This window comes from Mchenga conophoros, linkage group LG3, assembly GCF_057382185.1.
Source record: "Mchenga conophoros isolate Kocher_MC1m ecotype Shallow Benthic linkage group LG3, M_conophoros_male_GT1.1, whole genome shotgun sequence".
In the NCBI taxonomy this organism is placed as follows: domain Eukaryota; kingdom Metazoa; phylum Chordata; class Actinopteri; order Cichliformes; family Cichlidae; genus Mchenga; species Mchenga conophoros.
The window spans coordinates 59,302,181-59,374,269 of record NC_140528.1 but is presented as its reverse complement, the minus strand read 5'-3'; the positions used below and the strand labels follow the sequence as shown (position 1 = coordinate 59,374,269).

Sequence of the window (72,089 nt, the reverse complement as noted above, 5' to 3'; positions counted from 1 at the left end):
ACTTTTTTTTTGTTATCATAAGGCAACATAATTATTGCAGTCAATTAAAATAACATGTTAACACTGATGGTTCCCAAGAAATCATAAAGCCTGCATATATAATGTACATATGAAGTGGTAATGTTTTCAGCTCCAAACTGCTGCTTGTTGCTACAAAGACCAAACAGAAAGAATATCCAATGTAAACAGTAAATCTTGTCTGCCCAAAAAGCTCATGAGACCCAGAGGGGGAAAATGATTTCAGTTTTTGCTACTATTAGTGGAACCAGACTGCACTGTTTCATATGTAATATCGTCATAATAATATGGCTAATTAACACATTTAGACATGGATATAGTCTGACTGAAAATTTGTGAAGGAAAATGTACATGACGTTAGCGTAGTTGTGAAAATAGGATGTCGGCGAATTAACTCTGAAAGGAACAGCTCTGCATTTTATGCTTGAAGTGTCTGTTCTCATACTGAACCACAAACCGGGCTTTAGAATTGTAAATTGAACAAGCTAATGAGCCCATGATTCAACTAGACCTTGAAAATATTATATTAATATTTAGCTCACCTTCATTTGAGGGGTAAAAAATATCAAAATTCAAAGAGTCAAGATTCATTCACTGTGCCATACCAGCACCTATGTTCAGGCATGGCAGGTGATACTTTTGTTTATGAACTGCAGCCTTTTAACAGGAAGAAACATGCTGTGGAAGATAGTCAGAGATTAATAACAAGTATGATTCAATGCAGAGATGTCTATAGTAAGTGACCGATGGTGATGTGTCCTGTGTGTCGAAGCTTTGAAGCGTGAGTCGAGTAATCTCGGGGGAGTTTTTGTGAGGCTTGCTTTGATTACATATACAGTGATGTTCGAGGCCTCGTGGGCAGTCCGTACCATGTGACTGATTTAGGAACTGGCTCGCTGGTTTGCGCCAGATTAGACATAAAATGGGCAGCAAAAAACAGCTGATTCCCCATCACTTTGTGTTGTGGAATTGGATTACGTACGTGCTACATAGATACTTGAGCAATTCTACTTGATGGAACGAGCAAGGAAGAGAAGATTTTCTCCTGTCTGGCAACATTTTCATCTCATCTCTCCTAATAAAGTATGCGCACAGTAATAAATATCACGAATGATAAGTACCATAATATAAATGAACAACACCACAGATTCCTATAATCTGATTTCTGTCTTTTAGTTTATTAAAGAGTGAAGCGTCACACACTAGTTTGTGTCATGATTACACAGTTACACAATCATACCAAAACTCTGTCCTGATAGTTTCCACTTTCTCTTTCGTATCAGACATACTGAGACAATATTCATGATAAATAACCATGAAAACAATTTATTTGTTCAGTTTAGAGGTTTACACATCACATCATTATAATCACAGAGCCTGTTTCACTTGAATCGTCCACTTGATGGCGCAGTAGAGCAAATGAATCATCACAGTGCTTCAAACCATGAGTCGACCAGTTGGATGGAAAGCTTCAGTTCACCACAAGGCTTCATCTCACCATCACTAGGTACAGCCTATGCTCAGTGATGTATGCAGCGCTTTAAAGGGCAGCGATGCCAAGCTTTTAAATCACCTTGTGTTGAACTCGGAGCTGAAGCTGGAGTGATAGCGTGTTCATTTGTTTATTTTCTTTCTTCAAACTGCAGATCTGACTGAGTCATTTGAACCATTTATGAAGAATCTTGATAGGCAAAAAGCGATCAAAGCAGAGGTATGAGGTCATAGATTGTGGTGCAGAGCTGCGTTCAGCCATGCAAACACATGCAAAGTTTTATGCCTGATGCAAACAGTTTGCTGACATCTGGGTACTCTTTCCTTTTGTATAAATGCATATTAAAATAAATAAATAAATTAGACAATATTCAAAAAACTTGATGGAGAACAGGCACAGTATTTCACTCCCTGCATGGACGCTTTGCTAAACCTTTAAAAAGCTATAATTGAGCAATGTTTTCATAGCTATGGTTTTGCTTAAAATGTTCGTATTGAAATGGACTCATTAGTTGTTGTTCAGCAATAATGAGCAATGGATTTGTTTTGTGTACCAAAGCAGTTTTGCTATTGTAACTGCAAACTGGACTGCTGAGCCAGTAGATTAAAAATTTGTCAGTTTCGGATTTGAATCCCAAATTTGAAGCCAACACCTGAAAAAAGTCTTCCACACATTTATTATCGCAGCAAGCTGACACTGTGTGTGTTTAAAGCTACAAAGCAGAGATGTCGACCCCACAAGATGCAGTCAGCAGCCTTAGCTCTGTTAGACCAGTAGGTGTGCAGGAGCCCTGTTTTATATGATAGATTTACATGTGTTGTGTTTGAACCTCTGGTTATTTACTTGTTTTGTTTGTTGTTGCATTCTCAATCATAATAATTCTCTGTAATAATAAATATTTTCTGTGACCTTTTGAATGAAAGGAGGAAAGCACAATAAATGTGACCTTTGAGAGGAAATCTATCTGTATTTGACATTTATAAGTGTGCTTTCTTACTTAAAGTGTAACGAGCTTTATATTCAATATTTTATTCTTATTTTTGTATCTTTAAGGTCTTGAGCATCAAGTGGTGTTACTTCTCTCCCACTTAATTTTCACATGTCATATGAAGTGATAAACCTTCCACTGAAATGCTTTGCCTAACAAAAGAGAGAGCGAGATAAAAAGGAGCCGTGACTCCCTCAAGGCTTTGCAAATTATGATATTAAAATTTTTTTATCAACTTCAAACATATTCCATAACAGGACAGACACCAGGAGGACCAAACATCTAGTCCAACTCTTATACATTTATGGTAATGCGGATGACTTCTGGAAAAAGAGCATTTTTAATGGTTTTAATATGGGTGTAGTATGACTGCTGTAGGCTACACAACTCATGATATGTAGTCAGGAAATGTTTTCTGTCAGCAGTTGTTGATGTGAGCACGCCTGCAGGCACGTAAATGACAGCAGCACAAGGTTCTGCGTGTGCTTTGCATGCAGGTAAATAGTCACATTGAGACAGAAGGCATCAATTATGTCTTTTTTCTTGTTGAATGTGAAACCGTATATACATGGGTGTAATTTGAGTCTAGTGTGGACACAACTTTTTTCTGATTTCGGATGCACAGTTAATGCTGATCCCCACCAAACTTTTCAAATCTACTCAGTTCAATTGCATTAAGTTTTGTTTATATCGCTCCAAATCACAACAACAGTCACCTCAAGGTGCTTATTATTATATTGTACATTGTACTGTAAGGTAAAGGCCCTACAATAGTACAGAGAAAAACCAGACAATCAGACAACCCCGCCTTTGAGCACTTGGCAACAGTGGGAAGGAAAAACTTGTAACAGGAAGAAACTTCCTGCAGAACCAGACTGCATTCCCTGTTTCTCTCAAATGTGCTGCAATCTCAGCCTAGATTTATTTATAATTAGCAATTATAAACCTATTCCTGTGTGGAAAATCTCATTAAATACAGTGGAATATTTGAAATTTTTTTTACAAACAACTAAATAAGCAATTTTCAACTTATTGACTTTATAAGTGCCAGTTAGGGTTCAGATTGAATCATAGCGCAGAAACAGGTCAGTGACCTAAAGATCAACGGTGACAGAAAGTCTCATTCTTAGGTGATCTCATTGCTGCTTTTGACACCGTGCATCGTGACATTTTAATTCAAAAGCTTCATGACTCAGTTGGTTTAACAGGTCAGGTTCTTGACTAGCTCTCATCGTATCTAAAGAGCAAAGGTTTTTATGTTGCAATTAGCAGTTTTAGATCTGCAAAAATAAAAAATCAATCAGGAGTTCCTCAAGGGTCAGTCCTTGGTCCATTACTCTTTAACTTTTACATGGTCCCACTTGGCACTGTCATAACGAATCAAAACATATCGTAGCGTTCTAATGCAGATGACACACAGCTGTACTTATCACTTTTCCTTCAGCTTATTGGAAATTCAGCAGCCAGACACCTTAGAGTTATGCAGAAATTTGACCGTATTAGCCAAGGATTAAAATCACTTCACAGTACATTATACCTTTAAAATTCTTCTACTAGTTAACAATGCTGTCAATACTTTGCAGCTGTACCCTGTACTTTTAAAATATTTCATATGGGATATGTACTCATCACTTCTTATCATCTGCATGAAACAATTTAAAATAGTAAAGCGCAATATGTAGGATACATATAGAGTTAAAATTGAAATGGAGAAGAAGAAGAAACTTTATGAAACTGTACCACTCAGTAAATTTGTTCTAAAGTCGGAGCTCAACACCTCCATTGTTTTGAAAAGACTCCATCACACGCCAGTCACATGATCACTAATCTGAAAATGAGCTCAAACCAACCAGTTTGGCTCCAGTTTTTATCTAAGAGCCCCAGTGGGTGTGAAACAGCTACTGTAACTCCATTCAGAGATGATATCAGCCAGCCTTGCCTGTACCCATCTGTTCTTCCTCGTGGCTTTTATTCAAGTTTGATTATGAAAGCTGAACATGTCCTTTTAACCAGTGCAAAGCTCTGCAGCATTCCTCAGAGTATTCTGCTGTCTAAGGCCTTCGTGAGGAGAAAACATTGAACCATTGGACTTAAACACCACACCCATGAGGTAAACACACTCCTTGCTAGTATGAAACCTATTATTACACACTCCTGTGCACACAAAGTATGTGCTAAATGTGCACATTCATGTGGTATGTAACTAATGCTGGGCTGTGCTGAGAATGCTGCCGTTTTAAGATTAGGAAGTAAAGAGAAACCGGAGCAGGGCTCAGGAGTGGGAGGGATGAATAACAGTTGTGACGTTACATTTTCCTGTTTAACAGCTAGTCCTGTTATCTATTCATGCCAATTTATGCAGCAGGAGTCACCTGATCTGCTGTCAGTAAGAACACAGGAGTGGTTGGATAACTTCCATTACAGAAGAAAAGCTGTAAGTATGAGCAGAAAGTTTTTTATTTAATTCTTAAACTGTGAAACAGATCAGGTCAAGCAGCATCAATTAATTCAAAAGAGGAACAGCACATGTGCACCCCTTATTGGACAGTTGTTTAGATAGCCGGCCTGCTGCACAAAGCTAAATCCTGAGTATTCAAAGAGTACAGTCATAACACATGTAAAATGTTGCTAGTTGTTTGCATTTGAAATGTAACAAGCTTCACTTGTGTGCTTAAGACTATCCTCTAAAAAAGAAACAGCCACCTGTTTGTGCACTTGTTAACTGAATGCATTTAATTGGTGCCTTTACATGAGCTGCTTCCTCTTTAGTTTTGTAGCTTTCAGCGTAGTTAAAATCCACTCACTGCCCGATCAGCTTGTTCCAAGTATGGAATAAATCTTTATGATGACTGAAGTTTGTAATGATTGACTCAGTTAGATCTGTATATGGCCTAAAAGCCTTCACTGTGTGTGCGCTGCAATGTGTTCTTAAGGGAGTTTGGAGTAAAATGCCTGTTCTTGGCTGGGGAGATTCATATAAATCCCTTTGTGTAGTGACTGCATTGCAGTTGTCAAACTTAGCTCACTATAAAGATTTTAAAAAGGTGTAAAAAGTTGGCTGTGTCTCGCTGTGGCTTCACGTTACTTGGATAAGAAACCACCACTGCTGTTTTTACACCTTGGTTTATGGAGTAGATTAAACAAATAATATGAAAAGTTTACATTAGTGAGCTGGCTGGCTGATTCTGGTACTTCTGGAGAGAAGCAGTAATTATGCAAAGCTAAGGGCAATAAACTTTCATTTGTTAACCACAAATTTGGCTAAACTGATTCTGTAACAAAGGGCGTAAAGTTCAGTTTTTACTAATCGTAGTTATTTGGTAATAACTGCCGGGTTGGGTTTTCTTCAGGAGCTGCTTTCCTCATATTCTTCTGTGGTAGGAGTTCTTCCAACACCACTATGTTTGTGAGCATTTAACCCTTTAACATCTAAGTCAGCGGTCCCCAACCCCCGGGCCTCGGACCGGTACCGGTCCGTGAGTCGTTTGGTACCGGCCCCGAGAGATTTGAGGCTCAGGTGTGAAATGTATGGTTTTCAGCGTTATTTTGTTATTGTTTTTATCGTTAACTCGGTTTTCCTGGGTCTTTTCACGTGTGTTACGAAAAAATCTTCTTTTTTTCGGTACCGGTACTAGTTTTATTTTGTTGTATTTATCCGCGACACCTTAAAGGCCGGTCCGTGAAAATATTGTCGGGCATAAACCGGTCCGTGGCGCAAAAAAGGTTGGAGACCGCTGATCTAAGTCATTATGATACTCCCAACCCTTAAACCCGTCTACTAGCCTACGTCAGGACCCCAACCCTAATTGTTTAACACACTAGAAGAACTTGAGTGCAACAATACCTATAACTCAAGGCCCAGTAGTGACATATGATGGCCTGTGCATTGCTTTTATTCCCCTCTTTGCCAAATCAATATCAGATCAGATTGGGGAAGCCCAAAAAAACACACAGCCCTTGCCCCTCACCACCTGCTATTAACGTCTAACCCCAACTCTGAACTGGGACAATCAGAAAATGGACTTTTTATTAAATTGTTCTCTTCAGTTTTGTCCATTAGGCAACAAATGTGAACCAAGAGAGGGAACAAAGGGTGAAATTAGGGTCAACAAGGGTTAGAAATAATTCAATTCAATTCCATTTTATTTATATAGCGCCAAATCACAACAAAAGTCGCCTCAAATAGGGACTCACACCTCAGAAGGTTAAGACAGAAACATAAACTGTATATAAATGATGGACATGATCTTTCTGATCTAAAAATCAAAGCCAATTTCTACTAGAAAAGTCACCCTTGGTTTCTCAGACTGTCATCACACTTCTCACATTCACTATGGAAACACCAAGATGATGATAGAGGCAAAAAAGCACTAAGAGTAAAGCTTCAAGGCGGGACCAACCAATGAGATGGTGACAAGTTGGCAACGTTCATGAAGAAACTGAAACAACGTGGACTAAAAACCCAAAACAAACAAACCAAAAAAACCCTGAACACTTGTCAGAGCTGACTTGTCGGAGTTACTGCTCATAAATGACAGCAGTTAACTTGTGTAACTTAATACCATATTTCAGTTGATACATTTTATCTTAAATAAATAATTAATTAAAAACGTATTAATTTTAACCATTAATATCAAATGTACCTATTTCATTGCAGAATTTCCAAATATCTGGATTCACCTTAAATGACTTTGCATAATATTTTTACAGTCTTGCCTTTAAAATAAATGGTAAATGGCCTGTATTTGTATAGCGCTTTACTAGTCCCTAAGGACCCCAAAGTGCACACATTCACACACTGATGATGGCAAGCTACATTGTAGCCACAGCCACCCAGGGGCGCACTGACAGAGGTGAGGCTGCCGGACACTGGCGCCACCGGGCCCTCTAACCACCACCAGTAGGCAACGGGTGAAGTGTCTTGCCCAAGGACACAATGACCGAGACTGTCCAAGCCAGGGCTTGAACCAGCAACCTTCCGATTACAAGACGAACTCCCAACTCTTGAGCCACAATTGCCCCAAATAAAATCAAAACAAATTGCAAAAGTCTTTAATATTTCTTGGGTTAAATTGCTGCTTTCATGCTTTGTGAAACTAGTCTCACACTTATGAGTTCAGAAGTGCTTTTTGTAGCAAGTCACTATAATTATACCTCTGGTCTCTAAGTAAGATATTTTGATTGGTGGAAGAGTAGACTATTATTATATCACAGTAATAACATGTGGAAAGAATGGGTGTGTTAGTTTGGGAAACAATGACTCATTCATTAAGCACACTGAAGAGTGCAGGGTGTATGCAGCCTGAATTTCAAGAAGTGCATGCTTGAACATATTTACACAATTACACAATTACACACGCACACACGCACACAAGCAGAAGTCACAAGAGTGCTAAACGTTTGTTAATAAAGTCCTTTTGTTGCCTCAAGGTTGCTAAAATAATTTTTTTCTGGTAGTGTTTTCGGATATGAACAATACGTTTTATCGAGCTCTCCTCTCATCACGACATTCAGACATTTGCATTTACTCCCTCTGCCTGCAGCTTATCATTTGACTTCCTCATTTACAGTTCTGCAGGTCATGGCCTCCAACATGCTACCAGAAAAACAGTTCTACTGTCCCGTCTGTGAGCAGGTGTTCACAGACCCGGTGACGACTCCCTGCGGACACAACTTCTGCCAAGCCTGCATTCAGAGCAAGTGGGAAGGCACTGACGTCTGCCAGTGCCCCGCGTGTGACAGGTCGTTCCCTTCAAGGCCTGAAATAAGCATAAATATAGCTTTCAAAGAGCTCGCAGACACATTCAAACAGATGATAGTCTGCTCATCGGCCGCGCCGCTGTCTTCAGCCCAGCCTGGTGAGGTGGTGTGTGATGTCTGTGCCGCCACGTCCCTGCAGGTGAAAGCACTGAAATCCTGCCTGGTGTGCCTGACATCGTACTGTGAATCCCACCTGGAGCCTCACAAGAGGGTGGTCACCCTGAAGCTGCACAAGCTCATGGAGCCGGTGAAGAACCTGCAGGACAGGATGTGTAAGAAGCACGAGCGGCTGCTGGAGATGTTCTGCAGGGATGAGCAGAAGTGTGTGTGCCAGTTCTGCACTGAGACTGAGCACAGAGATCATAAGGTTGTTTCTGTAGAGGACGAGAGCACGGAGAGGAAGGTGTGTGGTGAACTTTCTAAACTGTCAGAACAATTTTTTTATGTATACTTATAAATCTATGGTTCCTCTTACACACACTTAAACACGAATCGAGGAAAAGAATAATGATTCAACTTCCTGTAGTCATGCCAATCAGCAATGCCTTTTCATTTATTTTGTGCCTGATTAGGTCCTTATTAAGAAGAGTGAGGCTGACTTTCAGGAGATGATCCAGGAGCGACTGAAGAAAGGGGAGGAGATCAAAAACTGTTTGAAGCTCAGCACGGTGAGCCACGACGCAAATATTTCTGTCATGTGGTTTGTTGGATTCTCTCTTACTGATTTCTTGTTTTGGTTAAAGTAAAAAAATGTGTTTAGAAAGTCTGACATGAGTTTGGTAAAAGCTTAGAGAGACTTTTACACAAACACCAGTTCTTTAGGAGGCTAGGCGTATAAATAGTTCAGTTAGTTTCATGAAATTAGACCAAGAAGATGTATAATCCATAGACCGTATATAGGACAGATTCACATTCTTAAATGTGGAGCGAGTGAGGAACCTGCTTCATTTTGAACAGCCACCAGGGGCAGCCCTTGCCGTTGCAAGGTGGTGGATTTAAAGTGTGCAAAAATGAAGATGCAAAACCACAGAGAACAACACGGAGAAGAACACAGACAAGCAAATGCATCATGTTGCACAAATGCAAAACTCAAATGAGAGAATAACATATATAGAGGAAACGGGGCACGTGGGAGAAGGGAGAGAGGACAAAAGGTACTCTGTGGAAGAAAACCAGAGAATAATTACACATGACTAAATGCAGAGTGGCGTATAAACACATAGGGAGTGAAAACGGTGAGTGAAGAAGAAACACTTCTTGCATCATGGAAAGTGTGCAGCAGCCTGCACATATTGCAGCATAACTAAGAGAGGATTTAGGTCAGCGGTTTCCAAATCCAAGCCTCAAGGGCCGGTGTCCTGCAGGTTTTAGATGTGTCCTTTATCCAACACAGCTGATTTAAATGGCTAAATTCCTCCTAAACATGTCTTGAAGCTCTCCAGAGGCCTGGTAATGAACTAGTCATTTGATTCAGGTGTGTTGACCCAGGGTGAGATCTAAAACCTGCAGGACACCGGCCCTCGAGGCCTGGAGTTCAGCACCCCTGGTTTAGGGTATGATTTAAGAAAAGCATGAACTAGTTTTTCAGCATCGCTCTGAGACAAGATGTTTGTCATTTTAGAGATATTGTGGAAATGCTACAAAGCAGTCTTACATATGTGTTTAATATGTGCATTGAAGGACATATGCTCAAAAACAACTCCAAGGTTGTGCCATCCAGATTAAGAATCTGGTTAGACAACATGAAAACACAAGATTTTTAGGTCCGAGTTCAATAACCTCAGTTTTATCTCAATTTGGAAGCAACAAATTGGAGGTCAGCCAGGTCTTAATGTCCGTAAAATATTCCTTCAGCTTAACTAATTGTTGGATAGATAAAGCTCAGTAACATCTACACATCTATAGCAGTGAAAATGTATGCAATGCCTTGGAATAATACTGCTTAATCAGAATCAGAACAATTTATTGATCCCCAGGGGAAATTGTTGATTAAATACAGAGTGGTGTATAAACACTTAGGGAGTGAAAAAGGTGAGTGAAGTAGAAACACTCAGTGCATCATGGAAAGTCTGCAGCAGCCTACACATATTGCAGCGTAACTAAGCGTTAGGGTTTAGAGAAGCATGTATAATGTAGACAATAGTCACAGTATGAAACCCTCTGGAACTGTTCTGCCCGTTTCTGTGTTGGTCCTTTATTTGAAGACGTAACGCCAGGATACATAATTAATCATAATAGAGACAACCTTGGCTAAATGGCCCATGACATCAGATTGCATTTAGGTCTATGCAAATATAGCCTTCAGCTTACCCCCCTTTCTCTGTGACCTCAGTAGGCACGTTCTGGATGAGACTATGGGCTTAGTCTCTAGGTTCAGGTCCTATTGAAGAACACATGAACAAAATTATGGTTATTCAGAAGGGTAAGGACAACAAATTATCTAGGATATCTGAAGACTTATGATTGACTAGTTTTTTCCCCACATCTTTTATACTATCTATGGCACAGACACGTAATGGGATTGATTTACTGACTTAAGTCCATGTGGTTTCTTGAGACATTCCTGTGTAGTCTTTGGAGTGTGATGGGCTACATAGTGCAGCAGGACAGACCAGAGCTGTCCCAGAGAGCAGTTTTTAGAGGGGCTGCTTGTATTAAAGGAACATGCATATGAAAATTCAAGGACCCAAAGGTCGTTGTAATACAACAAGACAGTCAGTGGTTTCAATGTCATGGTGGAGCTGTCCAGGAAAAGCAGGGAAGGATTTCAGAAACAGACCATCGAAAAGACCAAGATGATCACACAGCAGCAAACGTAACACATAACTTAATCTTTTCTTTTTCATTCAGGTAAGTGGAGAGATGGAGGTGAAGGAGAGCGATCGTCTCTTTACGTCTCTGATTCATACCATCAAGGAGAGACAGACCGAAGTGAATGCAGAGATAAAGGAGAAGCAGAAGGCAGTGGAGAGGAGGGCGGAGGAGCTCATCAGTGAGCTGCAGCAGGAAATCACTGAGCTGCAGAGGAGAAACACGGAGATGGAGGAGCTGAAGAACACTGAGGATCACCTGCACCTCCTGCAGGTTAACATTAAACTAGGACTTTGAGTTAGACTGATGACGGTTGAAACTTTTTTGGCTTTGGCATCACTTAATTACATTAAAAAAAAAATCTCATCTTTATATGTAGGAAATATTGAATGTGTGTTAAGGGCATTCATTTAGTTTTTGTCATTTTGTTATCTAAAAATACCACATTTTAAATGCCAGCATTAAACTTTCTATGCTCTATTTCTCTCTTATAAAGCATTTGCCCTCTATTACATCACCTCCACCCACAAAAGAGTGGATGGAGATCAACATACCACCTGAGCTCTGTGTGGGGACTGTGCGGAGAGCGTTGTCTAAAGTTGAACGGACCCTCATGAATGAAATGGAAAACTTGAAGAAAAAAGGTGACACAAGCTTAGCAGGAAAAACAGCCTTTTATTTTTGAGATGGAGCTCTTCTTAAAAATGTCAGAACTCATCATCTTACTTTTCTTATGACAGAGATGAAGAGGATGCAGAAATATGCAGGTATGCACACATTTCAATGCATAAATGAATAACACTGCATTGCTTTCTGTCTTATTCTGTCATATTTACGCAAATGCATGTTTTGCGTGCTTATGTATAGGAATGCTTGTAAAGATACTTTTAGTCATATGCTTAGAGACGCTTTCTTAACTTTCTTAACTTTTGTATCTATTCTTCTATTCTATTCAAATTATGGGTGCAGGATGACTGGTGCATTTCTCAGCTGATTTTGGCGAACAAACCTTAATTATATGCAAGCCAATCATGTCTGATTTGCATACCAACCATTAGAAGTTGTATAAGCTAAAGTTATTTTCATTTTACCTTGTAGTTGACGTGGTTTTAGATCCGGACACTGCCCATCCAAACATCGTCTTAACAGCTGACGGGAAGCAAGCGGGTCGTGGTGAGCTTCTTCACGTTGTTCCAGACAACCCCCAACGCTTCGACCCTGTCATCTGTGTTTTGGCCAAGCAAGGCTACATCTCGGGGAGGTTCTACTTCCAGGTGAACTACTTAATTATAAAATCCTAGTAATCCTAGAAATGCAAAACACGTTTTTGATCTCTCTCATTCTCATATTTGGTTTTTAATCAGGTTTCAGTCGGTCAAAAGACCTTCTGGGATCTGGGCGTGGTCAAAGGGTCTGTCAACAGGAAGGGCATGATCACCTCCAAGCCAGAGAACGGCTACTGGACAGTGCGCTTGAGGAACGGCGATGAGTATCGAGCTTTAGACTCCCCTTCGGTCCGTCTTCCTCTCAAGGAGAAACCGGAGATTGTGGGGGTCTTTACGGATTACGACGAGGGAACCGTGTCGTTCTTCGACGTGGAGGCCAGATCTCACATCTACACCTTTAATGGGTGCCTTTTCTCTGAGAAAGTTTACCCCTTCTTCAGCCCGGGCGTTTGCGACGAAGGAAAAAACAAAGGGCCATTGATTATCACAGCTGTCAATCATGAGTCATAGACTGGAAGAGCCTATACCTGCTTTTTAAAGATGCAAGGGATGTTTTATCTTTACTAAACTCGAATATTAATATTAAAGCTTTTTTGGTATTTGGGTTCTATGTAACATGTTTCATGGCTTGAAGTATTGATGTGAATGGTGACAGTGGTGCTTAAATGAAGAGCCTTTCTCTAATATATTTGCTGTTGTTCTAAAAGGTTGTTTTTTTGGACAAAAAAGTTGCACTACCAGCAAGAAATGCTTCTTTTTTGTATATATTGTCTTTTTAACCAATCATCGTCCATGACGTGAAAGAAACCACAATAAAACACAATCTCCTGTTTCAGATGCAATTTTTAATTTCTTCTAGCTATTTGGGATTAATTGGCCTCGACTAAGCTTCATCTTTGCATCTTTGAACAGAAAGTGTTTGGGTTCTTTTTAGTTTGATGAGTGTAGTTTAGAACACAATGTTTTAAGAAACATACAACATTTTAATGCGCAGATTGGAGTATAAGGTGCAGGAATGCCAGATGAGATGACGATGCAGGGACTCGGGAGGTTAAGTAAGAACTATAAGTCATCCTAAATATAAAATGAATGACTATAGAAATCAATTTAAACTTCATCTGACTTACACTCAGAAACATGCAACACTAACCCTGTAAAGTCAAATGTATTAGATTTGGCCCATTTTAAGACATCAGTATGATTTTTGAACCCTAACCCTCTTTATTTAAGTTTTCAAGATAAACAAACTGTAGACAAAAATGCCAAATGTAGTACAAATCAAAACTCCTATATATAATTTGATATTTAATTTATTCATTTTTAAATTTGATGAACACTTCAGCTGCAAAACATTAGAATTTGCTGGCAATTATTTCATGTTTCAGGCTTTACAGGGTTAAAATAAAATAAAGAATTGAGGCAAAAAATGTGAAAAAGCACAAAAACATCTTTAATGTTAAATGAGCGACAAACTTAATGCACTTAAATGCTTGACAAAAATGTCTTATTGTATATCCTGCCCTTTTCATAATGCAGCAGAGATCCAGAGCACTGCTGCCACACCTGAATTTGTATACAAATTGTATTTTAGTTACACAATGTACTTAACGTTATAATGTTTAATGGTGCTCACTAATTCAGTACAGTGATGGAGAGACATACGCCTTTGAGTCTGACCCTACTTCACTTGTTTACTGGTGCTTATTTATTATGGTTGTTGTTAGTTAATTTAAAAAAAAGAGAGAGAAATTGCCAGAATAAGGCTGTGACTATGTTTTGATCAGTTTTTTGTGGTGATTTGTTTTTTAAATAAATATTTGAATCAGTCCCAGCAGGACTACGTGTGTTTCCATGTGCTTTGCATTCACAGAGGCCTTCTGACTAAGGATAAATGCTGCAGGAGGGATTATTCGTCCTCTATGAGAGAGCAAGGACTTCTGAGTTGTGTCCTCCTGCTTCTGATATGAAAAAATGCTTATAGGAAAATCTATGATAAGTTATTGTCTCTGCAGCTTAATCAGCTTTTATGCTTGGCACATGTTGAACAAATGCAAAGCACAATATTCAAACTTTCTTATCTTGTACAGGTGTTACGGCAAAGTTACTGCTTACGAAAGCATTCAGTATTTCGAGTCATCTTTCTTCCTCGACATGAATCCAGTCTTAAGGAAAATATAAAAGATTATCAAGAACACTTAATGAGATAGAGTCTTGTCAGTTTAAGCAGCAAATCTCTCAGTGGAGATGATGAAAACTGTGGAATTAGTTCGTTTATGAATTCTTACTGTTAAATATAATCCTCAGTTGAGTTTATGTTTGAGACGTGTCCGAGTTTGCTGGAGGTCACAGACATGCAAAACTCTTTTTCTTGAACATAAGTAGATTTTTGCATCCACCTGCAAGGACACAAGATCCGGAAATCCAGGCAGACACCTGCTTTGAATTTGCAGATTCAAGAGAAGGCTGCATCCAGCTTTTCTCATCAGAGCTGTCTCCTTCACAGGTAGGAGTTATTGGGGGCTTAGATTATTGTGTATCCTTGGCCTGACATTTGAATGTAATCCATCTTTTTGTGTTTTTATGAGTATACATTAATCTCTCTGAAAGCAGAGACCATGGAGAAGAAGATGTTTTGCATCTTTCTATTCTCTGGTGAGTACATTTTCTCTCTTGCCTTTAAAGTTAATTGATCTACATCAATACTGAAGTGTTGAAGGACGGATGTAGAAGGCATAAAAGCTGTGATACAAATGTTTTTTTTTAATCTTTGGCATTACACACAGGTCTGTGCCATTTCACCTTCTCTTACCAACGTCCTCTGTACCACTTTATCAACAACCCTAAAGACTGGCTCACTGCCCAGCAGTACTGTAGAGACATGTACACTGATTTGGCAACCATAACTGATGAGCAGGACTTGGAGGATTTAGCAGGTCTGGTGGGGTCTGGTGGTCCCTTTGTGTACTTAGGTTTGTACAGAGATTGGGGCTGGTCAGTGTCTGAAAATGATGACTACAAAGAAGGAGAACCTGCATACTGGAACTGGGCAAGTGGTGAGCCCAGTGTTCAGTCCTGTGCAAGCATGTCAGCAACAGGGGGATGGTATGCTACACCGTGCAACTCCATGTTAAGCTTCTTCTGCTACACTGGTAAGATTTTTAACACTTTTCTTTGCTGTTTACCTTTTGTGTGAGCCACAGTCCATACCACAGTTCCCCCCCTGCTTTGAAACTAGAGTCACTCTTTTAAAACTTAAAGTGAGAAAATTATAAAGAACCAAATCAGAAATGATGACACCAAGCAAGCACATTAGAAGCAATTACAAGCAAAATGCTTATGAATTATGGTACAGCAACTTTTTGCACTTTGTTTTATAATATTCTGGAAACCTTTGATCTAACATTGTGCACCCCGGGATCATAATCATTATGTAATTCGAGATATTAAAATTATTCTGCTGACTAACTGAGCATTTTTCCCCAAACATCTGTTTTTTTCTGTAGCACTTGCCACTGCCGTTTCTGAAAGGTTTGTCCTGATCACCAACACCATGGACTGGCTCTCTGCTCAGAGCTACTGCAGGGCTACGTACACAGATCTGGCCCGAGTGCAGAACCAGCAGGAAAATGACCTGCTGCAAGCCTTGGTGACAAACCAGCAGGTGTGGATCGGCTTGACAAGGATGTCCTGGAGGTGGTCTGATGGAAGCGAACCCTCGTTCATACCCTGGGGACTCTCTGTGATAACGTCAGCTCAACTCAGCGATTGTGGTGTGCTTCAGGTCAGCAGCAATCCTCTTGGGATGGTCCAAAGGAGCTATGCTGAAAAACAGCCCTTTATTTGCTACACCGGTAATCATTTCTTTCTTCTGTCATAAACCACAAACCATGATTTGTATGATAGCCTTTTAAAAATTCCCTGAGGTCAAAATCATTATTAGTGATGACTAACCCTGTACTATCAAAATAAGTAATTTTGATCACTTTTTAAATTTGTTTTCCTAAATCGAAGAAAATGTTATCCATTAACGTATATATTGGGTTTATTTATAATCATTATTTATAATCATTTTCAAAGAGTGTGTGTAAACATTGTGGGATCAGCAGTGCAATGTAGTGGCAGAAATTTGGAAGGACCAGTTCCTGTTATTAAAAAATAAAAGGTGTTTGGGAGCTTAATTTTAAATTGACCCCCCAAAAAATTCACTCTTATTGTACACGTAAAAAGATTTCTGGTGATTAGAGCAAGAAAACTAAAGGCAGATATAACTGGAAAGCACTGCTGAGGTTTTACACTTATATTACAGTGTAGTTTATCAAAATGTAGAGAACAAGAAATTACAAAAAGTTTCATTTAAAAATTACTGCATAATTGTATAATTACAACTTTTAGCATTTGAAATGATGATGAACTAAAATTAAAGAGGAATTTATAATCTTACCAGCTCCGCGGAAAAAGACATTGGTGCAAATGGAGCTCAGTGCTGATGTGGACATGACAGACCCGGGTGTGAGGGAGTCTGTCTTGAAATGGGTAAGTTGTGTAGAGTCATAAAATGCCAAGTAAAGTTTTTAGTAATGAGAACAATTGCCAGATGTTTTTGAGGTGGACTGAATATCAACTCTGTAGGTCACTGTAACATCAACATACATTTTAAATGGACACAACTTTATTAGACTCTTTTGTACAAAATTTAAAGGCGACCATCTATTCTCACTGGACAGTTTATCACATACAGTGTAGTAGTACTCAGTTGGACTCATTTTTGCCTTCAAGGAGTTTTTATTTTTCATGGCTTCAATTCAACAAGTTGCTGTAAACATTCCTCAGACATTTGACTCCATATTGTCGTAACAGCATCACACAGTTGCTTCAAATTTGTTGCACATCCATAATGTAAATCTCCTGTTCCACCACATCCAAAAGGTGCCCTAATACATTGAGATCTCGTCACTATAGAGGCCATACAGTGAACTGTGGATACAGTAGATAGGCATGGTCAGGAACAACATTTAGGGATGATGTGGTATTTAAATTATGCTTCCTAGTACTAAGATGCCCAGGGTGTTCCCAGAAAGTGTCAGATTCTGACTTTCTGAATGTCGCATCAGAATCTGAGAAATATCAAACACTTTTCTAATCTTCTTTTGGCCTAATTTGGTGAGCCTGCGTGAACTGTAGCCTCGGATTCTTGTTCTTAGCTAACAGATGGGGCACCCAGTGTTGTCTTCTGCTGCTTTAATCTATTAGAGATGCTCTTCTGCATAACTTGATGTAACAAGGCAGTCTTTTCATTCTTCTCTGACCCCTGACATCAAGGTATTTTCAACCAGAGAACTTCAGCTCACTGGATATTTTCTCGTTTTCAGAGCATTCCCTGTAAAGCTTAGCTATGGATTGTTGGAAAATCCCAGCAGATCAGCAGCTCCTGAAATACTAAGACCAGACTGTCTGTCACCACCAACAATGCCATGCTCAGTGTCACTTAAACCCCCTTTCTTCCTCATTCTCATACTCGGTTTGAACTACATGCCTGAATGCGCTGAGTTCCAGCCATGTAACTGGATTATTAGATTTGCTAATGAGTGTTTAAATTCCGATATAACCATTACATTTTTGTTTCTCTTACACAGGTTAAAAATAACCTGGGCGGTACATCTGATGACCTAAACGTGAGCTGGTGGAAACCTCCAGAAAAGAAATACCTCTTAAAGCATCAGAAATGTCCCCCATAGTTACCACTGTTTGTTTCTGCAAAAAAGAGGCTCAATATCATATATTACTTTTATCATTTGCAAAAGTGAAACCAAACATGATTGATTTGTTCTTTATTTCTTAGGTTATATTTGTATATTTCCTTTTTCTGTTGGAGAGCATAAATAAACACGAAGGAATGCAAACTTTCAGGGTTATTTAAGGTGATGAACGACTAAAGAAGACGAGTTGTGTTTGTCTCATCAGAGAGAAATATCAGATCTGAAAATTAGCATCTACTTTGAATCGAGCTCAAGTAAACTGGATTTCCATGTAGTTTGCATACATCGAAGCAGGCCTTAGAGGACTTTTTCTAAATTGGTCATGAGGTGAAGTTAGAATAAAGTACAAGCCATTCTATAGGGAATATTTAGAACTGACTTCTGGGCTAATGCCATGCTTAAGCTAACTACGAGATTATGCTACTCAGGCCCATTTTGGTGTAAATCTGCATGTTAATTGGGGATCTTTCAAATGATCTTTATTAATAAAAAGAACACATCTGTGTAACAGTAGTTGAGGACTAGCTTTCCAGTTTTAATATTTTGTTAATTCATTATTGTATTTAAATTATATGAAGATCGTTCTCTTGTGTTAAGACTGTGGTACATACAATAATTATTTGGTGTGATTCGACTTTAGCTTGGACAGATTTCCATTTATTTATTTATTACTGATCCTGCTGTGTGTGCAGGTTGAGTGGCTGCTCGCTTCCACTACACTTCTTCCTCTCAGCGACATCAGTTTCCAGTAATTTGAGGAAAAGTACAAAAATTCCCAGATTTCTGTGGAAATGTTCCTTCTTTAATGAAACAATAATAATAAAGAGTGAATTCTGTTGGAGATATTTAATGATTTGATTTTACCAAGCATTTAAGTGATCTTTCATCACAACAATTCAAGGACTTTTTAAATCAAATTTCTTAATTGATGATTTCTCCAGGCTATTCTTACAGGTTTTAATGATGCACGGGAGTATTTTTAATCCAGTTTTAGTAGTTTCAACAATCTCCTTGGTTGTTTTCATTGCTTCTTGTAGGCCCTGCTGCAGAGTTACATGCAATTACAATTATTTTCTACTGACAAACACTGAAAGGATTGCTTTTATAGCGTCATTTTGGCACCACCTGGTGGTACAATAACATATAATTGAGACTATTCCTTCTTTTTTTAACTGTTTTATTGAAGCATTGAAACATAATCTGAAAACATAATCTGAAATTTAAAACAAAAACAAAAAACCCTGAGTGAAATATTTATCATGAAGTTCATTTCATGATGACAGTGAAGCTCTGAAATCTGTTGTTTCTTTGGGATGCTTTTAATTTGAAATGTCTGATAAATAATTGATTCTCTCTGTGTGTACGGCTGAAATGTGAACCCAAGTATAATAAAATTAATTGCTTTCAACTGAGCTGTGATCCTATAATTTTATAACTAAATCAATGCCAATAAAAAGTCAGAGAGAGGTAGCCATTGTAGGAATATGGAGTTGCTCCTTGCCGGTTCCCAGGTCTACTCTGGCCTGATGCTGTAGCACGTGCCAGAACCCCATCATTAAATAGTCGGCCTGTCAGCGTGTTCTTCAGTGGCAACCCCAGGTGACTATTCATTGCATAGACAAAACTCATTAGCCTTATTTGGTAGCTTATCTATTATAAACTTTTTAGAGTTCTTAGTATGTTTGCAAACTCAATATTCTGTCGAACTACATCAGGGGTCGGCAACCTTTCTGATGAGTGCCATCTAAAATTTCCTCAGAAGTCAATGTGCCATATGATTGCATTAGCAATAAATTTAATAACACTCTATATTAACAGTTACACACTATATAGAACAACTATATAGAATTTGTCAGGGTCCTGGGTTGGTGACCCAGTGTTTTTGGTTTTTGTACTTTTACTTTTGACATTGTTATGTATTATGACTGTTGTGTTTTGGTTTCCCAGGGTTTACTTTATGCTCTCTCTGTTTGGTGTCACCCCTGCCTGTGTATCCCCTCTTGTGTAGTCAGGTCTCTGTGTTTAATCTAAGTCTCTGAGTCGGTGTATTTGCGTGTCTGTGTGTTTCCTGTTTTACTTTGAAGGTCCCTATTTGATGTCAGTGTGTTCTCTTTACGTTTTCCCTGCCTCGTCAGCTTTGATGTCTCCCAGGTGTGTTCCCCTCCTGTTTCCCATCCCCTGATTCTTGGTGTGTGTATTTATAGTGTGTGTTACCTCGTCCTCGTTGCTGGTTTATCTGTGTATCTTCCTCCGTCTTCCTGTGCATTCTCCCCGCGTTGTTCTCCCTGCAAGGTACCCTCACTCATGTGCAGGTTTTGTTGTTTAAGTTTTAGTTTTCCCAGTTTAGAGTGTTTTCAATTCTGTTTCTCGCCGCCCTTTTCGTTGTTTATTACCTCACCGTCAATAAAGCTTCCTCACCTCAGTGGTGCCGCGTCTTGGGTCCTTTAACAACATCACACGGTTTGCCTCGCGAACCGTGACAGAATTATATTTGTTTGCAGATGTTGGCAGCTATCAGCGAATAGTTATCAGCTATTTTGAAACAAAAAAAGAAACTTTTATCCATAAAACTAACTCCATAACAGCAAATGAACTGTACAACAGAAAATGCAAATGCTATTTATGGTCTCATCACAACAATAATAAGAAAAATAAACTGGGCCAATATTGCATGTTTGTTAATACAGAGATACACATCTTAATGTGTACGTAAAAAAGGATCCTGGTGTTATTTGTCTCTCAGAAACAGTTCATAACTTCAACCCATTCATGTTAACTAAAAGGTAAACCTGTTTCTCCATCACCTGTTCAGCTCTGATGATCCAGTAAGGACATCTCCTGGTTTCATCTTCATGTTTCCCTCTCACCAGATAACCAAACCGACATAATGACCAGCAGCTTTTACAGCTGTGGCTCCAGCAAACATCAGCTGATACTAGAAATTAATATTAAATAAATTCTAACAACAGCTGATCAAGCTTAAACGTGCTGCTGTTGTTTAGCGCGACATCCGCTGGTTTCCTCTTTCTGGCACAAAGTGGGCGATAAATAAACAAGAGAGAAAAGCCGATCAGCTGATCATTGATCAGTTTCATGGTTGAAGTAGCAACAGGAGAAGGAGGGGGAGAGAATGAGAGAAGAAGAGGCAGCTGCAGCGTAAAGACGCAGAATAACTCCAGCTGTGTGTCTTTTTCATTGTAGCTGAAGTCCGGGACAAACTGTGTTCCTTTTCAGCTCAATATGAAATGCGTAATATTTTCTCTGAATGCAGGACGATTCTGTTTTTTACGGGACGGTTGGCAACTCTACTAACTAAAGTTCACTATCAGTAACATCATAGCACCCACCCAGCTGTATAGAAAATCCGTCATGCTAGCTAGCACGCAGTACGAGTTATTGTAACTGATGGTAAAAAGTTAGCACAAAATAAACTCCACCTAAACTTGGTTTATATCTGACCCAGATAGACTGCAGGTCATAACTTCTTACCTGAAGTTCAGTTCACCTGACACTCGGACTGGCGGCCACTTCGGGTCTCTCCTCGTCCTGCCTCCGATTTCCCTCATCCACCTGCTGGCCTCTGTGGCAGCTCTGCCATAACCACCACCAAACAACTGAGTTATCTTTACACATTGGCCAGCATCTGGCCAATCCACCACCTTTCATTGTTTACACCGTCACAAAAAAACAACAACAACAGCAACAAAAACAACAAGAAAACAACAAAACATCGGCCCATAAAAATGAAAAATCACCATCGGGCCACCGGGCAAATGGCCCGTACGCCCGATGGCCAGTCCAGTTATGGTTGTGCCATCAGTTAACCCTTCGCCTGCCAGCTGTGGCACGCGTGCCCAGGGTTGCCGACCCCTCAACTATGATACCCTGGAGTAACAGACTACGTCAGGACTCCGGTAGGAGCAGGGGGGGAGGGCTCTGTATTTACATGCATGAAAGCTGGTGCAACAACGGGACAATTATAAACAGTCACTGCTCCCCGAACCTCGAGTACATGTCAGTAAGATGCCGGCCTTTTTTTCTACCGAGAGAGCTAGCAGTAGTGATCATCACGGCTGTGTACATTCCACCCAATGCCAACGTAAACACGGCGCTCTCTATCCTGCTGAACACCATTAACGAACAGCAGCGGGCCCACCCGGACGGTGTTCACATAATTGCAGGTGACTTTAATAAGGCCAACATAAAGACTGTGCTCCCAAAGTTCTATCAGCATGTCAAATGTCCCACCAGAGGAGAAAACACTCTAGATCATGTTTACTCCAACATCAAGCATGCATATAGAGCCATACCCCTCCCCCACCTCGGTCAGTCCGACCATCTCTCCCTCCTGCTCTCCCCAGCCTACACCCCCCTCAGGTGCAGTGCCAGGCCCACCACAAAGACTGTTACAACCTGGCCGGAAAATGCTCTCTCCAAACTACAGGACTGCTTCACAGAGACCGACTGGGACATATTTGAACACCAGGACCTAGAAACTTTCACAGGATCAGTACTGGACTACATGAAGTTCTGTACTGCAAATGTGACTGTGGACAAAAGCATTCGGGTTTTCCCAAACCAAAAACCCTGGATGACCAGCGAGGTCCGCTTACTCCTCAAAGCCTGCGATGCCGCCTTCAGGTCAGGTGACAGAGCTCTGTACAGGGCTGCTCGAGCTGACCTGAAAAGGGGGATTAAAAAAGCCAAGTCAGACCACAAAAGAAACATCGAGTCCCACCTGTCCAGCAACAACACACAGGAGGTGTGGCAGGGAATACAAGACATCATCAACCACAGAGGCAGCACTGCGAAAACAGAAAACCCGAGTGGGCAGCTGGCAGAAGAAATAAACAGCTTCTTCGCCCGCTTTGAAACACCACAACAGCAGCACTCATCTGCCTCAGCCCTGCTCCCATCCTCATCCTCACCCTCACCTGGTTCCTGCACCGCTCCACTCACTGTAACGGAGCACGATGTCAGACGTGTGCTCCTAGCAGTGAACCACATGAAGGCGGCCGGTCCAGAGTGTACCTGGCAAGGTACTAAGAGCATGCGCACACCACCTCACCCTCATCTTCACCAGACTCTTCAACCTCTCACTGGATCAGGCAGCCATCCCTTCCTGTCTAAAATCAGCCACAATCATCCCAGTGCTGAAGAAGTCTCCCATCTCCAGCCTGAATGATTACCGCCCTGTGGCCCTCACACCGGTAATCATGAAATGCTTTGAGAGACTAGTCCTTCAACACATCAAGGATTACCTCCCCCCAGAATTCGACCCCCACCAGTTTGCATACCGTGCAAACAGATCCTCAGAAGACGCCATCGCCACAGCCCTCCACACTGTGCTGAGTCACCTAGAGCAGCGGCAAAGCTACGTCCGAATGCTCTTCGCGGACTACAGCTCAGCCTTTAATACAATCATCCTGGACATCCTCATCACCAAACTGGTCACTCTTGGCCTCCCTCCTCTCACATGTGCCTGGATAAAGGACTTCCTCACAAACTGGCCCCAGACTGTAAGACTTGGCCCTCATCTCTCCTCCACTCGCACACTGAGCACTGGCTCCCCACAGGGCTGTGTGCTGAGCCCCCTCCTGTATTCTCTTTGCACCCACGACTGCAGTTCGACCCACAACAACACTCTCATCATCAAGTTTGCTGATGACACCACGGTAGTCGGACTCATCTCAAAGGGAGACGAGGCAGACTACAGAGAGGAAGTCCTGAAGCTGGCAGCATGGTGTTCAGAAAACAACCTGGCACTGAACACTAAGAAAACCAAAGAGCTCATTGTTGACTTCAGGAGACACAGCACTGACTTGGCCCCCATTTACATCAACGGGGAGTGTGTGGAGAGGGTCCACACCTTCCGGTTCCTTGGTGTCCTCATCTCTGCTGACATCTCCTGGACAGACAATATCTCAGCGGTCGTCAAGAAGGCCCAACAGCGGCTGCACTTCCTGAGAGTCCTCAGGAAGTACAAGCTGAACTCCAACCTGCTGCTGACCTTCTACCGCTCGTCCATTGAGAGCCTGCTAACCTACTGCATCACGGTATGGTACGGCAGCTGCACCAAGGTGGATAGAGTGAGGCTTCAGAGTGTGGTCAAGACAGCACAAAAGATCATCGGCTGCCCTCTCCCCTCCCTGATGGACATTTATTCCTCCCGCTGCCTCAGCAGAGCAGCAAACATTATCAAGGACAGCTCCCACCCTGGCTTCAACATGTTCAGCCTGCTTCAGAAGCGCTACAGGTGCATCAGCACAAAAACCCACAGACTCAAAAACAGTTTCTTACCCAAAGCAATAACCACCCTGAACTCACACATGCACCGATAACACAGCCCCCCCCCAATTTTTTTCTTCCCACTTCCTCTATGGACCACCACTGTGCAATACCAATTCTATGTGCAATAACTCAACTGTTATATACACAACACTAGTTATTACATATTACTTTTTTTTCAAAAAACGGCTTGCATATTTGTACATTTTATATACATATATATGTATATATCCTTTTCCCTATGTTAATACTGTCCATATGTATATAGCGCTGCAGAACTGTACCCCCCCCAGCATGTTTACACTGAGTAGGAGATGCTCTCTATCTCATTGTACAACTGTATAGTGACAATAAAGGTATTCTATTCTATTCTATTCTATTCTATTCTAGTTAATGAGTCTGACATAAGGCTGGAAGAGTCAGCTCACTGCAGTTCAATTCAGTTGGATTTAGTTTTATTTATTTTGCACTGAGCACTTGGCAACTCCAAGCACTTGGAACACTATGCAACAAAAAAATGTACACTAAAATGTACCATGACAGACAGAGGCCAGGGCAAAAACTTCCATACTCATTCTACTGGTGAGAATAATGTAAAGACTGTATTTTTACCGATATATTATAAAACCTCCAGAAGATTTTTTTGTTATTTTTTTCATGTCCCACAACCCTCAGTCAACCTTGTTATAGTGGGGGCTCTGATTGAGGAAACATTAACACGCTCAGATTGTAGGGTCAGAATTTGGAGTAAACAACATGAAACCATGGATCCATGGTATGCATATTAAACTGGGTGATGGGTATACCAGTCAAACCACTCAAATAAGACAGAAGTTTTACAAAACAAGGCATCAAGAAATATAAGCTATAACCTAGGGAGCTGATTTACCACCATAATTAATAGGGGAGTCTGGAAGAGAAACACAACACTGCTAATCCTTAAATACACAGTCTTGATAATAGAGTCCAGGTGTGCATAGTAAGCCTGAGAAAATGCCACATTACTAATGGGCAGTTCCACAGGATTCATCCACATATCCATCTGAAAGCTAAAAGTGAAACACACCAGCATGCCCCAGTCCTAACAGGGTCTTTATGGTTTGATTTAAGGTGAGCCCAACATCCGATAAGCTGGGTCTGGATTGACGTGATGCTCATGCACAGCTGAAATTTATCACGATAACATCTGGGGAACAATCTGTGATGATGGCTGGGACATAAATGATGCTGAGGTGGTTTGCAGACAGTTAAACTGTGGGTCGGCACTGGAAGTTCCTCAATCAGCTCACTTTGGTCCAGGAACTGGACAGATCTGGCTTGATAATGTGACCTGTTCAGGAAATGAAAGTTCTCTAACTGAGTGTCAGCACAGGGGATTTGGATCACACAGCTGTGGACATGGTCAGGATGCTGGTGTCATCCAGAGAAAACGTAAAATGAGCATTTCAGTAATACCGGACACTGCAAAGCTGAGTGCAGGATTTATAAAATTAAGATTTGGATAAAGTGATACCCATTTTAATTTTTAGTCATTTTCCATGGTGGAGGGCAAAAGGTTTCAAACTTGTCCAAGCTTTAAAGCTCATGTGTTCTCCTTATTAGTAGTAAATGCAGAAAATAAGACTTTTTTTAAATGAAAACACTGAATAAAAACCTCTTCTTTGAAAAAGACTAAATTTGAAATGCAAATTTGATTGAATATTACATAATATACAAACTATATACAAAGTGTCTTTGAATGGCAGAGTTGCATGTAGCACAAAGACATGGGTTAGTTACTGAATCAGTCTCACAGGCCCTTAATGTGCGCTTAAAGTTTAAGCTTCAAGCTGTGGCAACAGAAAAATCCCATCTGAGAATTTGCTACCATATTAGGAATGGCAAAATCGTCGTAGGCACCGATTGGTTTTCTATCGCCCATTTGCTGGGAGTAAGGGCGCCCTCCGTTTGCGAGGTGCGCCTGCTGTTTGCGACACAGGGAGGAGAGGACGGGGCAGCGGGGGATTCTCTGGCTGGCTGGAGCAGCATCTAATAACCAGCTCGCAAAATAAAACAAAATTAAAACAAACCAACAAACATGAAAACACCAGACATTATAATACAGACGTATTTGCACCAATGTTTTTTCAAAAAGTGAGTGCGAGAACCCTCGGTGCGCCTGCTTGCTGCTGAAGTCAAAGTAAACTTTATTGTCATCTCCGCTACATACAGTCCAGTATAGAGAGAGACGAGACGACGTGGCTCCAGTTACAGCAGTGCAAGTAAACAAACAATAAATATAAGAAGAGTAAGAAAATAAATATACACTTTAGGACTAGTAAATTTATAATTTACAGTTTGATGATTTAAAGTCTCACACACAACCCGTCGAAAGGGGAGGGGGGCTTGCTTCTTCCAAGTAGAGCACATTTCATTCATAATGTTGTAAATCCAAGCCCATTATGTATTCATGATTTGAATCCTGGGTTGTGCGAAATCCCTGAAATAAACCCTAGACAAATCGAATCTGTGAACTAAGGTGTAGGTCTATTAGGTTATGTTGTGGTAATCCTCGGGTTGGGGGATGGGTGTTCATACTGGAGTGCAAAATTAAAACCAATGGAAGATGAACAAAAAAAGTTCAAAGCCATAAGGTGCTCAGTTTAGAAAAAAGATAAAAGAAGAGGAGGAGAAGTGAGCAAAAGATACAGGTAAGAAGATGTGTCGTTGGGTAATAGCAGGTCATCCTGAAACAATCAGAATCAAAATACTTTATTAATCCCTAAGGAAATAATGTGGGTTACAGTTGCTCCAAGAAGAAATGGTAAAAATAGTAACAGTAACAGACTAAACTCCAAACAATACATTATGTTACAGATTTTACACATTTAAGAAATAGCACTAATTTATATAGATCACTCAATTATAAATATCAAGGATTAACAGAGGTGATTATAAATAAACATCAAGAAAATTAGTGAGAATATTCCAGAGTAGAAAAGAGCGTGTGTTCAGCACAATATTAATTAGTCATTGTCAATTCTTTATTTGTCCTGTTCTCATTGTATGCCGAATTATGATGGCTGTTTGGTAGCCGTTTGCATACTATGCATACTCTCTCTCTCTCTCTTCACGTATGTGTGTTTCTCTGGTGAAATTAAGTATGGTTCCAACAAGTTTTATGTTAATGTACAATCCATAATATGTTTTATGTGTGTGTGGGTGGGTGGGTTGGGGGTTGGGTGGCGGGGGGGCGCCAGAGGGAGTGTTCGCCCAGGGTGCCAAACAGGCTAGGACCGCCACTGTCTACAACAGACCTCTGGTAGACAGGCAATCAGTCAAAAACACAATCCCCTCTTTTTAAACCCTTTCCATGCGTAGTATTAGTTCACTTGGCTACACATAGTTCTTTTATGCACCTGCACTGAATCTTGTTCATAGTGCTCATAGCCATACTCTCCCTAGTTTCCATAGTTAAGTCATACTGTTCTCCAGTTTAGGTTCTGGTTAAGTTTAGCCTCCGTCCCAGCTATTTTTGTCATGTCATTATATCTGCCATAATAAAGCCTCGTGTTTCGTTTGAGATTCTGTTCCGTCTCCTCATCTGTGTCTGCACCTGGGTCCACCTAACTCTCTCACACAAGGTCTGCCCTGCGGACCATGACACATAGATGATATAAGATCAGATCCAAACTATAAAAGTCACACATTGGCAACATCCACAGCTTATCAAAAAAAGAGGGAAAACTTTAAAAGCAAATAAAAAAATAAATTAATGATGCATGAAGATTTATTTTATGTTAAAATGAGGAGCTTGGAGCTGCTACTGTGGATTTTTTTTAAAATTACAAACTAAATGTTTAGATTTAGATTTGAAGTCACAGTTTTATTTTGCTTTCTCTCAAATATATATTATTAATGAAATCATAAAGACACAGAAGTAACTGACAACACATGGGTCAAGCACATCATCCAAGGGAGATTACTAGAAATATTTTGCTTTTTTTTTTTTTTAATTTAACCTTAATTTATAAGTAAGTAATCCCACAGTGACCTGTTTGATGCTATCCGGTCTTTAAGTCTGACGGCACTAGCCGTGTCTGGGCCTAAACTCCGCTGCAGGTCCATATATCAAACGATCACTATGGCATTACTGAGAGTTGAAAAACTGTCTAAAGTCTTTCATCTTTAATAAAATGATCAGCGTTCTGCTCTACCAGGTGTAACAATTGAGTTTAACATCCAGGCATCCAGGAAAACGGAATTTATGACATTTAACAGAGTTAGAAGTTAGCAGGAAATTAGCTCAATAATCTCCATCTAAATACAATATAGCATGTCCTGACTGCGGGGTTTTGGAAACAAATTAAAACGTACAGCTCTGTTATCACTTCCAACATAAATGAAGACAGAAAACTAAACAGCAGTGACGTTTGTAGGGTTACTGAAGTTGGGCTAGCTGGTATATAATGATGTGCTACTTGACCGCTAGCGACACAGCTATGTTAGCATAATATAAACAAGCTAACTTTTTTCCCACTCGATAAAAGTTAACGTGAGTGTTCTCGGTGGTCAGGAACAAATGTAATCGCATGGCAAGATGCTGTAAAAGGACCAAACTTCAGCCAGGAGAACAACTGAGATAATCCATCCACAATACGAGGCTAGTCATTCATATACTGCTGCATGGGCTGGGCTGTAGCTACATCCTAAGGTTTTAAAAACTGAGCTTAAATGTTGTTGTTGTTTTCTCTTTCAAGTGTAAGGCCACTCTTAGATTTAATAAAAGAAAGTCAAATAACTATGGTAGCATAGTGGTTAGCACAGTTTTGTTCTGCTTTGTTTTATTATGTTTTGGTGTTTTCACTGTCCTAAGGCATTCTATACCTACGCGGCTTCTCATGTTTTTACATTCTGTGTTAAACCTATAATATAATGACATATAGGTCTCCTCTCTCCAGGAACTCACTCTGCAGGTGGGGGAGATATAGCAGGGGTGGAGGAAGATTGTCTATTGTCTTGTGTAGTCTGGAAGATGAGTGGATGGTGGGGTGGGTGCAGTTTTCTCTGTGGTGGGGTCGGGTGGGCTGTCCCGGGCTCTGTGGGGCCAGGTGGCACTGCTGAACTGGGCCCTGGTCCGGATGGGCCGGGGCCCCTTTGCCCTGGTGGGTTGCAGAGTATGGGGGTGCCTACTGGGGTCAGCGGGGGAGCTTGCCCCTCCCTTCCTTCCCTCCCCATTTCCAGCTGCCTCCCTCTTCCTGCTCCACCACAATCACCCACACACGCAGGGCCTTGGGGTAAAGGTGTGTCACCAGGGTGGAGGGGAGGCATCCCCCCCTCTGTCCCCTTCTGACTGCCTGCGCCTCAATTTTATCTCACAACTTAGACATTCACATTACTCACACTCTCATTACACATACATATAGGACGTTGGGGGTGGGCACGCTACACGGCATCCAGAACACCATCACCCCTGTACAACCTCACCCCTTGCGTCGTTGCCCACCTCTCAATTTTAAATACACGTATACATTCATAAGACCCTTATGAAAAGGACACCGAGGGAACAGTTTACCCTGCCCGGGATAGGGTTACCGGGGCCCCGCCCTGGAGCCAGGCCCGGGGAGGGTGCCCGAGGGCGAGCGTCTGGTGGCAGGTCTTAGTCCGGCCACAGCCCGAAGAGGAGACATGGGCCCATCCTCCCGCAGGCCCACCACCCGCAGGAGGCGCCATAGGGGTCGGGTGCATTGTGTGCCGGGTGGCGGCCAGGAGCGGAGGCCCTGGCGGACTGACCCCCGGCTGCCAAGACTGGCAATAGGGACATGGAATGTCACCTCTCTGGTGGGGAAGGAGCCTGAGTTAGTGCGTGAGGTTGAGAGGTACCGGCTAGATATAGTCGGGCTCACCTCTACACATGGCTTGGGCTCTGGAACCAGTCTCCTGGAGAGGGGCTGGACTCTGTCTCAGTCTGGAGTTGCCCCTGATGAGAGGCGGCGGGCTGGGGTGGGTATCCTAATATCCCCTCGGCTTGCTGCCGGTACGTTGGGGTTTTTGTCATCTGCGCTTATGCGCCGGGTGGCAGTTCAGAGTACCCAGCCTTCTTAGAGTCCCTGGGGGGGGGGGGGGGGTGCTGGAGGGTGCTCCACCTGGAGACTCTGTTGTCCTGCTGGGAGACTTCAATGCTCACGTGGGTAACGACAGCGAGACCTGGAGGGGCGTGATTGGGAGGAACGGCCTCCCTGATCTGAACCCGAGCGGTGCTCTGTTATTGGACTTCTGTGCTAACCACAGTTTGGCCATAACGAACACCCTGTTCGAACATAAGAGTGTCCATAAGTGCATGTGGCACCAGGACGCTCTAGGCCGTAGGTCGATGATCGATTTTGTAATCGTATCAGCAGACCTGCGACCATATGTTCTGGACACTCGGGTAAAGAGAGGGGCTGAGCTGTCAACTGATCACCACCTGGTGGTGAGTTGGATCAGGTGGCGGGGGAGGACGCTGGACAGACCTGGTGCACCTAAACGCGTAGTGAGGGTGTGCTGGGAACGTCTAGCAGAGGCCCCAGTCCGCGAGATCTTCAACGCACACCTCCGGCAGAGCTTCGACAGCATTCCGAGGGAGACTGGGGACATTGAGTCCGAATGGACCATGTTCAGAGTCTCCATTGCCGAAGCTGCTGCATTGAGCTGCGGCCGCAAGGTGGTGGGTGCCTGCCGTGGTGGTAATCCCCGAACCAAATGGTGGACACCAGAGGTGAAGGGAGCCACCAGGCTGAAGAAGGAGTCCTATCGGGCTTGGTTAGCCTGTGGGACTCCGGAGGCAGCCGACAGGTATCGACAGGCCAAGCGGAATGCGGCTCGGGCAGTGGCTGAAGCAAAAACTCGGGTGTGGAAGGAGTTCGGAGAGGCCATGGAAAAAGACTTTCGGGCTGCCTCGAAGAGATTCTGGCAAACCGTCAGACGTCTCAGGAGGGGAAAGCGGTGCTCTACCTGCACTGTGTATAGTGCTGGCGGAGCGCTGCTGACGTCGACTGAGAAAATTGTCAGGCGGTGGAAGGAATACTTCGAGGACCTCCTTAATCCCACTGACACGTCTTCCGAGGAGGAAGCAGAGTCTGGGGATGAGGGGAATGACCCGCCAATTTCCGGGGGCGAGGTCACTGAGGCAGTTAAACAACTCCTTGGTGGCAGAGCCCCTGGTGTTGATGAGGTCCGCCCCGAGTTCCTGAAGGCTCTGGACGTTGTAGGGCTGTCCTGGTTGACACGCCTCTGCAATGTTGCGTGGAGATCAGGGGCAGTACCTGTGGACTGGCAGACCGGGGTGGTGGTCCCCATCTTTAAGAAAGGGGACCGGAGGGTGTGTTCCAACTACAGGGGGATCACACTCCTCAGCCTCCCTGGGAAAGTCTATGCCAGGGTGCTGGAAAGGAGAGTTCGTCCGTTAGTCGAACCTCGGATACAGGAGGAACAATGCGGTTTTCGTCCTGGTCGCGGAACACTGGACCGGCTCTTTATCCTCTCCAGGATACTTGAGGGTGCATGGGAGTTTGCCTAACCAGTCTACATGTGTTTTGTGGACTTGGAGAAGGCATTCGACCGTGTCCCTCGGGGTGTCCTGTGGGAGGTGTTGCGGGAATATGGGGTGTCTGGCCCATTGCTACGGGCCATTCGATCCCTATACAACCGTTGCAAGAGCTTGGTTCGCATTGCCGGCAATAAGTCGGACTTGTTCCTGGTGGGTGATGGGCTTCGCCAGGGCTGCCCTTTGTCTCCGGTTCTGTTCATAATTTTTATGGACAGGATTTCTAGGCGCAGCCAAGTGGCGGAGGGCTTTCGCTTTGGTGGCCTCAGAATCTCATCTCTGATTTTTGCAGATGATGTGGTTCTGTTGGCTTCATCGGGTGAAGGCCTCCAGCTCGCACTGGAACGGTTCGCAGCCGAGTGTGAAGCAGCGGGAATGAGGATCAGCACCTCCAAATCTGAGGCCATGGTTCTCAGCCGGAAAAGGGTGGAGTGCCCACTCCGGGTCGGGGATGAGTTCCTGCCCCAAGTGGAGGAGTTCAAGTATCTCGGGGTCTTGTTCGCGAGTGATGGGAGAAGGGAGCCGGAGATCGACAGACGGATTGGGGCTGCAGCTGCAGTAATGCGGACGCTGCACCGGTCCGTCGTGGTGAAGAGGGAGCTGAGTATAAAAGCGAAGCTCTCAATTTACCGGTCGATCTACGTCCCTACCCTCACCTATGGCCACGAGCTGTGGGTAGTGACCGAAAGAACGAGATCGCGGATACAAGCGGCAGAAATGAGCTTCCTCCGAAGGGTGGCTGGCCTCTCCCTTAGAGATAGGGTGAGAAGTTCGGCCATCCGGGAGGGGCTCAGAGTAGAGCAGCTGCTGCTCCACATCGAAAGGAGCCAGCTGAGGTGGTTCGGGCATCTGACAAGGATGCCCCCTGGGCGCCTCCTGGGTGAGGTGTTCCAGGCATGTCCCACCGGGAGGAGGCCCCGGGGCAGACCCAGGACACGCTGGAGAGATTATATCTCTCGGCTGGCCTGGGAACGCCTTGGTATTCCCCCGGACAAGCTGGAGGAGGTGGCTGGGGAGAGGGAGGTCTGGGCCTCTTTGCTTAGGCTGCTGCCCCCGCGACCCGGCCCCGGACAAAGCGGATGAAGATGGAAAGATGGATGGATGGTATACATTGAGGGCTATCAGGAGGAGCTATGCACTGACCTGCTGCTCTCTGGCAGGTGGCTCCATGCCCTCCTGGGTTTTAAATGCACCTTAGAACACACATGCATCAACACTACATATGACCGGGCAGAGGGAGGTTTGGAGTCTTCACACACCCCCATTCTCTGTTGCCTGTTGGGGCGGGGGGCCGGGAGGAGGAGTTGGCCGTCCGACTGGGGTCTTAAATGTGGGGCCTCCCTGCTGCTGCGGAGTCAGGGCGGTCTGCTTCTCTCCACCGCAGGGAAAAGGGTAACACCACCTGGGTCTGGGTGCAGTTCCCCCCTCCAGGGGCAAGGGTACCTAGACCCGGTTCGTAGAGTACGCTTGGGGAGTGTGATCATGTGTACAGCGTCTCTTTATGTCTGTCTCCACGTTGGTTGAGTGTGGAGTAAGTGCATATGAGAGCATGAGGGTGTGAATGGATGTTTGTATATGTGTGTGCCTGTATGTCTGTGTCTATATGTCAAGTTGGGTATCAGACGCCACCTCTCTGGGGACATCTCAGGCCCTCCAAGGTTTGGAGGCCTATCTCCCCCCACCACTCCTCCTGCCAGTGGCAGACACCCTCAGACATCGGTGCGTTGGTGGTTCTTTGTGTCTGGGGATGGGCGTCCAGGTACACACCGGCTCACTCCTGGTGGCTGCTTGTCTGGGCCTGGAGCCTGGGGCTCACTCGGGCCCCTTTGGGGGTGGGGTGCCCCCGGCCTCTCGGCCTGGGGCTCGGTTGCTCTGGCACAGCTGGCTGCCGGCGGAGCTCACAGGCGCGTCACTGCAACTCCCCCTGGCTTCTGCTCCGTGGCTGCTGAGTGACCCCTCATCTGGGACTCTCCTCAGCTCTTACTGGGACAGTGGCGCGGCTGCCCCTCTGTTGGTCTTCCTTGGTCTCTTGTGCCCTGGGGGCCTCTGGATGCCTGGAGCCTGAATCTCCTCCATACCTGCTTCATGCCCAGGAGGACGGGGCTGTGGCCCCCCCCACACCCTCTAGCAGATCATTACATGAAGGAACCTTTTAAGTACAAGCGCGCTCATGCTCACAGGTGTACACACGGGTGCTCACCAGAGGTGGGTCGAGTATCCAAAAATTGTACTCAAGTAAGAGTAGCATTACTTTAAAATATTATTACTCAAGTAAAAGTGAAAAGTAGTCGTCAAAAAAGTTACTCGAGTAAGAGTAAAAAAGTACTTGGTGAAAAGACTACTCAAGTAGCGAGTAACTGTTTGAAATGTCCGATTTATTCTATAAATAAATGTTATCAGACAAACAAAAATAAATAAATATACAAATTTTACCATTTTCAAAAGGAATATATGTAAAAACATCAACAAAATAAGTCACAATTCTGATTTCCAGATTTCAGTTTTCACAACATAAAGCTTTTTTCACCAATACCTACGGTAAATAATATAAACATATAAACAGTGCAAACAATTTCCAGTGACAAGATATGCTGTAAACTTTATATTCATTTTTGCTCCAAATGGCACAGCAGCCTCAGAGAAAACAGAACGAGGCAGCTTCAACATATGTTCATACAAGGCAGCTCAGTTTACCATAAGTTGTATGGGTGTGCATCTATTTCTGCATATTTAGCAAAAATGTGCCATTTCTTCACTCAGTGAGGTGATGGTTAAGCTTCAGCAGCAGTTTGCTCTCAAGGTTCTTGCTGTGAAGCTCTAACTGTTTAGCAGTGAACAGGAGTCCTGCATGACTGAGAAGTCCTTCACAAGCTCCAGATGCAGGAAGAGCTGTATTGACTTTGATCGACAGCTTCTTGATGTGAGGAACGCCATGCAATAGATCATGCAATAGTTAGGCTGCTGTTTGCGCTGGCATCATCCAGCTCTGAGTCCAGGTGATGTCTGATGAAGTTGAGACCTGTGGAAAGATGCATGGTTTCCAAAAGAATTAGGTCTGGTCATTATAGTGCTGTATACACTGCTAAGCTGCGGATGTTTGGCAAGAAGATTTGATCACACTGGAGAGGTTTTGAACTCTTGTTGAAAAACAAAATCTTGTCATTCATATTCCGCACAAACAGTTTGCAATAAATTCCATATTAAGTTTAAAACAAGAATGCGTGCAAGGCTAAGCAGTGCTAGCCAATAGATCCTCCTGTTTGGCTGTTACTCTGGGAAAAGACGAGAAAGACGGTGATGGAAGCCGTGACTGGAGCTGCGATGTAGCCTATATAATATTTATATTGTACGAAAGTGATAATTCTGTATATTGTAATAACGTGATATTATATTGTTCAAACGTGAAAGGTACATTGTGGCGGAGGCGTGGCCCCGGGCGCAGCTGCAGGGGAGGAGTGGAGCAGAAGGCTCAACAGGGCGGCGCTGCGAGGCCGTAAGAACAGCTGATGGTGTTTATGTACTGATGATGGTCTCCCTCCGCTGTGTTTATAGTGAGACGGGGAGGAGCGGCGGAAAGAAGATCAGCTGGGCTCGTGAGCTGTCAGGCTGTGCGACCGATTCAGCTGTCAAAACAAAAACACGTCAATAAATGTGGAAATTGGCAGTACATACTTGTGCGTGCGTGTATTTGTGCCTGGTGTATTCCACATACATGATAGTATATTGTTAGAACAATAAACTTTTCACTTTTCTATTTTTCTTTTGCCTGGGTGGCAGCTCTGCGCTTTCGTATCCGAGGCTTTTCAATGTGGCCTCACAAAATTATCACGACTACAACAACCATGAAAAGAGTTGGATGGACATTGCTGCTCAATCACAGCTGCCTGGTCAATGTTTTTCATTGGTAATTTAGCAAAGTTGACGGTGGTGGTGTGTGTGCCTGTGTGAGTGAGTGAGGGACAGATTTTGTATGATAAGCTTCATGTTATGGACGCACAGTTTGAGCACTCAGGTCGCATCAGAGCATCAGGCCATATAGTGTGAGACCCTGCATCGTGACCTATGAACTTTAACCCCTGAGATTCAATTGTGCAGTTTGAGCAGGAGCTGAATAACGTGACTGAAAAAAATCACTGTTCTTCTGTACTGCTTTTAAGCGAAACATTCTTTGTATGTGAGGAAAATGCTGTTCATCCTCTTCAGCTCTAGCGTAGACTCTGCCATGTTTTTAATATTTCTTCTTTCCGTGTGTCCGCTACTTTGAAACGCTTGGGCCGCTCTGCCCGCCACAGTTTCAAACTGGTCATGTGACTGCATGGCCACATCTGATTGGTAAAAAAGTTACCGGAAACTCCACTGGCGGCATGTTATCTAACGTGTTAAACTAATTTTTTTTTAAAAAAAGTAACGAGTCGAATTTTGGAAATGTAGCGGAGTAAAAGTACCGTTTCTTCTTCATAAATGTAAATGTCAAGTAAAAGTAAAAAGTATCGTGCAAAAAAGGTACTTTAAAAGTACATTTATTTCAAAAACTTACTCAAGTAAATGTAACGGAGTAAATGTAACTCGTTACTACCCACCTCTGGTGCTCACACACACAAACTACACCCTTTTTGGCTGCTACCTCAAAGCACACTGTGCGCTGTCGATCTTACGTGCTGCACAATAATGTTTAATATTTAATACTTACTGTTATATTCACATATATGATCGTGATGTTGTTTATTCTATTGCTCTCTTTTTCTTCTGCTTGTTTTCTTTTTTCTTTCTCAACAGGTGATCCAGGTGATTGATATATGTATTTTTTGTCTGTTTGTTTTGTTGGTTTTGGGTTTTTTTGCCCTTTATCACTGTTCCTCTTCCCCACTGTTTTTCTTTCCCTCTTTCTTTCTCTCTTTTCTTTTCCCCAGTCAGGTCTGTCCCGTGTTTAGCAAGTGAAAATAAAATAAAATAAACAATAAAAGCAAAGGTAACTCAAATATACCAATACGGCAAGGCTGCGATGGTCCATTTGGTAAAGTAAATCCGTTGGGCATCTTTCTTTGCCTTTAGACAATAATTCTGATGGCAAAAGAACCAAACGGGACAGGAGAAAAAAAAATGACATATAGCATATCAATAATTTTTCCATTGCCATTCTGTGACCCCCGAGGAAACTTTTGTAGAATGGTGAGTGATCATTTCGCTTTATTTTTTACTGTCTGTTTAAGTTTGTGGTCATAGTGTCCCAGACCTCTTAAAGATACAAATTTGCAATAGGTTCATTTGAGTTTTCGGTGGAAAGTCACACATGATTTCTTGGTCAACAGTACAACACTGAGTAATTTGCATTTGACAGGTCAATCGGGATGTTGATGTTGTAAACATACGAAGAGGAAGGAAAATATGCAAACTGGCAGCAGATGTAGTCCAGGAGGACAGAGTTAAAGGACGCAGCACCTCGACATTTTATGACTCTCAGGACTGCTGAGACTGCTGTCTGTCTGAATGCTATTACTGGGACTTTCATAGTGTCATGGTCCCGGGTTTGTGACCCAGCATTTTGTTGTGGTTTCTTTACTTTGCATTTTTGTTTTTTAGCCATGAGTTTAGTTTTTTCAGGTTTATCAGTATTTCTAGTTTGTTTCGTGTCTGCATCTTGTCCTCCAGTGGAAGTCAGTATTGTCTCCTCCTTCACCACAACGGCATTGAGTGACAAGGCTCTGGTTTGGGAACTTTAAAGATCTAGGGCAGGGGTGCCCAATCCCGGTCCTCGAGAGCTACCGTCCTGCAGCTTTTAGATGCATCCTTGTTCCCACACACCTGAATCAAATGAATGGCTTGTTATCAGGCCTTTGCCAAACATGATGGCATGCTGAAGAGATCAAACCATTTGATTCAGCTGTGTTGGAGCAGGGATGCATCTAAAAGCTGCAGGATAGTAGCTCCCGAGGATCGGGATTGGGCAGCCCTGATCTAGGGACTACAAGAGGTCTGTCCAAAATAGGTCTCCAACCTGGCTGACTGTGATCTACTAATTGTGATCACCAAAGCATGACAAGGAGAAAAGAAAAGAGATGAAAACATTGATTGTTTAACTGAGAAATGTTTGAATGTTTGAGGATTTGATGCCCAGTCTGAATTTTGTCCAACAGTTTACATTTAAAATGTTTGTAGAAATAAAAATTAAATAAGAATCATCCTTGGGCAGGATACTGAACTTTAAATTGTGAATATTTGCAAACACATTAATGTATAGACAAAAGTGTAACATGAATGTGTGTGATTTGATGAATGAGACTGGAGGAGGGAGCACTTTGTGTCAGTCGATGTAAGTAAAAAAGGTGTTAAGTAAGTACCAGTCAGTTTACTTTTTGTTGGACTTCTGTAGTTTTGAATTTCTTCTAGGATACATCCATCCATCCATCCATTCGCATCCGCTTATCCTTTACAGGGTCACGGGGGGCGCTGGCGCCTATCCCAGCTGTCATAGGGCGAGAGGCGGGGTACACCCTGGACAGGTCGCCAGTCTGTCGCAGGGCTAACACACAGAGACACCATTTGCACTCACATTCATTCGCACATTCACACCTAGAGGCAATTTGGATTAACCAATTAACCTATCCCCACTAAGATACTGATACCTCTAGCATTTATTTTCAAACTGTAGTTTTTTTCCTCTCTTTTTATGTTTACATAGATTTTAAAAAGAGGTGATAGTGTTTTATTTGTTTTGTTTTCCTGCCAGGAAAAAACATGCAAATTCATCTACGCCTCTGAAAGTGTACAAATGGTCTGGTATGCCCTTGCTGCCTCCACATTATTGTTATGGTGCTAGTGCTGGATAAAAATCAACAAACTTTCCACACTCATATGTGACTTCATGACATGAAGTGCTAACAGAGGTTTTTTGTTTGTCTCGTGAATGACAGTTTGAATGATTTAAATTCAGGGCCACACAGGTTTTAGCTGTACACAGGATGCAAGTCTTCAAAGAAAGAAGGGGGATTTCCCCTTTTTCTGATTTTATGTGACTCCTGAAAAATTATTTTTATTCTCCCTGTTAGCAATGAAAAGAAAAAAAATCTTCCCCAATTCTGCACTGAAAACCCCCCCACCATGTTGGATTTACTTAATTCAGCTATGATGCACACACGCTTTGCTTTGGCAGCAGCTTAAACATTTGAGTTAAATTAACACTTTGTCAGGGGCTGGGTCTGAGACCCACTGTTGTGTTTTTTGTGATTTCATTTTGGTTTATCACTGCTAGTGTTCTGGTTTCTGTTTTGTATTTCTAGCTTTCTCAGTTCTCTAGTATTACCCTTTTATTTTGGATTTACATGACTGAATTTATTTTGGATTGGCTCTAACACACACAGGGTCAAAAGTATGTATGCAGCCTCAGATATATACATGCAAATACTGTATACGCATACACCCCAAGAAATATTTTGCTGGCTGCACCTCAACCAGAGTTTTTTTCTATCCATCAACGAGGTTTTGCCATAATTCTGGCTGAATATTTTACTACTCTTCTTGGCAGAAATTCTGCTTCCTTTAAAAGTTCATTTAAATTGCGCAGTCCATAAATTTTCAACAAGGTTAATCTTGAGACGTTGGCAAGGTCATTCCAGAAACCTAATGTTTCTGATTCAGATGATTGTCCTGCTGGAACAACCAATTGCGTACAGTTTTCTACCGTCTAGCTATTGGTTTGAAGTTGAAGAATTGGAGGTAGTCCTCCTTCATTACATCAACATTGTGCAATCTACCCATACTACTTGTTTGAACTGATGGTCTTGGAATTGTCAGTAGGTTAGAATTGGCTACAACAGACATTTCGCTGAGTTCCACTGTTCAGAGTATCATACCGAGCGTGTCATGGTCCTGGGTCGTTGACCCAGCGTTTTGTGATTATTTTCCTCTGTTCTAGTTATTCTGTGTCCTCCCCCTTTGTGTCCGGTTCGGGTTCTAGTTTTCCTGTTTTGTTCTGAAGGTCTCTGTCTGTCTGTCATTGTGTTCAGCTTGTCTCCTCCACTCATCATGTATTGGGTTCAGCTGTTCTTCCCTCCTGTGTGTGATTACCCGATTACCTTGTGTGTGTGTGTGTGTGTGTGTGTGTGTGTGTGTGTGTGTGTGTGTGTGTGTGTGTGTGTATATTTAGTGGGTGTTGGTCTGTGTTCGTTGTTGGCTCGTCTGCGTTCATCTGTGTTTCTTGGTATCCTGTTCCTTAGTCTGCGTCTCTCTGCTCCGTTATGATTTCAGGTTTGCTCTTTAGTTTTTCCCAGTTTAGGTTTCCATTAGTAATTTCTCATGCTTCGTTGCCTGTTTCTGCCACTGCCACTTTGTAAATAAACGGCACTCTCATCACCAGTCGCTTGCCTGCATTTTGGGTCCTTTTCCTCCTACACCACACGGCTCACCCCGCCCAGCCGTGACAGAGCGACTGCTGTCAAACAATCTTTTTTATGCTGCGAAGAGAAACTACTAGATATCATGACCTCTAACAAGAAATTAAAAGGCTTTGTCATCTTCTAAACATTGTATAGAACCTTGCTCTTGCTACACTACGTAGGTTAGTGTATGTATATATTTGAGTCTGTAGGGATACTTTAGACCAGGGATGTTAAATTTATTTTACAATGAGGCCCACATACAGCCCACTTTAAACTTAAGTGGCCACATGAATGAAACTCCCTTTCTGTCAGTGTAAAAAACATTTAACTACACATCAATCCCTGAAATATCTTATATCTAAAATGCGGTTTCAACAACATATCACAGCATTCCTACATGATAAATACACAAAAATGCAGATGTGTTCTGGCAGCTCACTGTGCAGACTGTCCCAGATTTATAAAACAAAGTTTTTCTTTTTTTTTTTCTGCTTATTTTTATTAAATTCACACATCTGATTACTGGCTAAAGAAAGTGTTTGTGGAAAATTCAGTCTCAGGAATTTGGTCATGTATATGCTGTTCTGTTATTTTGTATTTGTGTGTATATGCTATATATTTTATATTACACTGTATATTTATACAGGAAAACTTTGCTGTCTTGTTTTTGTTGCTCATGTTAGTTCTGTAGTCAGTGAGAGGAAAGCTGAGTTAGGACACATGAGCCTGTGGGTGGGGTGGAGCAAATTTCAGTATTTAATAGCTGAAGTCAAATTAAAACAGGTATACTTAACTATGGCTCTCCAACAGTTTGTCTACTGTGTCTCTGTGATGACAATTCTCTTATGTAAAGGTGAGAAAGTCTGATTTTTATTTGGAGTACACATTTTCTTGTTACCAAGCTCTTACAAACTACTGTAAATTATTTTTAAAACTCTATCTGGAAACTGTGAAATGACTGGAGGTCAAGTAGAAGTACAGATACTTGTGTTAAAAATGTACTTAGAGTAGAAAGTAGAAAGTAGCTCATTGGAAGACAATTCTACTCATTGTTTGAGGCACAGGTAACTGAACCTTCTGCTATATTAATATAATAGAAAAAATATGAGTACATTAGAACATACATGTTATTCAAATCTAAATTAAAATTCTAATGAATGCACTCAGCTTGAATCGGACACAAGCAGTCAAAGAGGATAAAATAAATAAATAACTATTTTCTGTTGCATACATGTTAGAGAGTCACTTTGCCTCCACACCTGGACAACGTGTAAAACAGGGGTTAAAGTGAGATTCAGCAAGCAGGGAACACTAAGATCTGTTAGGAAAAATACTAACAACTCCCTTTTTAGAGCTCAACTAGGCTTTCTTAGCACGCAAGCTGTGATCAGCTCACCTGCTGCTCTTTGTTGATTTATAGAACTGAATTTAAAAAATGTGGCATTTTCACAGTGATTGTGGCTGGTTTCCATTTCCTACGCTAGCAGTATGTTGTCTTTAAACTAGACTGTATAAAGTTATTATAATGATTGAATTCACTGAATGACTATAAGGGTCTTCAAATTTAAAGTAATCTCTGCTTCACTTGATGTGATCCAACACTGACCACTAAAGCCACAGTTCAACACAGAGTTGGGAATTCCCCATATTAATGCAAACTAACCTGTTTTTCCTGGAAAGAAGTACCCAGAATTTTCATACAACATTTGAAAAGCACAAAATTTGTATATTTAGTTTGTTGTATGTTTCATAAAATTAAAATATGTAATTCATCAAACACATCATATACAGATCCAATACTTGATTAAAACTTATGACTTTATATACGATCTTTAAATAGTTCTTTACTAACTGTCACTGTAACTGAGCTACATGCTAGGTGAAGATAGAGTTACATTTGATTTCTTAATGTGATCAAAAGGAAATCAGTGAGTAGACTGTTGTGACCCACACTGCATTACTTGAAACTGATTAGTATACGGTTATTTGCTAATGTTCAGGGTTTTTTACTTGCTATTTAATTAGCAAGCCAGTAAAAATGATTTGTAATTCTTTACATTCAGATTTTTGACATAGTCAGCATCACTACAACCTGGACTGAATTTGTCCATTTTGTTTAGCCATTTTGTAAGTTTGAAGAAAAAATCTTATACATGGGACTAGGCCCTGATTGAATTTCCTTTCTCTAACACACATGTTGAGAAATGTGAATCATAATGTGCAATAAACTCATTTGACCTGTTTATCTCTATGATCCACTTTCAGGTGGTCATTCACAGACACCCGGTAAGCATCCAAGAACAACTTTGCAAATGCTTCAAGTTCAAACAATTGACACGTGTATGTTACTTAACAAGCTAGCAAAAGAAGTACCATGGACCATTTTCTACTCTATTGCTAACAACATCAACAACAAAACTGTATATTACAACAATATCCAACTATAGAGCACCAAAGAGGAAGATCAAGCAACAGTCTGAGGACATTTGAAAACCTACAAAGCAGCCAAAGTAGCTACTATGTTGTAGGAACTTATAGGATTACACATTAACATGTTAAGCATTTTGTAAGACGTTTTGACCTCTAAGATTATTTTTACTACATGATTTCACAGCAAAATTAAGAAAACATTAAACATACTGTATGTTTTATTCACAATGTGTGTTCTCTGTATTTTGTTTTTAGGTGTGTCCATCAGGTTAGCTGGGTCTGGAGCAACACAGTGTTCTGGCAGAGTTGAAATTTATTACAATAACATCTGGGGAACAGTCTACGGTAATGGCTGGGACTTAAACGAGGCTGAGGTTGTTTGCAGACAGTTAAACTGTGGAACAGCAATACAGGCTCCTCTATCATCTTACTATAGTCCAGAAGCTAAACAAATTTGGCTTTATAATGTGGCCTGTTCGGGAAGTGAAAATTCTTTAACTCAGTGTCATTACTCTGGATGGGGAATGCGCAATAATTATCATTATTATTATTATAATTATTATTATTATGATGCTGGTGTCATCTGTTCAGGTAAGAAAATATTTTAAATACTGAACACAGCATATGTCGCTCTATGTCATAAATGATTTATATTTTGTCAGGAAAGTATTAAAATATTTTTCATTTCAGATCTGATCAGATTAACTGGATCTGGATCGACTCGATGTTCTGGTAGAGTTGAAGTTTACCACAATAACAGCTGGGGAACAGTCTGTGATAATGGCTGGGACTTAAATGATGCTGCAGTGGTTTGCAGACAGATAAACTGTGGGTCGGCACTAGAGGCTCCTCAATCAGCTCACTTTGGTGAAGGAACTGGACAGATTTGGCTTGATGATGTGGGCTGTTCAGGAAATGAAAGTTCTCTAATTGAATGTAACGGCAGTGGATTTGGGACATACAGTTGTGGAAATCACCATGATGCTGATGTCATCTGTTCAGGTAAGAAAGCTTTTAAGTACCAATGACATTTCAGGTCAGTCTGCTATTGTGTGTCATACATGAAATATTTTGTTTATGTCTTTTGCATCATAGATCGGATCAGATTAGCCGGGTCTGGATCGACTCGATGCTCTGGAAGAGTTGAAATTTATTACAATAACATCTGGGGAACAGTCTGTGATGATTACTGGGACTTAAAAGACGCTCAGGTTGTTTGCAGACAGATAAACTGTGGGACGGCACTAGAGGCTCCTCGATCAGCTCTCTTTGGTGCAGGAACTGGACAGATTTGGCTTGATAATGTGGGCTGTTCAGGAAATGAAAATTCTCTAATTGAATGTAAATACAACCAATTTGGAACAAATAACTGTGGGCATCAACAAGACGCTGGTGTCATCTGTTCAGGTGAGGCACATTTTGAATACTGAACACATTGCACGTCAGTCTGTTCTTATTTGTTATACTTTGTTGTTTTTATTGCAAATAACATTAAAATATTGTCCATATCTTTTGTCTCATAGGTCCAATCAGATTAGTTGGATCTGGATCGACTCGATGCTCTGGAAGAGTTGAAGTTTATCACAATAACAGCTGGGGAACAGTCTGTGATGATGGCTGGGACTTAAATGATGCTGAGGTGGTTTGCAGACAGTTAAACTGTGGACCGGCACTAGAAGCTCCTCATTCAGCTTACTATGGTGCAGGAACTGGACAGATTTGGCTTGATCATGTGACCTGTTCAGGAGGTGAAAGTTCTCTTACTGAGTGTCAACACAGTGGATTTGGAACAAACAACTGTGGACATGGTCAGGATGCTGGTGTCATCTGTTCAGGTGAGAAAATGTTTAGGTACCAAAGACACATGAATCATTCAGAAATTGTCTGTCATCAGTGAAACCATTTTCTTTCAAGGTCAAGAACATATTATCAAGTTCTTCACATCTTTTAACTAATAGATCTGATCAGATTAGCTGGCTCTGGATCGACTCGATGTTCTGGCAGAGTTGAAGTTTATCACAATAACAGCTTTGGAACAGTCTGTGATGATGGCTGGGACTTAAATGATGCTGAGATCGTTTGTAGACAGTTAAACTGTGGGACCGCAAGGGGGGCTCCTCGATCAGCTCACTTTGGTGCAGGAACTGGACAGATTTGGCTTGATCGTGTGACCTGCTCAGGAAGTGAAGGCTCATTAACTCAGTGTCAACATGGTGGTTTTGGAACAAACAACTGTGTACATAATCAAGATGCTGGTGTCGTCTGTTCTGGTGAGAAAGATTTTTGATTCTGAAAGCATTTCAACCAAATCTTTTCTTGGGTGCAATATACTATCGGTCAAAGTTTTAGAACACCCCAATTTCTCCAGTTCTTTTTAATAATGATTTTATTTATGCAGTGTAATGTGTCATTGAACTCTGAAATTAAAGCATAGTAAAAATAAGTAATTAAAATTAAAATTAAACCATGGACTAAATTTACAGACCAAAATGTATTCTAACCCTCTACTGCATAGCGTTGCCCTGAGGCAACAAACCACATTTTCATGCCTTATGGTGGCCCTTCAAAAAAAAACAAAAAAACTTTTTTTTTTCAAACAATGCTACCAGGCACATCTCTTTCAAATAAAATGATGAGTTGAAGGTGGTGTGACTTTGATTTGGGGGGGGGGCAGGGCCCCTTTCTGCAAGCTGCACTACATCAGAGACATCTCCATCAGGAGGCAAGATAAAGATCACTATTTTACATGTTTATAGTGAAGTAAATGTATATTAAAAAATACTTGTATGTGCATGAATATACACTCAACAAAAATATAAACGCAACACCTTTGTTACTGCTCCCATTCCCCATGGGATGGACGTAGAGACCTAAAATTCATTCCTAAAATTCATTCCAGATACACAATATGGGAGCAGTAACAAAGGTGTTGCGTTTATATTTTTGTTGAGTGTATATAGTGTAAAACTGTTCATTTTCATTCGTTGCCTCAAGGCAACACTGCGCAGTTAGCCCAATTTTTTTCAGGCAATATAATGCATTTGGATATGTGTGTAGAGATGTGTTTGTGTGCTTTTATATGATCATAGTCAATGTTTTTTACTTTACAATCTACTCATAATTACAGGACATGGATGTAAAAACTTTTTATGCAAGGAAACCAAGGGAATGTGCACTTTCTGTCCTCAGAAAGTGAGGACAGTGAGCTTTCAGGGAGTGACAGTGAAGTTGACGAGTGGATCCCTGAATGAGGTTTGAGGGACACTTAGGAGCTCAGGGGTCCGGGGTCAGTTGGTAAAGTAACTGTGTCTGTGTGTGTGTTAGTGCCCACATAGCAAGCAGGTCTGGCCAGGATCTGGTATCAAGCCGGCACTCTGAGTAATCTGGGAGAGTAGAAAAGCGCTACATAAAAATCAGTCCATTCACTGTCTGAACAGAGTTTCGGCATGTTACTTTTGCACTGTTTTGCATGTTCTGGCACATGTTGTTATTGCATGGCTTGATTAAGGTACACATTATGCTGACATCTGGGGCTAGAGCTGGAACCGTTCTGGGCCAGCACAGGGCCAGCAGTGTGTCTACAACTCGCCCGTGGCTGCACACCACCTACAGATGGCCCACATACCACAATGAATAACGGCCCTTTGGTGGCCCAGATCAGGTTTGCCAAAGGTAATCCACACATGGGCCAGCACAGGACGACCAGGGTGTCTGAAACTGGCCTTGTGCTGGCCCATGTGTGGGCCACCTCTGGCAAACCAGGTCTGGGCCACCAAAGGGCCATCATTCTTTGCGGTATGTGGGCCATGTGTAAGCACATTGTGTGGGCAAGGTAAATCATTCAATTTTAGGGTGAAGGCTAGAGTCAGGGTTAGGGTAAGGTTCAGGCAGGGACTTGTGATGGGTAGAGTCAGGATAAGTCGCCAGGAAATTAATGTAAGTTAATGTAATGTCCCCAAAAGTGATGGAAACACAACGTGTCTGTGTGTGTGCGTGCGCGCGCACGTGCATGGGGTTAGGGTCAAATGTTGGATGTATTTTGGTGTTTTATTGTTTTGTGAAATGTTTACATTGTTTGTTTGTTGTTTATTTATTTGTTCATCCTTGTTGTACTAATACAGCTTATTATAGAATTACTTGGCATTTTACTACCCTTGTTGCACAGTGTTGCCTTGAAGCAACAAGCCAATATCTGTTTGGGGGGGGGGGCAGGGTGTCAAATTTTATGATTGATATATTATTAGGGACCCTAAAGCTCCCCCAAAAAAGGGAGAAATATATTTTTCCCCCAAAATTAAAAAGTCATGCAGTAGAGGGCTAATCTTTTGACACATCGAAGTAAGCACCTTTGGTACATATAACAGCTAAACACACCATTCTATCTGCAATAGAAATAAAATATTCTTCAGAAAATTCTTCCCATATTTGTTGCAGAAGTTCCCATAAATGCATGATTGCTTTGCTTTCACTCTTTTATCCAGTTCATCCTAAACCACCGTGATGGGGCTAATTAAGACTGGAGACTGTGCTGTCCGTTCCATGTTTTCAAGCTTACGGTTTTGTTCTCTTTTTCCTGAGGTAGTTCTGGCATAGCTTGGACTTCGTTTTGGGTCATTATATTGCCGTAGGATGAACCTCTTACCAATTAGACACATACCAGAGGGAACTGCATGGTGCTGCAGAATGCTGCAGTTGTAAAGGTTCTGGGTCCTTTTGAGCCAGCATTTTTTATTTTGTTGTATTCTAATAATATTTTGTATTATGGTTTATGTTAAGGTTCATTTATAGTCTTAGTTATTGTATTGTGAGTTTCTTTTATTCCCTGTTTATATTCTTAATTATTAGTTGCCCTCTATGTCTCTATCCGTCTGTTTTTATATATGTTATATGAGCCCCTTGTCAGGGCTCTGCGTGCGGGCAGGTGGAAATGTGGATCCAAATGCAGGACTCCGAGACGAAATGTAACTAAAACCACAGCTTTTATTGCTGGCATGAAACAAAAACCCAAACCAAACCATGAAACCAAGCAGGAACACACAGGCAGGGTCTGAGGGTACGACGCGACACTGAGCACAGGAAAACACAGGGCTAATATACACAGGGTGGTAATCAGCGAATGGGCAACAGGAGGGAGACACAGCTGGGAGAGATCAGGGTTAACGAGACGGGGGGAACCAAGCTGCCCACACTAACATAAGATGCAGACCTTCACAATAAAACAGGAACAAGAAACCATCACACTAAGACACAGACTTGACATTTGAGAGACAGACAGAAAATGACACATGGAACTAGACATATACTAAGCAGACCCAACCGAAGAACAAATCCTAAACACAAACATGAAACTCTAATAATAAACATCATAATCATCATCATCATTAACACAACAAGAGAACAAGAAAACAATCCCTGATGCAAAATTACACCAAAACATAATAAACTCAAAATACTGGGTCCAACGGACCCAGAACCGTGACACCCCTTGCGTCTTGTTTCCCTTCCTGTGTTCCATTCTGTTTCCAGGGGTCGTCATCTCTCCTCTCTCTCCCTCATGTTCCCTTGCTCTTCTCGTCTGCCTCTCCTCCACTCCTGCATCATGTTCCTGCGTTTCCTGTTTTATTGTGAAGCTCTTGTGTTTCCATGTTCGGTGTTTCTAGTTGTGCTTCCTCTGTGACGTCATGTTGTGTCAGCTGTGTTCCCTGTGTGTTCTCACTGCACTCGTTATCCTCCTGTGTATTTATGTCAGCATCTCCCTCATAGCTGTGTGCCTCCCTGTGTGTTTAGGTCTTCTAATTTCCCAGTTTGGGTTGTATTATTTTCCATTCAGCAACTAAAGCTGTGTTTTGAGTCCATATCCCGCTTACGAGTCTGCATTTGGGTCCCTTCCTGCCTGCTCCGCACAGTCAAATTGTGACAGAGGAAGCCATTTTGGTTCAGAGTGCATCTCACTTTTCTTTACAAGTCACTGACACTGGATCCAGCTAAACAGCCCCAGACCATCACACTTCCTCGTCAATGTTTGACAGTTGTTACCACACAGCGTGGAACCATCCTTTCACCTACTTACAACATACAAAGATCCTGTGTGATGAAGTGAAAATTTCAAATTTTTATTCTGTCAATAATACCTTCTTCCACTCTTCAGTAGTCCATTGGTGGCGTTTCATGACCTAGGCAAACCTCTTTGAGTTGCAGGTTTGACAAGATGAGTTAAAGCAAGAAAACAATTGCCAAGATATCAGAACAAGGCAAAGTCTTCTTTTCACAGTTGAAACTAAGACTTGCTTACTATGACCACTAATAATAATAATAATAATAATAATAATAATAATAATACATTTTATTTATAGGCCCCTTTAAGACTCTCAAGGTCACCTTACCAAAGTACAGAAATATAGCAACAATACAATATAAGAAAACATGGCAAAATACAAATTTAGGCATAGGGTAAATAAGAAATAAAAGCATGAAATTCAAGTGGAAAAATTGGGGTGTTTTAAAACGTTCAACTGGTATATACTACCATAATTTTTCTTTGTTAATTTAAGACACATTAAAAATTTGCTTCACATCCTTTGCCTGATAGATCTGATCAGATTAGTTGGATCTGGATCGACTCGATGTTCTGGAAGAGTTGAAATATTTCACAATAACAGCTGGGGAACAGTCTGTGATGATAGCTGGGACTTGAACGATGCTCAGGTGGTTTGCAGAGAGTTAAACTGTGGGACGGCACTAGGAGCTCCTCCATTCGCTCAGTTTGGTGCAGGAACTGGACAGATTTGGCTTGATAATGTGACCTGTTCAGGAAATGAAGAATCTTTAGCTCAGTGTCAACACAATGGATTTGGATCAAACAAATGTGGACATGATCACGATGCTGGTGCCATCTGTTCAGGTGAGAATTTTTTTTTTCCGATCATCTATACCATGTCAGACACTGTAAATACAACAGTTTCCCTTTACAGATTTTTTGTCCATTCGTTGATGTGTTTCATACTGAAATTAAGCGTTAGCCATCAAATTAAGCTGCACAGTAACCATTCAATGCAGGATTTCAATGGTAAAATCTTTATCTGCAAACGGGGAAACTTTATTTCATGATTAATTTTTTGTATTTTGGGTGTTATATAGTTGTCATAAACTCAGATTTGGAAGTCTTATACCTTTCTGAGTCAGGATGAAATTCTATTTTTGGTTGGTTGATGTTTATTAAGTTATTTTTGTAGTTAACACAATTCTTGTGTCAAGAGTGTTGGTTTGCTTCAAAATTCCTAAATATATGGCTCAATGGATTCTAATATATAAGACGCCTCAACACAGTTGCAGTTGAAGAGACCAAAGAGGAAGATGAACAGGAACCAACCATACAATGGGGAAGCAGATTCAGGCTTAGTCACTCAACATTAACAAAACTGAACTAACAGAAATCAATCAGAAAATGAGACTGACAGTAACTTCCAACTTGACTAATTGTCACCTCTGGCGATGATGATATCAAAAGGCTCGCCTTTTGTTAGGGCTATACAAATCTTAGAAAACACAAATAAACAAAGATACACACACACAAAGGCAATGACAACTAGAAAACTAACTAACAAAACCTATACTGGGAAAGCTAAACAGGAAACATAACTGGAAAACCTGAGACCTGGAAACACAGGGGAAAGACCAGCAAAGGCGCAGACGATCCGACATGAAACCAAAAGGGAAGCACAGACTATAATTAAAATTATTTATATATAGATATATCTCTATACACACTACACTACACCACACACATAAAGCAGAAAAGAATACACTGATGCAGGGCAGGGGACTGTCAAAGTAAAACATGAAATAACACAAATATTGAACCGGGGACACTAGACACAACACCAGGAACACAAGGCAGGCACAGAAAACACTTAAACGCTGGAAATAATTAACAAACAACAAGGATAGCTAACTAAAATCACTGTATATTAATAAACAAACTATGACCCTAAAAGTTAATATGTAAGGGAGAAAGACAGAAATCTGACCCCCAGAAATCTTCTCCAACTTTAAATGCCTGCCTGTGAGCTTTCTTGTCCTCTATTGGCACTATTGGCATGCTGTATCTCACTTTGACAGATTTGTGGTCTAGTTTATATTAGAGATGGCACGATACCACTTTTTTATGGTCGATACCGATATCATAAATTTGGATATCTGCCGATACCGATATGAATCCGATATAGTGTTTTTTAATCAATAAAACTGTTTGTTTTTTTTTAAATATCTTGCTACATTTTGAATAGGTTCATACTCAATTAAAAAAAAAAAAAAACAATACTAAAGCTATTCTGTTATACCTGTATGCAAAAAAATATTTCATAGTTCAGAAATACTGATCAATCTAATAAACTTAAACCTACACCATCCTCCCTATTCTGGTATTTTATAGAGTACTTAGCGTAAATATTAAGCAGCCTAACTAATAGGGTTCCAACTCCTAGCAACAAAAAATAAATAAAAAATAGGGAACCACCCCTCACCCTCCACCTCATGATGCTTAATCAACGTAATCAACCTTAATTTGATCCAGTGTGAAAGAAAATGCACAGAAATCAATTATTTTTCAAGAAATATTAAATAGATTCAACATCTTTCTTTAACAGAACTGCAGACTCCACAGATGGTATCTTCCCAAAGGAAAAAGTACTATAGCTTACTAGGGTATATTAGACTTAATAGTTACTATATACAGTAATGGACTTCTATTCATTTTACGTGAAATTAAAACTTTGGGTGTCAGATAGTTATTTAATAAAAGCTAGACATTTTAAATGAGAATAAGAAAGTATTTCTTTGTGCCCCCTTTTCCCTGTTAATGCCCTATCGGCCCCCCTGGCTAAACTTTGCTAGATCCGCCCCTGCACAGTTACCAGCCATCAGCTACGTAGAAAAAGATCCTGGTGTAGAAAGTAATATTAAATAAATTCTAACAACAGCTTATTAAGCTCAAACGTGCTGCTGTTGTTTATCCGCTGGTTTCCTCTTTCTGGTGCGAAGTGGGCCAAAAACAAAGAAGAGAGACGGACTTGCAACAGAAAAGCCGATCAGCTGATCATTGATCAGTTTCACGATTGAAGTAGCAGCAAGAAGAGGCAGTCGCTCCATATATCGTTTGTTAAGCTTAACGTGGGAATGCTTTACAAACATTCAGAGATGGACTTACACACTTGCTTTACTTCTCTCGGGGATAACTTTGTCGGAGATGAAATGCCGGGTTGGTAGCGAAGCTCCAAATGCTCAACCAGACCACCGACAGGTCTCGCACCCCACAGCCGTTCTATCACGTGATGCATACCGCTCCAACATCCTACGGTTATGAGGCGAGTTATGGCGTGTCGCAAGTTTTGTGAGGTGCTTTCGTGATATTTAATGGATCGGATTATACTTTTTATTTCTCTCCGATAGCCGATCCAGTAATTTAGGTCAGTATACATAATATCGGATCGGCCCATCTCTACTTTATATTAGAGATGGTATTGTGGTGGACCATTAAAGGGCTCTACTCACACCCAATGTGGAGGTAAGCATCAACGACACGGGTGTGGACAAATCGGACGGTCGGTGGTGGCCATGCGGAGATTTCCGCCGTTTAAATAATGCCACGGAGAATGACCGTTACCCCATCCCCCACATTCAGGATTTTTCTGCCAATCTCGCCGGAACGTTGATTTTTTCTAAAATTGACTTGGTGCGGGGGTATCACCAAGTTCCTGTGCGTTCCTAAAACCGCTGTCATTACCCCCTGAAGGTGTGGTTCCGTTGCCCGACAGAGTCCAGGCCGTTTCGGCTTTTCCACGTCCTACGTCGGTTAAAGCGTTGCAGGAGTTCTTGGGGATGATAAATTTTTGCAACCGCTTTCTCCCCAGAGCTGCCCACCTGCTACAGCCACTCTATGCTGCCTTAAAAGGTAAAACATCCAAAGATCCGGTTGACTGGCTGCCGGAACGCGTCCATGCGTTTTCCGCAGCCATGTCTGCGCTGGCTGACACCGTCCTGCTGGCACACCCGCTTCCGTCGGCGGAGATTGCGTTGACCACCGACGCGTCCGACGTGGCAGTGGGTGGGGTGTTGGAACAGCGGGTTCCAGGTCTCTGGCAACCACTTGCCTTTTTCAGTCGTACGCTCCGGGATGCTGAACGCAAGTACAGTGTTTTTTACAGGGAGTTGCTGGCCCTGCACCTCGCGACACGACATTTTCGTTTTTTCCTCGAGGGTCGCAACTTTACTGCGTACGTTGACCACAAACCTTTGACGTTTGCGATGTCCAATGTCTCTGCCAGCAGCGCCAGTTGGCGGCCATTTCAGAGTCAGCATTTTTGTCAACGTGGGTTTCACGTTTCGGCCCCCCTGCTGACATTACTTCAGACAGGGGCCCCCAGTTTGTTTCTGAGCTTTGGTCTGCTATGGCTGACGGCCTGGGGGTCAAGGTCCACCGCACCACAGCATACCACCCGCAAGCGAACGGTTTCACCGGTCACTTAAGGCCGCGCTCCGGGCTTCCTTAACAGGTGGCGACTGGGTCGATCGTCTTCCGTGGGTTTTGCTGGGATTGCGTAGCACGGTTAAAGAAGACCTCTGGGTTTCCCCGGCTGAACTGGTCCTCGGCCAGCCCCTCCGGGTCCCCGGGGAATTCTTACCTGAGAGCCCTACCCCATGTTTCGATACCTCTTTGTTGCCTTTTCGCCCCCCAAGAGACTCATTTCCTGTTCCTGGTCCTGTGCACCACTGCCTGCCTGACACTTTTGTTCCGGGGTGGGTGTCCCTGGTGGAATAGGACTGTAACTCTCCTTCATGATGTTTTCGTGTGTTTAATAAATTCCTACATCTAAAGTGGGATGGATGCCAGTTTTTTTAACAGGACCAGGATTTCCCCAGAATTTTTAAATTACCTAAGAATCCCACATCATTCTGTGGACAACCCTGAGTCAGTCAGCAGTTTAAGAAGAACATATGGCTTACATGTCACATCTGGCTGATAGGGCAAAGGACGAGAGAAAACTATAGAGTCCATCATTGCTTTAGTAAAACTGCACACTGATTCAATATCAGTTTGATGCAACCGAGTGTCATCACAGCAACATGACTCTTACCAAATATACCTTCATCCTTAGTCAGCAATTTCAAATTTCCTTCAATTTTACCTGCTCTTTTCCTTCAACAATGGAAAAAGAGCAGGAAAGATTCTTGTTTATAAGAATGATTATTTGATTAGTAATAATTAAACATATCTGCTAGAAGCAACTAAAAACTAGTAGCAAAGTTTATGGTGGTGAGGGAGAAAGCAAGAAGGAGAGACCCACATGCTCCTTGTGCTCAGTTTACATGCATGTAGGAGAGCCATTTGCATCCAAACAGCATTAGGAATTACTACGAGAAGAAAACAGGGTTAATAATGATGATAGATGGGCAATAGAAAAATGGGATGTGTGATGGCACGCTAAGACTTTTTAGAATATATGTTGAACATAGTTAACTAGTCGTGAAAATTAAACATAATACCATTTACAATGAATGTTCCCTGTTTTGTTTTCAGGTGTTCCCATCAGATTAACTGGATCTGGATCGACTCGATGTTCTGGCAGAGTTGAAGTTTATTACAATAACATCTGGGGAACAGTCTGTGATAATGGCTGGGATGTAAATGATGCTCAGGTGGTTTGCAGACAGTTAAACTGTGGGACAGCACTACAGGCTCCTCGATCAGCTTACTTTGGTGCAGGAACTGGACAGGTTTGGTTTTCGTATATGGCCTGTTCAGGAAATGAAAATTCTTTAACAGAGTGTCAACACAGTGGATTTGGAACAAACTACTGTGGACATCAACAAGATGCTGGTGTCATCTGTTCAGGTGAGAAACATTTTAGATACTCATGTCATTGTTGGTCAGCCTGGTCTAGTCTGTCATACATTAAATGTTTTCACAGCATCTGTTCAGCCCTGCTGTTGTTTTTAAAAGTGCTTTATAAATTTATAAAAGTGTTGGGGTTTTTCTAGTGCAAAGAGGAATTGAAATATAAATAACTTCTATTGCCTGGCAGGTCCAGTCCGGTTAGTTGGGTCTGGATCGACTCGATGCTCTGGAAGAGTTGAATTCTATTATGGCAACACCTGGGGAACAGTCTGTGACAACGGCTGGGACTTAAATGATGCAGAGGTGGTGTGCAGAGAGTTAAACTGTGGGACGGCACTGCAGGCTCCTCGATCAGCTTACTTTGGGGCAGTAGGTGGACAGATTTGGCTTGATAATGTGACCTGTTCAGGAAATGAAAGTTCTCTAACTCAGTGTCAACATCTTGGATTTGGAACATACACCTGTGGATATTATCAGACTGCTGGTGTCATTTGTTCAGGTGAGATAACTTCCAGATACTCAAGAGACTGAAGATCACTTTGTTCTTGGATGTTGTGTCTGAAATACTTTTGTTAATGTGAGGAAGAATAATATTAACAATCTCAGAATATTCTTCATTATTTCTCCTGACAGGCCTGATCAGATTAGTTGGATCTGGATCGACTCCATGCTCTGAATTTTGTGTAATTTCTATACAAAACTTAAAAAAAAAAAAGTATTTTTCATATCTGCCGCTTGTATCCGCGATCTCGTTCTTTTGGTCACTACCCACAGCTCGTGACCATAGGTGAGGGTAGGGACGTAGATCGACTAGTAAATTGAGAGCTTCGCTTTTACAATCAGCTCTTTCAAGATGCAGTAAATAATAATCCAAAAACAAATCCTCAGTGCATTCCAGACTCCTGCTCTGTGTATTCTCTCCATCCCAGTGCTCCATGTCTCCACTCCTTGAGCTGACTGTCCTCTAGTTCCTGCAATCCTCCTGGGAAAAACACAGGCAGCCATTAGTAAATTCCACAATCGTGGCAGACTAAGGCTGTATCCCAATTCAGGGTCTGCATGCTTGAAGTACGCACACTACGCGTACTACGTACGGTGCGTACTATAAGTACGAGAAGTGCGGAAGTGAGAGGCCTGTGAAATAGACGGTCTAGGCTTTGTTGCGCTGCAGGTTGCCTAGCAACCATGATACTAACCGTGAGAAACGTTACATACAGCATTGTGTGACAGAAATGAAGGAGAGAAATGTTTTGTTAGTCATTCATTTTTGTGATGACATCACTTTGATTAGTTGAGTATCTGAGGCTGAGACCACAGGACTGTAAAACATGATTGTTGGGCTTCATTTCTGTGCTGAAAAGTCATTTTCAGCACTTGGTTGGCTTTACAACCAAGTTAACGCTGAAAGTACAGACATCACTAATGTCACACAACTTTGCCGACATGTGGCCAACAGTTTTAATGTTCTTCATTATTAAACATTCGCACATAAATAAGTGACATCATATTCAGTACTTACTTTTGACAGTTCACTCTTCGGCTGCTCCCTTCTGCCGTATTTTGCGGCAAAATTATCCACACCCACCGCTGTGCTATGAATTTTGGGGTAAATGGGACCACGAAGCGTGCACTGGACCACGCTTGATATTTGGGGAAATCGATGGCGCATTTGGAGTATAAATTTGAAGTACATTTCGAATTGGGACAGCCTTCGTCGCGTGGTGGTGACGTAATTACACTTAAAATGCGTACTTCAAGCGTGCAGACCCTGAATTGGGACACAGACTAACACTTACTGGCTTGCTGGGGAACTAACAGGAAGTCACACAACAATCCCACTTCGATGGGTATGGTGTTATTTTTGTGCCACTATTCTGAGCACACGTAAAAAAAAAAACCAATTGAGCACACGTAAAAAAAATTTGCAGGTGCAAGTGTTGCATTTTGACGAGAAATTTATTTTGAGTGAAGAAAACCTAAATTTGTGCAAACAAAATTCATTGCTGCGTGCAAAAAATGTATTTCAGTGTTTGCATCCATATAAACACACAATAACAGGCCCTCTCGCTCAGTTTTTGCATTTGCTCTTGCTAAGATCTCTGTGGACCCGCTGGCAATGTGTTGCTTGCGCTCTCAACGTCTCTGCCCCTGCGCGTTCAACTCTTTCTGTACACCGTTATATTTGTGCCACAAAACCAACCAGTGACAGACTTGGATGCAAAAATTCTGATTGGTTTTTTTGGTCTTCAATCAGCTTGCTAGCTACTATAGCCAAACCCAGGCAAATATCCCAGAATGCATTTCATCCGAAACTCAAACGAGGCAGTTGCAGAGGAACGCAGAGTGGCGGAGTTTGAAATATTACTCTTTCTAGATCACAAAATAAACTTTTAAGATGTTTTGAGGTGAGAATGTTGCTGTGTAAACTTCAAGATATCCTTGCTTTTTTATAGCACAAAAAATAGCACTATTAATGGAATAACTGACCTCTGAAGGAGAAAGGTTTAGGTAACCGGCAGGTAGCATTTAAGAAGATAAAAGTGGATGAATCACTGCCTTAAACTTACAGGACTTTCAGCATTACACCTACGATAACAAAAATTTAACCACCACTGCTGTGTACTTCATTGTAAATTTAAATGTTGGTAAATGATCAGACAAAAGAGGGTTTTCAGGGAATATTGTTAAATGCTTGGTTTCTGACCAATATTTCGGGACAAGATCCAAAGTGAGAGAAGCCAACTGAGTCTAATAATAAATTAATTATTGGGGCCGTTGTTTTCACCAAGTACATGAATGTTAAAATCACCTGCCATAATTATTTAATCAGTACTGAGCAACAAATACAAAAGTCAGCTAGATAATTCAGATAGAAACTATAATGGTCTGGTAGATGATGGATTAAAACAAATAAAGCTGTTTTTTTTAGTTTTCCAATTAAGTGGACAAGGCCAAGAGTCATATTGAAACTCTGTCTGGGTCTATGGTTGAATAATATGTGGAAGTGAAAGACTGCTGCCACTCGACCTCCTCGGCCTGTGCTTTGAGTTTTCTGGCAGTATGGCTCATATAAACTAACATATTCATCTAGCTCCAACCAGGTGTCTGTCAGGCCGAATAAATCACTATCTTGATCAACAATTAATTTATTTACTAACAAGGAAGAAAAGCCAACTCCAGACATCGAGGGCCGGTGTCCTGCAGGTTTTAGAGCTCACCCTGAGTCAAAACACCTGAATCAAATGATTAGTTCATTACCAGCCTCTGGAGAACTTCAAGACAAATTGAGGAAGTAATCTACCTATTTTAATCAGCTGTGTTGGATCAAGGACATCTAAAACCTGCAGGACACTGCCTCTCAAGGCCTGGAGATGGCCACCCCTGATCAATGAGAATAAGGTCTTTGGTGGATGGAAGATGCAAGGAGGCAAATAGGACTGTAACTCTCCTTTATGATGTTTTCGGGTGTTTAATAAATTCCTACATCTAAAGTGGGATGGATGCCAGTTTTTTTAACAGGACCAGGATTTCCCCAGAATTGTTTATATTACCTAAAAATCCCACATAATTCTGTGGACAACCCTGAGTCAGTCAGCAGTTTAAGAAGAACATATGGCCAGCGTTGGGAAGGTTACTTTTAAAATGTATTCCATTACAGAATACAGAATACATGCCCCAAAATGTATTCTGTAACGTATTCCATTACGTTACTCAATGACAGTAACGTATTCTGAATACTTTGGATTACTTAATATATTATCATGCTTTTTACAACAACGTGAATGTACTATTGCTGTGTGATTTATTACTATTACTGAAGGTCCGCGACTCCGAACTGTAGTAAAGGGACCTCTGACTAATACGGCGGGGTCCCTGTCGGCTCGTAGCCGAAAAATAGCTTTACTTTGTTGTCTGGGTCAACTTTTCTTGCGAGAGACAGAGACCCGCGACTATATGAAACAGGAAAGTACCGCAGTGTAATCCATTTATTTCAACAAAGTAACTGTACTCTGAATACCACCCTTTTAAACGGTAACTGTAACGGAATACAGTTACTCATATTTTGTATTTTAAATACGTAGCGGCGGTACATGTATTCCGTTACTCCCCAACACTGCATATGGCTTACATGTCACATCTGGCTGATAGGGCAAAGGACGAGAGAAAACTATAGAGTCCATCATTGTTTTAGTAAAACTGCACACTGATTCAATATCAGTTTGATGCAACCGAGTGTCATCACAGCAACATGACTCTTACCAAATATACCTTCATCCTTAGTCAGCAATTTCAAATTTCAAATTTCCTTCAATTTTACCTGCTCTTTTCCTTCAACAATGGAAAAAGAGCAGGAAAGATTCTTGTTTATAAGAATGATTATTTGATTAGTAATAATTAAACATATCTGCTAGAAGCAACTAAAAACTAGTAGCAAAGTTTATGGTGGTGAGGGAGAAAGCAAGAAGGAGAGACCCACATGCTCCTCGTGCTCAGTTTATATGCATGTAGGAGAGCCATTTGCATCCAAACAGCATTAGGAATTACTACGAGAAGAAAACAGGGTTAATAATGATGATAGATGGGCAATAGAAAAATGGGATGTGTGATGGCACGCTAAGACTTTTTAGAATATATGTTGAACATAGTTAACTAGTCGTGAAAATTAAACATAATACCATTTACAATGAATCAAATCAAATCAAATCAAATCACTTTTATTGTCACATCACATGTGCAGGCACACTGGCACAGCACATGCGAGTGAAATTCTTGTGTGCGAGCCCCACAAGCAACAGAGTTGTGCAAAACACAACAACACAAACGAGCAAAATACAAGAATGGCCAACCTGACACTAATAAATATATGTACAATATATAATAGTGTATGCATTTCTAGATGTGTATACTAAATGTTTTTCTACGTGTGTGTGTGTGTGTGTGTGTGTGTGTGTGTGTGTGTGTGTGTGTGTGTGTGTGTGTGTGTGGGTGTGTGTGTGTATACACATTTTTACAAATTAAATAGTAAAGAATAATAAAATAAAATATATAAAAATATAAAAATATACAGAGTTGAATATGTGCAAAACAGTGGCATTTATATACAGTGTGGAGTGCATAATGTTGAAGTTCCAGTAGTGAAGCTGAGGTGTCTATGACGTGTTCAGCAGTCTGATGGCCTGATGGAAAAAGCTGTCTCTCAGTCTGCTGGTACGGGACCGGATGCTGCAGAACCTCCTTCCTGATGGAAGCAGTCTGAACAGTTTATGGCTGGGGTGACTGGAGTCCTTGATGATCCTCCCCGCTTTCCTCAGGCAGCGCTTCCTGTAGATGTCTTGGAGGGAGGGAAGCTCACCTCCAATTATCCGTTCAGAGCACCGCACTACTCTCTGGAGAGCTTTGCAGTTGTAGGCGGTGCTGTTGCCGTACCAGGTGGTGATGCATCCAGTGAGGATGCTCTCAATGGCACAGCGATAGAAGGTCCTGAGGATGCGGGGGCTCATGCCGAATCTTTTCAGTCTCCTGAGAAAGAAGAGGCGCTGCTGCGCCTTCTTCACTGTTTTGTTTGTGTGTACTGACCACGTAAGATCCTCAGCCAGATGTACACCAAGGAACCGGAAGCTGCTCACTCTCTCCACAGCAGCGCCGTTGATGGTGATGGGGGTGTGTACTTCTCTGCACCTCCGGAAGTCCACTATCAACTCCTTTGTCTTTGCGACGTTGAGGGTGAGATGGTTGTCTTGACACCAGTGGGTCAGGGCGCTGACCTCCTCCCTGTAAGCCGTCTCATCACTGTTGGTGATAAGACCCACCACTGTAGTGTCGTCCGCAAACTTCACAATGATGTTGGAGTTGTTAGATGAATGTTCCCTGTTTTGTTTTCAGGTGTTCCCATCAGATTAATTGGATCTGGATTGACTCGATGTTCTGGCAGAGTTGAAGTTTATTACAATAACATCTGGGGAACAGTCTGTGATAATGGCTGGGATGTAAATGATGCTCAGGTGGTTTGCAGACAGTTAAACTGTGGGACAGCACTACAGGCTCTTCCATCAGCTTACTTTGGTGCAGGAACTGGACAGATTTGGTTTTCGTATATGGCCTGTTCAGGAAATGAAAATTCTTTAACAGAGTGTCAACACAGTGGATTTGGAACAAACTACTGTGGACATCAACAAGATGCTGGTGTCTTCTGTTCAGGTGCAAAAAATTTATAAACTAAAGAAAATGAAAGTCTGTCTGTTCCTTTGTATCATCTACAAAATCTTTATTTTTATGTAATTTAACCAACATTTTAAAGATTTATTTATTTATTTATTTTTTTTTTTGCCAAATAGGTCTGGTCAGATTAGCCGGGTCTGGATCGACTCGATGCTCTGGCAGAGTTGAAATTTATCACAGTAACACCTGGGGAACAGTCTGTGATGATAACTGGGACTTAAATGATTCTCAGGTTGTTTGCAGACAGTTAAACTGTGGGACAGCACTGCAGGCTCCTCGATCAGCTCGCTTTGGTGCAGGAACTGGACAGATTTGGCTTGATAATGTGACCTGTTCAGGAAATGAAAGTTCTCTGACTGAGTGCCAACACAGTGGATTTGGATCAAACAGCTGTGGACATGGTCAGGATGCGGGTGTGATCTGTTCAGGTGAGAAAAATTGTAGCCATTGCAGATTAGTCTGGTATTGTGTGTCATATATGAAATACTTTTTCAACTTCTTTGCCTGATAGGTACAGTTAGAGTAGTTGGATCTGGATCAACTCGATGTTCTGGTAGAGTTGAAGTTTATCACAATAACATCTGGGGAACAGTCTGTGATAATGGCTGGGATGTAAATGATGCTCACGTGGTTTGCAGACAGTTAAACTGTGGGACAGCACTACAGGCTCCTCGATCAGCTTACTTTGGTGCAGGAACTGGACAAATTTGGCTTGATAACATGGGCTGTTCATGGTATGAAAGTTCTTTAATTGAGTGTCAACACAGTGGATTTGGAACAAACTACTGTGGACATCAACAAGATGCTGGTGTCATCTGTTCAGGTGAGAAACATTTTAGATACTCATGTCATTGTTGGTCAGCCTGGTCTAGTCTGTCATACATTAAATGTTTTCACAGCATCTGTTCAGCCCTGCTGTTGTTTTTAAAAGTGCTTTATAAATTTATAAAAGTGTTGGGGTTTTTCTAGTGCAAAGAGGAATTGAAATATAAATAACTTCTATTGCCTGGCAGGTCCAGTCCGGTTAGTTGGGTCTGGATCGACTCGATGCTCTGGAAGAGTTGAATTCTATTATGGCAACACCTGGGGAACAGTCTGTGACAACGGCTGGGACTTAAATGATGCAGAGGTGGTGTGCAGAGAGTTAAACTGTGGGACGGCACTGCAGGCTCCTCGATCAGCTTACTTTGGGGCAGTAGGTGGACAGATTTGGCTTGATAATGTGACCTGTTCAGGAAATGAAAGTTCTCTAACTCAGTGTCAACATCTTGGATTTGGAACATACACTTGTGGATATTATCAGACTGCTGGTGTCATTTGTTCAGGTGAGATAACTTTCAGATACTCAAGAGAATGAAGATCACTTTGTTCTTGGATGTTGTGTCTGAAATACTTTTGTTAATGTGAGGAAGAATAATATTAACAATCTCAGAATATTCTTCATTATTTTTCCTGACAGGTCCAATCAGATTAGTTGGATCTGGATCAACTCGATGCTCCGGAAGAGTTGAAATCTATCACAATAACAGCTGGGGAACAGTCTGTGATGATTACTGGGACTTAAACGATGCTGCGGTGCTTTGCAGGCAGTTAAACTGTGGACCGGCACTTCAGGCTCCTCGATCAGCTCACTTTGGTGCAGGAACTGGACAGATTTGGTTTGACAATGTGACCTGTTCAGGAAATGAAAATTCTCTAACTGAGTGTCAGCACAGTGCATTTCTATCAAAAAAGTGTGGACATGATAAAGATGCTGGTGTGATCTGTTCAGGTGAGATAACATTTAGATAATAAACACATTGAAATGTAATCTGTCCTTGTGTCTCATACAATAAAAAAAATCAATATTTATTTATCAGGAACAAATTCCAATATTGATCAAATCTTATGTCTCATAGGTCCGATCAGATTAGTTGGATCTGGATCAACTCGATGCTCTGGCAGAGTTGAAATCTATCACAATAACATCTGGGGAACAGTCTTTGATTTTAACTGGGACTTAAATGATGCTGAGGTGGTTTGTAGACAGTTAAACTGTGGACCGGCACTACAGGCTCCTCGGTTTTCTTACTTTGGTGCAGGAACTGGACAGATTTGGCTTTATAATGTTGCCTGTTCAGGAAGTGAAAGCTCTCTGACTGAGTGTCAAAACAGTGGATGGGGAACATACATCTATGGACATGGCAATGACGCAGGTGTTATCTGTTCAGGTGAGAAATTTTAGATATTCAATACAGGGCAAGCCAGTCTGTTCTTGTGCATCATACATGAAATTTTTCTCTTTTTTACTTTAAGGAATATTTCAAAATACTCTTCATATCTTTTTGCCTCACAGGTCCAGTCAGATTAACTGGGTCTGGATCGACTCGATGTTCTGGCAGAGTTGAAGTTTACTACAATAACATCTGGGGAACAGTCTGTGTTGACGGCTGGGACTTAAATGATGCCGCGGTGGTTTGCAGAGAGCTGAACTGTGGGACGGCAGTAAAGACTCCTCAATCGGCTCAGTTTGGTCCAGGAACTGGACAGATTTGGCTTGATAATGTGACCTGTTCAGGAAATGAAAGTTCTCTAACTGAGTGTAAACACAGTGGATTTGGAATAAAAAAATGTGAACGTGGTCAGAGCGCTACTGTCATCTGTTCAGGTGAGAAAAATTTTGGATCATCCACAGAATGTTAAAAATGGTAATTATAACTATTTTATTGCTTCATCATATATCTCATTGGGAAAATCATTTTGTCTATAATGCACCTCTATCCACAGAGAAAGAGAATTAATACAATCAGCTTTGACACAGACTTTACTACAGTTATGTTCAGTCACCTCTCAGCTCATTCCTTTCACATCCCATCGGGTCATCATTACAATCAATTACACTGTAATGTAGTTGTTCAGTAACTTGTATAGAACAAGAACATGCTGCCAGTTTGACATAAAAATGAGTGCAAACCAGTTTTGAACCTGAGACACCCACATAAACACCACTGTTAGAAATATTGACAATGTTGGTGGTGACTGTAATTATATAAACTGTATAGATATGAACTAAAATTAAAGAGAATTTTATGATCCCACCAGCTTCACGGAAAAAGTTCTCAGTGAAACTGAATCTGGCTGATGTCAACTCCCAAGTGGACATGACAGACCCCGCTGTGAGGGAGGGCATCTTGAAATGGGTAACGTGTATAGAATACTTAAATGCAGAGTAAAGTTTCATCTTCAAGATGTTCGTATTTGTTGATGGAGATTTCTCTGTACTGTTCAAGTAAGGTAATTTACTTGCCTAATTCCCAGACAGACATACTTATTTCTCTAAACAGTCAAATTTTTAAACACACAGCTTACTTTTACACTGAGACAACTTTCTAATCTTTACCCAGAGAATCTGTAAAATACAGGCAACAATTAAATCCTCGTTTCTGTTACACAGGTTGAAAAGAAGTTGGGAGGTTCATCTGATGACGTAAAAGTGAGCTGGCAGAAACTTCCAGAAAAGAAAAGGCTCAAAAAGCAAGAGACGTGTCCTCCATAGTTCAGTCTGTTTGTTTCCAAAACTGTATAAAAAAGACCTAATGTTATATAAAACCTTTAAAAAGCACCTTATTGATTCATTCCATATTTTTATAAAGTATATCTGCTTTTTGTGCTTGTTTACTGTTGTGCTGCATTTAGTTGTAAGCCAAACGTAACCTGTTAAAGAGTGCTAACTTCAATGGATTTAGCAAATATTTTCTGTGATGAATTTTCAACAGTGATGAGTTTGGTTTGTCTCAGCAAAGAGACTATCAAATTTAGATTTTACTTGACTTTACTTTATAATTGAAGTCTATATATTAGACACAACAGGAAGATCATTCTGTTAGGATCCATTTCAATATAAACCTGCATATAAATTCAAGAAGCCTTAAATTATTTTGTCTTTACTAATGAAAAACGCTTCTTTTTATGAGACCAATACTTAAATAGGACACACATAGCAGGAGACCTTTGGCTTCTTCAATAATGTGTTTAAGTTAGATAATGATTTCTCTTCCCTTTGTGTTTGTTTTTCATGAGAGTGTGTAGTTCTGCTTTGTTTTTTGCTCTTATTTTACTTACTTGGATTCAGTAATGATCAATTAATAATTATTATGAATTCATATAAATTATGTATTGTACTGCATTTTATGAATTATTAAAGATGAATTAATTGATAGATTGACTATTTTATTTTGAACTTGAAATAAAAAATATAACAAAATACACTGTAAACAGTTTAGGAAAAAAAAAGTTAAAAAATAATACAGTTGCAACAAATATCTTTAAATATTCTCAAAAAGCAGAAGGATGAAGTTTACAGTTGTTTAGTTTTACCCATTTTAACAGTAATAATTTACAAATCATGGTTTTCGTGTAACACCGAATCAGATAATTTATTTATATAACTAGTTGTGTCGACACACACAACCAGTACTGCAAGAATAAGTGCATTACTGCTTAAAATCTTATAGTCCTATTTTGCAATAAATACAGAGCCTGTAATGAGCTACAGCATTTATTAAGACCTTCGCATAGGAACTTGGATACAGTAACGCCAAAGAACAGTAAAGACTGAAAAAAGATTTTTAATTTATCCTGTGCTTTGCTTGAGCAAAACTGAAATGCTGCAGGGTGCCATGAATATGACTAAAGTGCTACCAGCAAATTTTGGTATCTATGGAGATTGACAGACCACGTGACTTTCGCGCATTGCATTGTGGGTACGAGTGGCAACAAAATCAAAACACTGCAAGCGCTAGAATTTCCAGCACTGGTAATAATCAATTCTGCTGTTTTAATCACTACCTGCATTTTATTTGCCCCAAAAACAATTATGTACAAAATGACAGAAAACACGGCAGCATTTCTATGAACAAAGACAGACTTGACGAAAAGGCAAAAAACCCCCAAAAAAACAAATACGAGGAAAAAAATCAAAGGAGTGTGGGTGAGACCCATACGAGCATACAGAGTGGAGTAAGGATGTTAGCGTGCTGCCCAACTTTCATCACGCACATATTTATTATTATATGGTTCTAAGTTTTAGTGCATACACTCACAAAATGTTAATTAACTTCAGATCCCTGCAACAAGCCCAGGTCCAGTTTACTTTGGTGATTTGGACTATTCCATTTCACAGCTGTTGTTGATTTTTTTCCCTTTATCTCCTGTACAGGCCAATGCAATCCATTTGTCGTTTCAGGTTGTAGTATTACACAACGTTTTCAGATCTAATAGAAAAAAAAAATTGTGTTTCGTAATTCATTCAATTTTTTGTATTTATCTATAACTGGCATTATTGTTTCATTCTCATATAGAATCTTACAAGAAAGAGGCAAAATTGGATTCAATTATGCTTTATTAGCTGCTTCAGTGAAAAACAAATCAATAATGCAACAAAAAAAAAAAACATATCAAAACAACATACTGGAAAACAGTTATTCATCACTTCATTGCTTCAATACAACCCTTCGGCACATATTGTAACCTACATCAACAATTATGTTATGATAACTACAACAGAAGACGTACCTTTGTGGGAATGCTTGGAGCAGACTAACCTGTGAGCTGGAGTGTTCTGGGACGTTATATTTGGTCTTCGAATGGCTGCAATCCAGACCATCCGTCGGCTCTTTGTTACTTCGGAAAAATGGCTTAGACAATTTCTCTTCCACAATGTAATCCAATAACAACCGATCTCTTTACCCGATCTCTTTAATACTGCCTGTTTGAGGACTATGGGGTGAAACAAAATGTGCTACATGCTCCTCATTCATACATATGAATAAAAATAGAAGATTTTTTACAATTTTACAGAGAAGCTGGAGACTTCAAAAAACAAATCCATAACCTTGAATGATTGTTGCAAAGAAGAGTGGGGGTCCTGAAGCAGCAATAACACATCATCTTTATAAAGAAGAATTTTGTGTTCTGTATTAGACCTTTAATATTGCTGTTTTGTCTTATAGCTGCAGCTATTGGTTCTATGAGTAATGGAAATAGCGATGGAGAGAGCGAACATCCTTGCCCGGTACCATTATGAAGAGTAAAGTTTTGTGTAACTGATCCATTGGTGGTGACTGTGGCGATTGACAATGTGTAAAATGCTCTTATCCAGTTGAAAAACGATTCTCCAAATCCAAATTTCTTAAAATATTACAAACAGGAAGTTCCAGCTTATTTTGTCAAATGCTTTTTCTGCATCAATTAGACTGTTACTTTTTTTGGTAGTGTGAAAGCTGCATTAAGCTAATTAGTTTAGGAGTATTGATAGCTGAATGTCTGCCTATAATAAAACCCATCTAGTCAGCATGAAAAAGTGCTGGAATTACTTTTGGGATGCAAGGACTCTCTGTATTTACCAGAGACAGTGGGCAATCACTGCAGTATTCGTGGTAGGAGAAATTCTAGAGGTAATCATAAATTCTTCAATCATTCTTACAAATGGTGTGGACAGAGTTCACCAGAAATGTTTGTATAACTCAGCAGGGAAGCCATCTGGAGCAGGTGTCTTATTATTGAGAGTGCAGAATAATTCTTCTAGAGCTGTAGGCTTATCCAACACCCTAACTTGAGCTTGTGTTAAATGAGGTTGATCTAAAGCACTAGGAAATTTGTGAATATCGTCCATATTTGAGTCATGGTCAGAGGTGTATAGATTCATGTAAAACTTCCTAAAAACCTTATTTATATTTGTAAAATTATGAAATGTTTTCCCTGCTGAGTCCTTGATAACTGTAAATGTTGTTTTATCTTTATTTTACTTACGTAAATGTGCCTGATATTTACCTGATTTATTATTGTATTCGATTTTGTCATGTCTCCACCGCTGTATAAGAAACTGCGTCTTTGTATTTATTAAATCATATGACTCAAGTCTGAGTTTGCCCCAGACCAATGGGCAAGCTCAGGAAGACAACAAGAAGCAAGAGGTCACTTTTTGGTGTTTTGCCTCTTCCAACCAGCCAACCTGGAGTTCTCAACAGTGATTGAATCCAAACCGAGTCGTTTTATTTTTATCTAGTAAAAGGTTTTACGTTAGAGAGCTGCCTCAGCTGAAAAAAAGCTTTTTCTCACCGCTGTATTTACCTGTTTGTCCATTTTAAGAGCTGTGTCAATTTTTACTCCAAGATTGGTGACAATGAGTGTGACACAGGATGTAAGAGGACCCAAGTCAGATGGTGGGACACCAGGTCCACTCGGCCCAAATATAATAACCTTTAACATAAAATAAAGTTTTAAACGTAAAGTCCAAAGAGGAACACACAGAAAGGTGAACAGGATACTAGGACCAGGAGTAAGGTAAAGGCAGTGTTATTTATACAAAAAAAGGGTAATCAGGGAGTTGGACACAGGAGGGCAGCAAGATGTAGCTCAAGACAGTCACAAATGACTACCAATGTAAAACAGCAAATTAATAGCAACCACACTGACAGGCAGAACCTAACTGAACATAGGGGAGGAATGAGGAATACCAGCTGTGTCAGCCATCCTCCACTGGCACTCACCCCCTGAACCCATTGCACCACCCTTCCCCCGCAGCCAAGCTGCAGACCACACCCTGACACAAACTTTAGCAGGAAAAGTTTGGTCAACTGAAGTGTGTAATAATACCCTCCACCCAATTTATGTCCAATGTAGCACTTTTCCTCAATACTGAAGTGCTTTGAATCTTACTAAATCCAACTACACTGACTTTAAAAAAAATTTTTGTTGAGCATTTTGTAAACTTCCAAACCAGCAGCATTTTGTCTCATCCATTACAGTGATATAATTTTCTACCAATGGACTTTTTACCTGATGGATATTTAGCTAAAAAAAAACCAAAACATTCAAGAATTGACAGAAAATGTCAAAATTATATTGTAACACTCAGGGTTACAAAGTGTGGGGATCAGGGAAATTATTTTACTGCTACTATTCATAACTATCATCATTACCATTGCATTAATAAGATATTCTACAGCATTGATATTGCATTCAGATGTTTAAACATATTGGCACCCAATTAGCCTTTATTACGGGTGCAGTTATAACCACTTTAAACTGTTGAGTTAAATCTATAATCTTAAATGCTTATATGCTGATTATATTGGGTTATAAAAGGAAGGCTCAACTCTGAGTACACTCTGTGCCAAAGTAGACAGGAAACTGCATGCTTTTGCAGAGCGTGCTTGCAAAAGTGAAACTAAGAAGAGTATGAGTGACGTGGAGCTTAGAAGGTTAATCTTACAGTAAAATAGTAGCTGAGCAGAGGCCTGAGTGTATTCGGCAACATGCTGCGTTTGAGTTTGCTTGGTAACAGATGACTCAGAATAAGTCAGGAAGTGTACTTCTAAAATGTCTTTGTTTCTTCTGTAAAGTGTGCATTTTTTGGTGGTTATTTTGAGGAGCTGTCTGGACGAGGCTATTTAAATAACCAGGATATTCATTATTGTCCGTTATTCGTTTATATTCTTTTTATTATTTTATATTATTAACTTTGTTTGCCTACTGGTGGTGGTCAGAGGGCCCGGTGGCGCCAGTGTCCGGCAGCCTCGCCTCTGTCAGTGCGCCCCAGGGCAGCTGTGGCTACAATGTAACTTGCCATTGCCAGTGTGTGAATGTGTGTGTGAATGGGTGGATGACTGAATGTAGTGTAAAGCACTTTGAGGTCCTTAGGGACTAAGTAAAGCACTATACAAATGCAGGCCATTTACCATTTTTTACCATTTATTAAGCTTTGAGTAGTGGCATTTAATTAAAGCATTTATTCAACATATACATATATAGTTTTAGTCAGATTGTTACACATATGAGAGTGGCCTCTGTCTGGTTGTGAGTTTTAGTAGGCGAGGTGAGAGGTGAAACAGTGCAATTGAGGTCGGGAGACACATACACACACATCTTAGGTAGATTCATTTCTAGGTAAGAGTTCAGACATATTTTGCAAGCTTGCAACTGCATTTTGGGCCTGCAGAATTGACAGTTTTGTTGCAGAGCATGCATCTGAGGTTTTGGAGAAGCAAGAGCGAGACGAGCTACAGGAAGCACCTGGCTTGGAGGCGAAGAAAATGTTCTTTTCAAACTGTGTCAAAAGTCGTTACCAGAAAGTTATGCATGTATTGTATCTGCTTTGACACATGAGGGGGCGTCATAAATAATACCCTGATGCTATAAAAACAACTGCTTGTGTATTATTGGGCGTAGATCTACAGCTGATATTTTGCAGTGTTCATCTCCCCACACGTGTGTTCATTAAAATCATCGTTTGACCTAACTCTTCTGGACCTTCGTTGTTTTGTTCTCATCCTCAATATTCCGAACACGCGACAAAAGACATCCAGCACAACTCACATACACAGGACTCAGACTGCAATTCAGTACTCTTTGTTTTCATTGCTTTTCTTTTTTTGCCTCCTCTGCCAGACACCGGGACTCAATCAGCCACCCAACCAGCCTCCTCTGACACTGCCCTGCAAAGCCACTGCAATACCCTCTCCCTGCAGCTGAGCCATGGGCCCCACCCACCACAGAAACCATGTTAATGTGTCACAGCAATAAGCCATGCATATTGTTAAGTAAATAGTTTGTTTTTTTATTCAGACCAACAGCAAACTGTTAGATGAAGAAAGCAACCCTGGAAGATTTTGTTTCAGAATTGTGGTCTGTATCTGTGTTTAATTTTCTTTCATCTTTAACAGGTTTTTAAATGCATTCTTTGCATGCAAACTGTATGCAGTTTTTGTATACATATGCAATGTCCTCAAATTCAAGTATCAAGTCCTTTGATTTGTTTCCTTGTTTTATATGTATGTTCATTCATTGCTTAGTGATGGGAAGGCCATTTGGGAGAGCCTGTGTCCAACAGTAAATGGTCTGTGGGAGGGGCTCAGCATACTCAGCATACATATTTAAAAGTCAAAAAGTCAAATTCAGACTGGTGTGGCTAACAATGGCTCTCCAACAGTTTGTCTGCTGTTTCTTTGTGACGATCATTCTCTCATGCAAAGGTGAGAAAGAAATTCGATTTTGTTTCTCATGACCTATTTTATATGAAGACTGGACAGAGTACAATGTTAATTTAAGGTTCAGCTGTACAGATTTTAACAACTATTGTAATTAAAAGTACTCTACTATACTTCAAAGCAGCCCACTTGGTAGCCTGCTTGTAGATGGATCCAAGATAAGAAAGAGAGTCAAAAAATCCACCTGGTAAAAAAGCAAATACCTAGAGGTGAAAGCAGGACTATGTTTCACTTTACAATGTAGATCAGATCAGTAAAGTCCCTGTATCTGATGTGATCCACAGCACTTTATTTATCATTTTGTCAATTTTCTGCTAATGCATTTTCTGTCCAGCCAGCAGTTCGTGTCCCCTTTTCTTTCCAAAACTTTTTCTGTTTGAAATATTTAAGCAATAGTAATGTAAACATTTCAAGTTAATTCGGTTATTTATTATATTTTTTGTACTGACAAATAGAAATGTAGTAGAGAGTAACTATGTGCTCACTGAGAGGGCTGAGTTCAGTGACATGATGTTAACTACTACTGATAAAGTACAACTTGATCATTAAACATCAAACAGGTTTTAGCTTAGTGTTAACAATGTTTACTAACTGGTTAATTACATGGTTTGTTAACTCTCAAGTTGCTGTTGGTCTTTATAAATGGGTATTGTTCCCAAATGGTTAACAATGTGCTGTACAGCTGTAACATTATTATAATACCCGTTAAGATGTTGAAACTGATCATTGTAACCCTGCATATCCATACAGAGAACGCACAGGGAAAAGTGTGCAAAACAAAAGTCTTCACTAAATGTTTGTTTTCACTTGATGTTTGGGTAGTGAGCAAGCAAAGTTCATATATACTTTATATATAGCACTTATGACAGTACATTTTTGACCAATTCAACATCATTATAATTTGGACTGCCCCTTTTCCCAAAATGTTCAGGTAAACAATTCTGAAAGTTTGAGGAAATAAGAAAAGGCAGTGTAGATCCAAGTTGACTTTTCAGGTATTTACTTTCTGTCTGACTAATGCTTCAAAATGTAAATCATGATGTGCAGTACACTGGTTTAACTTTTTTTTTTATAATCATTTTCTCCTTTATTTTTCAGATGGCCATGCACAGATGTCTGGTAAGGATATTTGTATTTATAATATCTAAGAGCAAGTTTCAAGTTTAGTTTCAACCTTAGCTGTTTTCTCTGCTGAGCTAAAAAAAAAAAAAAGAAAAAGAAAATAAAAAGGGAGGCAGTAC

The 72,089-nt window shown here is 41.1% G+C and overlaps 2 protein-coding genes and 1 pseudogene across 2 annotated transcripts; all 3 read left to right on the top strand.

Moving 5' to 3' along the window:
* Positions 1-4,862: 4,862 nt before the first annotated feature.
* LOC146579766 (E3 ubiquitin-protein ligase TRIM39-like) lies at positions 4,863-14,122 on the top strand. Its single transcript, XM_085269534.1, has 8 exons — positions 4,863-4,932; positions 8,069-8,661; positions 8,831-8,926; positions 11,109-11,342; positions 11,566-11,713; positions 11,810-11,836; positions 12,168-12,343; positions 12,434-14,122. The coding sequence occupies exons 2-8, from the start codon at positions 8,080-8,082 to the stop codon at positions 12,803-12,805; spliced, it is 1,635 nt and encodes a 544-aa protein (XP_085125660.1). The 5' UTR covers positions 4,863-4,932; positions 8,069-8,079; the 3' UTR covers positions 12,806-14,122.
* Positions 14,123-14,896: 774 nt separating this feature from the next.
* On the top strand, positions 14,897-18,364 carry LOC146579765 (C-type mannose receptor 2-like). The gene is made up of 5 exons (XM_085269533.1): positions 14,897-14,947; positions 15,079-15,444; positions 15,799-16,146; positions 16,740-16,828; positions 17,929-18,364. The coding sequence occupies exons 1-5, from the start codon at positions 14,911-14,913 to the stop codon at positions 18,028-18,030; spliced, it is 942 nt and encodes a 313-aa protein (XP_085125659.1). The 5' UTR covers positions 14,897-14,910; the 3' UTR covers positions 18,031-18,364.
* Positions 18,365-41,073: 22,709 nt separating this feature from the next.
* On the top strand, positions 41,074-64,355 carry LOC146579764 (scavenger receptor cysteine-rich domain-containing protein DMBT1-like; annotated as a pseudogene).
* The last annotated feature ends 7,734 nt before the right edge of the window (positions 64,356-72,089 follow it).

Excerpts from the sequence above, each read along its gene's own strand:
- LOC146579766 (XM_085269534.1), top strand. The coding sequence starts at position 8,080 with ATGGCCTCCAACATGCTACCAGAAAAACAGTTCTACTGTCCCGTCTGT. Across the intron at positions 8,927-11,108 it reads ACTGTTTGAAGCTCAGCACG|GTAAGTGGAGAGATGGAGGT; the intron begins GTGAGCCACGAC and ends TTTTTCATTCAG. Across the intron at positions 11,343-11,565 it reads ATCACCTGCACCTCCTGCAG|CATTTGCCCTCTATTACATC; the intron begins GTTAACATTAAA and ends TCTCTTATAAAG.
- LOC146579765 (XM_085269533.1), top strand. The coding sequence starts at position 14,911 with ATGGAGAAGAAGATGTTTTGCATCTTTCTATTCTCTG. Across the intron at positions 16,147-16,739 it reads GCCCTTTATTTGCTACACCG|CTCCGCGGAAAAAGACATTG; the intron begins GTAATCATTTCT and ends TAATCTTACCAG. Across the intron at positions 16,829-17,928 it reads GGGAGTCTGTCTTGAAATGG|GTTAAAAATAACCTGGGCGG; the intron begins GTAAGTTGTGTA and ends TCTCTTACACAG.